Here is a 72,089-nt window from a genome sequence, read left to right on the forward strand (position 1 = left end):
GATTTTACCAAGGCTAAAGCTGTATTAGGGAAAAGATAGCAGCAGTACCTCCTATCAGCGAGGAGAGGATGTTTGCTCATTTCTGAGACTTAGAGGACATTCATGTTTTGTCTGTGTTCAGACAAGATTACACAGTGGCCTTGTTTTGGTCTCATTTTGTCACCACCCCAGAGGGGCCTTGTCGGATGTTGGCGCGTGAATTTCTTCATGCTCACGAGAGAACAGACTGAGCCGTGAATGCCAGGCCAGCTTCCATAGGCCAGGGGCTATTTTCCGCTTTCTCATCGGTGACAGACTCTGAGAGGACTGTCTTATCTATATTTTAAGTCTTGGCTGTCAAGCCTTACAAGGGGCCCCTTCCATGAAATTCAGCCAGTTGTAGCAGTTTTGAAATTAAGATTTTGAAACCCAGGAGTAAATATGGGTCAAATCTGTATCTCAAGAAGAAGCCTGCTGCTGCTGCTGCTAAGTCGCTTCAGTCGTGTCTGACTCTGTGTGACCCCATAGACGGCAGCCCACCAGGCTCCGCCGTCCCTGGGATTCTCCAGGCAAGAATACTGGAGTTGGTTGCCATTTCCTTCTCCAGTGCATGAAAGAGAAAAGTGAAAGTGAAGTCGCTCAGTTGTGTCCAACTCTTTGCGACCCCATGGACTGTGGCCTACCAGGCTCCTCCATCCATGGGATTTTCCAGGCAAGAGTACTGGAGTGGGGTGCCATTGCCTTCTCCGGAAGAAGCCTGCAGGATTTCGAAAAACCTTTCTGGGACCCTTTATCGCCAATCAAATTTGCAAGAAATAAATCAGCAGCTAAAGCATCACTTTGCATTGGGGATTTTGCCAAGTACCATGACCCCAAGCCACACACATTGTCTACCCCTGTCCAAATTTTCCCTTTTTCACTTTGTACTCTGGATACAAACTTCCACAGTCACACTTTAACCTAGTGGTAAGTGTTCATATCCCAGATCTGAAACTGTTGAGCTCAAGGAAAAGAATGGGTCTCATTCATTTTATTCAGGCCTTAGACAAAAGCCTGAAATTAAGCAGTTGCTCAGTATTGTTTAACTGACCATTAATGAAAAATATTTTAACATAAGACTCAAAGTAAAATGTAACTTGGAGAACTTCTCTAGGCACAGGAAGTATATTGAATAAAAGGTGACAAAGAGGAAGACTGAAGTCCTAAATTCTTCCCTGAGGGACATTTCACAAAGTGGACAAAATCTGATAAATACCTCATGAGTTGCTGCAAGTTCCTTTACCTGGGGTTTAATGGTTTTACTTAAAAACCTTTCACCAATACTATTTGCTTTCCAGTAAGTGGTCGTCATCTCCATCTTGCTGATCCTTGAAATAAACCTTCCCATGCAGTGCTTCTGGGAAAGTATATGAAGGACAGAGAACCACTTCCCATTAAATTAGCAATGATTTGTTTTTAACTTTAGGAACACTTAACATGAGATCTACCGTCTTAACAGATTTTTGCTGATGACATGATTGTCTGTGTAGAAAGTCCCAAAAAACTTACCCAAAAACTCCAAATAAAATGAAATACTTAGGCATAAACTTTAAAAAATGTACTGAATCTGTATACTAAAAAATTTTAAATGCTGATTAAATAAACAAAGAAGACCTAACTAAATGGAGAGATATGCTATACTAAATGTCCATTGACAGAGAAATGGATAAAGAAGATGCGGTATACATATATAATAGACTACTACTCAGCCATAAAAAACAATGGATTAATGCCATTTGCAGCAACATGGATGGACCTAGAGATTATCACACAAGCCAGACAGAGAAAAACAAATATCATATGATATCACTCATATGTGGAATCTAATTTAAAAAAAAGATACAAATGAACTTGTTTACAAAATACAAACAGACTTACAGATGTTGAGAACAAACTTATGGTTACCAAAACAGAACCCTGGCAGGGATGGATAAATCAGAATCTTGGGATGAACACATACACACTACTACACATAAGATAGATAACCAAGAAGGACATACTTGATAGCACAGGGAATACTATTCTTCAATATTCTGTGATAACCTGTGTGAGCAAAGAATATAAAAAGAAGGAATATATGTATAACTGAATCACTTTGCTGGACACCTGAAACTAATACAACATTGAAAATTAACTATCCGCCAAGAAAAATTTTTTAAAGATATTTTTGGAATCATCTGGAAATTTTGAATTTAGACTTTGTATTAGACATATCTATGTTATACTTTGGAGATATCATGACAATGTTGTTGTAGCATGTGGGTTCAGTTCAGTTCAGTCGCTCAGTCGCGCCCAACTCTTTGCGACCCCGTGAACCGCAGCACACCAGGCCTCCCTGTCCATCACCAACTCCCTGGGTACACCCAAACCCATGTCCATTGAGTCGGTGATGCCATCCAACCATCTCATCTTCTGTCGTCCCCTTCTCCTCCTGCCCTCAATCTTTCCCAGCATCAGGGTCTTCTCCAATGAGTCAGCTCTTCGCATCAGGTGGCCAAAGCACTGGAGCTTCAGCTTCAACGTCAGTCCTTTTTCAATCAACACCCAGGGCCGATTTCCCTTTGGATGGACTGGTTAGATCTCCTTGCGGTCCAAAGGACTCTCAAGAGTCTTCTCCAACACCATAAGTTCAAAAGCATCAATTCTTTGGCACTTAGCTTTCTTTATAGTCCAACTCTCACATCCATACATGACTATTGGAAAAACCATAGCCTCGACTAGACGGACCTTTGTTGACAAAGTGATGTCTCTGCTTTTTAATATGCTGTCTAGGTTGGTCATAACTTTCCTTCCAAGGAGTAAGTGTCTTTTAATTTCACGGCTGCAATCACCATCTGCAGTGATTTTGGAGCCCAGAAAAATAAAGTCAGCCAATGTTTCCCCATCTATTTGCCATGAAGTGATGGGACCAGATGCCATGATCTTAGTTTTCTGAATGTTGAGCTTTAAGCCAACTTTTTCACTCTCCTCTTTCACTTTTATTAAAAGGCTCTTTAGTTCTTAACTTTCTGCCATAAGGGTGTTGTCATCTGCATATCTGAGGTTATTGATATTTCTCCCGGCAGTCTTGATTCCAGCTTGTGGAGAATGTCCTTATTCTCAGATTTATGATGAAATATTTAAGAGTAAAATGTCACAATATCTACAATTTACTTTCAAATGGTTCAGCAGAGGAACACACAGATACAAAACAACTATGTCAAAATGCTAGCAACTGAGGAATGTAGGTAAAGAATATATACATGTTCACTATAACACTCTTAACTTCATTGTAGGTTAAAAAAATTTGTGTTATTTGCCTGAGTATGGTAATAGTGTATTTTAATCTTAGCCTTCTGATATTATAGAAATATGTAATATAAAAAGTAAAAACCCCTTGTTAATCACACTCCATCCCTCCAAGTATAACTACACAAATATATTTATGGAATTTCTAACACTTTTATCTATATGAAAGTGAAGTCGCTCAGTCGTGTCCGACTCTTTGCGACCCCATGGACTGTAGCCTACCACGTTCCACTGTCCATGGGATTTTTCAGGCAAGAATACTGGAGTGGGTTGCCATTTCCTTCTCCAGGAGATCTTCCCGACCCAGGGACTGAACCCAGGTCTCCAACATTGTAGGCAGACACTTTACCGTCTGAGCCACCAGGGAAGTCCCTTTATCTATATATATACTATCATTTATTTTTCTAAAGTGGGATTAACACAGGACATCTTTCCTCGTCATTACAGAGTCACAGCCATCTTTTTTCTAAACTTTTTATTGGAGAATAGTTGACTTACAATATTGTGTTAGTTTCTGCTATGCAGCAAAGTGTATGTTATACATATATCCACTTTTTTAGATTCTTTGCCCATACAAGTCAGTGCAGAGTATTGAGTAGAGCTCCCTGTGCTATACAGTAGGTTGTCATTAGTTATCTATTTTATATATATAGCAGTGTGTAAATGTCAATTTTATATATAGTAGTGTGTATATGCCAATCCCAATCTCCCAATTTATCCCCTCCTTTCCTTGTAGTAACCAAAAATTGTTTTCTACATTCGTGACTCTACTTCTGGTTTGTAAATATTTGTACCTCGCCTTTTTTTTTAGATTCCACATAAAGAACAGACTTTTGTTCTAAGTGGGAGAAGGTGAGGGTGGGATGATTTGAGAGAATAGCATTGAAACATGTATATTACCATATGTAAAATAGATGACCAGTGCAAGTTCTATGCAGGAAGCAGGGCACTCAAAGCCGGTGCTCTGAGTCACAGCCATCTTTTTAACAACTACATAACTATTGCATTGTGTAGATGGACCATATTTATCTCACCAACCCTTTATTATATTACAAGATGTATCATGGCACACTGCTGTACTTGCTGGCTGCACAGAGTTGAAGGATATGCTAGTTTTTGGTTTCTCTGTAATTACCAACTTGCCTTCAACAAGCTATAAACTGATCACTCTTCCATCTGTGGTGTCAGAGAATGCCTGTATGCTCATACCTTCATTAGCATCAAATAATTTATCAATTACTGTTTAAAAAAATCAATGGCAGGCAGTTCATAAAAAAGGCAGTTCTATTAAATGCCTATTACTCAGTGAAAGAAAACAATCTGAAAAGGCTATACTGTATGATTCTGACATTCTGGAAAAGGCAAAACTATGGAGATCGTAAAAAGATCAGCGGTTTCCAGGGGTTAGGGAATAGGGAGGGATGGCAAGGCAGAGAACAGAAGATTCTAGGGCAGTGAAAATCCTATATATTATACTATAAAGGTAGATTCATGTCATTACACATTTGTCAAAATCCACAGAATATCCAAGGTAAACTATGGACTTTAGGTGATTATGGATGTGTCCATGTAGGTTCATCAACTATAACAAATGTACCACTCTGGTGGGGGATGTTGTTAGTGAGGGAGGCTCATGCATGTGTGTGGGCTGGAGGTATGTGGAAAATCTTTGTACATTTTACTCAATTTTGCTGTGAACCTAAAATTGCTCTAAAAATAAAGTCTACTAAAAAAGGCAGCTCTTTGTTGGTTGAAACTACATAACCCTCGTTACTTTTTGAGAATCAGCATTCCCTTTTAATGTTCTTTGTTTGATTATAGGCTTTGAATTGGATATTGATCTCCTTTGCCCATTTTTCTAATGGAACTTTCTCTTTTACAGATTTGTTAGATTTCTTAATATATTAGTGATTTTAGCCCTTTATTTGGAGGAAAGAAGAATGGTGTGTTCAGGCCAACTGTTTCATGTGAACACTTAAGTAACCAAAGGTGCATTCCTACAGATGGTGGGCTCTGTACAGTGAACCACCCAAGAAACTAGCTCCTGTTTTGAATAAAGGGCAAGATGGAATAAGTCTTTTTTATTAATATCTTGCTTCAAAGCCACTTCAAGGCATTACTTACAGAGAACTTTTGTACCTGGAAGGAAACATATGTAGATAAGCATGGGAAATACAAAGTAGAAGACAGGTCATAAGGGATAACTGTCCTGTCTTATCAGTTACCCTGGTATATATTTGCAGAGACTGGTCTTTTATCCTTATATTAAGAAAATCCATCATACGGGTACTATAGACTAAATGTTTCAGGCTCCTCCAAAATTTGCATGTTGAAACACAATCTCCCAGTGTGACGGTATTAGGAGGTGGGACATTAAGTTATAAAGGTGAAGTCATGAGTGGGGTCAGTGCCCTTATTAAAGAGACTCCAGAGCTCCTTGTCCCTATCACAATGTGAGGTTACAGCTAAAAGACAGCCATCTGTGAACTAGGAGGTGTGCTCTCACCACACAGCAAACCTTCCAGTGCCTTGATCTGGGACTTCCAGACTGCCTAACTGTGAGAAATAAATTTGGTATTTATAAATCACGCAGTCTATGATACTTTGTTACAGCAGCCTGAATGGACTAAGACAATGGGACCAAACATTTTTTCTCAGTCATCTATATTGTGACTTTGCTTACTCATTTATTGCAAAAGTAGAATTGTCACATTTATCTTTCTTTTATAGCTCTGGGGTTTATATCATATTAAGAAAGGTCTTTCTTATTCTTAGGCTATAAATAAAAACTATTTTATAGTATCACCATGTAGTTCCTTAAAGGATTGCATTTCATATTACTGATTCACACAAAACGTTAAAACGGTACCATAAACAACATTTTGTCAACTAGAGATGATTTTGCCCCCACCTTGGAACATTTGACTGGTTCTGGAGACATATTTGGTCTACACACTGGGGGTATGCTACTGACATCTAGTGGATAGAGGCCAGGGACACAGCTAAATGCTCTGCAATAATGCACAGGACAGCTCCCTCCCACCTCCAACAAAGAATTATCCAGCCCAAAATGTCAATAGTGATGAGGCTAAGAAAACCTGTCATAAGCCACCTCTCCTCCCTGGTTGTTTGGATCCCCATTGTTTTGACCTTCTGTATACCATAGAACAGGCGTCCCTGGTGGCTCAGCAGTAAAGAATCGCCTGCAATGCAGGAGTTGCAGGAGATGCAGGTTCTAGCCCTGTGTTGGAAAGATCCCCTGGAGAAGGGAATGACAACCCACTCCAGTATTCTTGCCTGGAGAATCCCATGGACAGAGGAGCCTGGCGGGATACAGTCCATAGGGTCACAAAGAGTCCAACAAGACTGAAGTGACTTAGCACGCATGCAAACACATATCGTGTCATTACTGAACACTGAAAAGATTGAATGACATGAAAAGAAAGAAAAAGGGAGAAAATGGACTAAGAAATTTTGGTAAGTTGGAGAAAACCATCTTACCTCATTGAGGATTATAACCTTAATCTGTCCATCTGTGTAATTCAGCTCCAAAAGCATAAATTTAACAAACATCATATTATAAAGTACACCAGAAAATGAGTTAGAATATTGGAGAAAAAAAACTGGCAAACATTATAGGCATACTAAGAAGGGACAGAGGCACGAAGAGACTAATTATGTAAATGCCTTTATTTGAACTAATAATCGCTACCAGATTACATTAGAGTTAGAGTAACATTACGATCTTAAAAACTATAGCAAACAGCTTGACAAAGCAAGAGTACATTAGAGTACATTAAGTCCTACATATATGTTTATTTTTTAGTGACCACATCTCCTTATCTTAGGTGTAAAATTAGAAAATTTAATATACACTTAGCATACTTGGCCTACCATATCCTTCCTAAATTCTGAGCCCACTCTCTCCTCAAAAGTGTCATATTCAACAGCATTTTAAATCTAAAGAGAGAGTTTGATGGTACATGTTTTAAAACAAATAAGCATATATTGAACCAATGTTTCAGGACAAAATATGTCAAGTGTTTACAGCTTTAGTGTGGGAGGGAAGATGGAAATTCAAGGTACATTTCCCTCTATGTTTTTTACTTACTTGAAGACCCCTTTAAAAAGTAGCAAAATCAGCAGTCTTATTTAACGTAATCAAAATATTCTTAAATGTACAAAAAAGGATCATGTAGAAAGAATACTGTAAAAAGATACTGATTTTAAGAATAAAAGAATATGAAAAGCTTCTATTACATTCTGCACAGCCAGTTACTTCTGTCAATTTTCAGTACTAGAAAGATAAGCAAAGGATACTCATATACAAATACCCTCTGACCACAGTTCTTGAATAAGAACTAGCATACTGGATGGAAAGCAAATTATTGCCTAATATCAATAATATTCATATTCAATCATCTAAGCAAGTCCCACGAGGTGGACATTCTAAGAGGAAAACAGATACATAGAAATACGTACAGCAATGGAAAATGTCAAGGGCAGCGATCTATGAGGAGCGAGTAAATGATTTGACTACGGGCACATTTCAGGTGGGCCTGACAAATCCACCTTGACTATGGGAAAGAGGAGTTGTTGCTACTAAAACTCTTTCACCTGAGGGCTCCCAAGATGAGCTTAGTCTTGTGAAAACTAAAAAGTCCTTTCAATAACCAATAGTTTCTTAAGCCATGAGCACTTCAGCCAGAAATTGCTGTACTGCTAATCATGCACCTGGGAGCAAGGTTGTTTTTTATTCAAATTGGTTATTTTACACTCTCTTCATACCCCTGCCCATCAAGCATGCAAACACAGTCATGACCATCTTGGGCTTTACTTCCACAAGGTCTTCTGGGAGAGCGTACACCCTGGCTCCAAGTCTTCTAGCCATCGACACTGCGTACCTATTTTTTGGAGGAAACAAAAATTGAAGTGCAATTCTGGTCAGTCATGGGCACTGACATGAGGCATCTATTTCCTCTTATATACTCAACTGTCTAGGATGCAAAACTTCTACAGTGAGAGTTCAAATCAGAATGACTTTATTTTTCATTGTCTTCTCTTTTATTTTTTGAGGTCACTCATAAGTGATACCAGATTTTTAAGCTCTACTATTTGGGGCTGATGATATTTATTCACTCCTTTTCTACAATGTAAAATGAGAACAATTTAGGAGTACTGATATGAAAAAACACTTTTCTAGAATATGTGTGTGTGTGTATATACATATATGTATATATACCCAGATGTTGAAAATATGTATATATAATTACTCAGATATTGATATTCTCATTGAGCATGTAATAAGATAACAGTGGCTATCACGAGATCTTAGAGACACAGAATGGAAAACTGTGCCAGATGCAAAATACAATTTCATAGATGCAGTGAATACTTCGAAATATCCAAGGGAGGAGAGAGAGTCTGTATGGTACATGCCAGTGTGGCTGAAGCAAGGAATGAAAAGGGTAGAAAAAGGAAAGGAGTTAAGAACTGACATGTCCAGCCGAGGAAATTTGCAGGAGCACCCCTCAATTAATACACAAGGCATTTCTAGGTGTTCTATAACAGGAATCTTTAAATATGATCAAGTTTCTGGAAAAAGAACTTTGAGGAGTTCTCTATAAATCTTTATCATATTATGCTGCAAATATTTTTTTCAAGGAGGGAAGAAATGATGTGATGCAGTATGTGATGCCAAAATGAAGTTTTACAGTAATGCTTCTTAGCTATCTTGTGAAGCCCTGTTGGGAGCTGATTTTCAGTGTATACTAGGAGAGCTTTCATGGGTTGCCCATGAAACCAGATCACAGTCTAGATCTTTGGAGAAGAAGGGAAGAGGCAGGTGGGAAGGACCTTCTGCATGTTGTCAAAATGCAGGGAACTTTCAAGGCACGGTTTCAGCTGAGGGTTTAGCATCCTGCCCACTTAAGGGACCAAGATAAACTCAGTGTATGTAGTAAGGTGGGCTATGCACAGTAAGTTTTAAAAACGTTTGAAAAGAGTGCAACAAAAGAAAACCCTATCAAAGGCATGGTTATCCTTAGCCCATTTTTCTTCTGTTCTAAGTTTGCAGCTAAGTTGCTTTAACACATACATTATTTCTATAACCTACAAACCAATGGCTGACTGAGCACCTACCTATTAGGTCAGGTGCAGCAATGTTAGGCTCTTAACGTATTTTACTCATTTCAAAATCTCCAAGGTAAGTATTATTGCTCCCATTTTATGGATGAGGAATCTGAGGCTAGAAGATGCTTCCCCCAGCTGACACCATTCTTGAGTGGCAGAACCTGAATGATAATGCAGATCTGCCTGCCTACAATGTCTATGCCCTTATGAGGATATTAGGCAGCATCCCTTACTTGGCATTATTGTGCTTGTCATCTTCTGTCAGAGTGCCACTCTTAACAAGGTCATAGTTTATGCAGCCTGGCTGGATGGCGTCAATTAAATCCACAACTGCCAAACTAGAGCTGATCGTCTTATCCTAGAGTAAAAGGACAATACATTTGAGAATTTCCATGTGTACAAATTAATGCATGATCACTTATATAACGCTGTCAAAAACAAAGTCTAGTGAATTAGAAAAGAATCATGTCGTTAGCCCCACAATGATCTCACTCACAAAGAATCCAAAGGCTAGCTTTCCAAACTATAGATACTTTTTATAGCAAACATAACGTTTAATAGTCAAACATGGAATTCTTACCTTAAAACTCTGAATGGAGGTTGATTTTCCAGCTTCATTCAATGTTCTGTTCACCCAGCTTACAATGATGTCGTCATTAGCTTTCTGACCATCACCGAGATCTTCCAGGACATTGAGGGTATATCTAAATGAAGCAGCAGAAGAAATAGGTAACTAATGAGAAGCTACTGCATAGGATAGGGAACTCGACTCAATGCTCTGTGCTGAAAAAGACGGGATATATTTAAACATATAGCTGATTCACTTTGCTGTATAGCAGAAACTAACACAACATTGTAAAGCAACTAAACACCAATAGAAATTAATTTTAAAAAAGCAGCAGAACAGTTTCTGTCCTAGTTTATTAGAAAAAAAATACAATTATTAGAATGCTTTATCTTTCATTTCTTTTCCTTAGGTTTGAGAGATTAAAGGAAAGATTTCACGAGAAGACATTCACACTATATGAAAAAAAAAATTTCAGGCAGTAGTGGCTTGCCATTGAGCTGCCTTTTGCACTGCTGGTGGGAAGATTTTCAGCGCTCTACTGAGTAAGTCCACCAGTCTACTTACTGCAGGCTCACTGTGTACTAGGCCAACCCCTGGTAACGACTTAAAGTAAGCTGTGCTTTGGCTGGTACCCAGTTATAATGAATTGCTTTTTAGCATTACAGTTAAGAGATCTTCTTTCTCAAATGTATACATGTTCATAATTTTTGCTGTTTTTATTCACCAACTCTAAATGAGGCTCAGGTCTGTGTCAGGCAGATTATAAAAAAGGGAAATATTCACAATTCTGTTGCCTCACTATCGAGAAGGCATTTCCCATTGACCATCCAACATATACTCATTACTTAAACTCACTTCGGAGTCTAAACATAAAAATTTCAAAGGTGTAGTCATTGATACGTTTCCTTAGAAATAGTAAAGACTAGATCACAGACCTGTATGATAGTGAACTTGAGCAGTTAAAATTGTATACCATACCTTCTCATCAGCTGCCAGACCAAAGCTAAAGTCAGGGTTTGATTTCCATCATTCAGGTCTTGCCCTCCAATGCCAACCAGGGAGAATTTGGCAGGATGCTTCCCTAATTCAACAGCATAGTTGCAGTTTTCTAGCTGCAAGCAAACAAAAGCAAATGATTAAAGATTTTCACTTGTTTAATCTTTATATGCAGGTGCGCACAAAGTAAGACACAGTTTCTGTCCTCAAGAAGCTCAGAGTCAAAGAGTTTCCCAAACAAAAGAAACAAATTGAGAATAAAAACAGTCCGTAACAAATATGTGCAGCAACTTAATTAGCTACCTTTTTCATGTTGGCTCCAAGTTTCGGGTATGGAGGTTTATTCACCTTACTCCAGTCAACAGGAACTTTAATTCGTTCATATAGCTGTAAGATTACCAGGGCATCTTGCAGGTCACTGATGATTTAAAAAGAGTTTGATCAGTGTTTTCAGAGAGCAGAGCCTGTTTCCTTAAAAACAAGGACACTACACTGTCAAAAGACTCATGTATTTTATTAATCTGTGCTAAAAATGGAGCTAACACCATCCAATTCACTTAAAAATAGTTATTGAGAGCTTATTGTTTGCAAAGAACTGTTCTAGAAGCTGGGCTCATAGGAGAAAAATTCCAGGCCTTTAGAGTCAGAGAAAGAAAGAGAATAAACAAGTATATGGATAAATGGGTTAGGGGAATGTATTTAATTGCTATGAAAAACAAAAAGAAAGAGGTTAGGAGTTAGGGAGTGGTAGGTGGTGGTTAGGATCTGGATCAGCGGCTTGAATATAGCAAGGGAATAAAGCATTTGATGTGGAAAAGAACATTCCAGGCTGAGAGAACAGTGAACACAAAGACCTCAAGGCATCATGGATGGTCTACTTAATGTGCTCTCTGGTCTCCGTTTCAAAATATAAAGTCTCTGTTCCCTAGGGTGTTAGAAAGATATTTATACATTTTTTTACTTAATGACCATGTAAAGAAATAATCTGGGCTTTTGTGTATTTGGGAAATGATAACGGAAGTCACCACATTTTCCAATAAAGTAATGGCTACAAACTAACATTTAGAAAAGGTTTAGAGCTATAATTATTTATGCAGCATCCATTCATGATGTTCAAAACTTTACAAGAGCATTGGAAGGCTTACGCATAGAGATGGTTTACATGGGGATTAACACCAAGAGAGTTCATCCAGTTACGAAAGGTTCTTTCTTCGCGAGTTTCTCCTATTAAAAATATTCACAGTGTTTATATAATCATTAAACACCTTGCATATGTGCATATAACATCAACCCACAATTAGATGATTATTTTTTTTTCAGATCTAAAGGTTTTCTCCAATATGAATCTCTAAGCAGTCTCTCTAAATACATACTCTCTTGTTTTTTAAATTGGATGACTTTCTTTTAAAAGTAAAAATATAACCTTATTATAACCAGCTAAGAGGTATATGAACTTTTTATACTCTCTTCCCTATCTCATCCTTCTCCAGTATCTCCCCAAATCCCCATACTTCTAAAGTAACTGATATTATTGGTTTAGTTTTTATTAGAAAAATTTACCATGGTCATACAAACCTCTATACTCACATTAATTTACATCTTCTCTCTACCCATTTAAAAATACTGATACTAAGTTACATATATGTACTTTTTTTTACGTGCCTATATTAGAGCAACAAATTATTTGAAACTTCAAAAGCATAAAATTTAAAGATTTTACAGTAATCCTAGTATATATGCAATGAGCTGCTAATTGAGAGTTTGAAGTATTAGTCGCTAAGTTGTGTCCAGCTGTTTGTGATCCCATGGACTGTAGCCTTCCAGAATCCTCTGTCCACGGATTTCTTAGGCAAGAACACTGGAGTGGGCAGCCATTCCCTTCTCCAGGGGATCTTCCCAACCCAGGGATTGATCCCAGGTCTCCTGCACTGCAGGCAGATTCTTTACCATCTGATTTCATAATAATGCTAGTGGATATGCAATGAGCTACTAATTACATTTGTTAATTTTTAAGTACTATACTTCATGCATATATAATCTGGCAAAGGTATACTCTGCCTTTCCCAAATTAAATGAATATTTACATGCATTATTATTATTTTTTGAGTAGGTTAAAGGTGAAAGGAAATGAGAGCAGTTTCAGTTAGTCTGACTATGCAAGAATGAATCAAATACTGCAGATTTACATAGGTCAAATTTTATGCACATGTGCATTTTTTTGGAGGGAGGTTTAAAAATAAGTGACCTAAATACAAAATATTAAAATAAAACATTGGTTTACTAAGTGGCCTTATACTAAGTGATCCTAGGCTAGCTTACTTTAAAAGTTCCCAGACTTCCTTGGTGGTACAGTGGATAAAAGTCCTCCTGCCAAAGCAGGGGACACAGGTTCGATCCCTGGTTCAGGAAGATCCCCTATGCCATGGGGCAACGAAGCCCAACTACTGAACCTACACTCCTCAACAAGAGAAGCCACCCCAATGAGAAGGCTGAGCACCAAAACAAAGAGTAGCCCCCGGGTGCAGCAACTAGAGAAAGCCGACACGCAGCAACAAAGACCCAGAGCAGCCAAAAATAAGTAAATTAAAATAAAAGTTCCCTTGTATCATCCCTTTCTATCAGTTGCCACTTTTTACTCAGCCCTTGGGACTACTTATAGTAGACAGTTGCTAAAGGAAAGTGGATAAGGAAACTTATTAAATCAAGATTATGAAATCATCGTGGCCTATGTATTTCTACTGTGTAGCCCCAAATATAATTTAAGAAACCTGTATACTAAACCTGTATACTCTATTACCTTCTAATAGAGTCCAATCAATATCTTGGTTCTCTGGCTTAGTGAGTGCTGGGTATTTATTAAACAGGTTAGCCACAAAGGCTAAGTTCAGTTTGGGGTTCCCACTGACAACATCAGCTGGGGTAACAAACTTTCTGCAACCTAATTTGTCTGCTTGTTGAAGCATACTCTCAGCCCTCTTCAAATCATCTGTTTCCTGTTGAAGTAAAATAAGACTTTTTTTTAAAAAAGGCCATACTAAAAATATAGAAACTTTGCCCTACAATGATAAGCTGGGTATACAATTCTATTTTTTCTTAGCCAACACATGGTACTTATATTACTGTTTTGAATGCAAAAAAAAAAAAAAAGTTGCCTGTGCTGGATATGCAGTACCTTGAAAATACCCTAGATGGCACCAGATCACGAATCTAAGGACAGGATACATTTCACTCAACTGAAATTACTTCTCTCATGCCAAAATTCATTAAGAAAAAAAGTGAAACTTGTTCAGATTTTAAATTTAGGCCCTAAAGAGGGTGTAAGGCTGAAAAAGATGAAGGAATTATGAAGAAATTTTTTACAATAATAATCAAGGATACCAGGCTCCAATAATTTTGAGGTTTAAATTACATATTTCAAATTATCATCTTTCTCTTAAACTATTTTTTGATTTTACTTTTCCATCCAGGAAGCAAAGTTGTCTATTTCTGTGTAAAATACTTACTTTCAGCTAATTCCTAGGACTCCTAACTTCTTCTCTGTTTTGTCCCCCCCACCCCCTCAACCCCAACTTCTTTCCTTTTGGAAAGATGCATGCTGATTTCTTGACTAACATACAGTTTGGTGAGGAGTATAAGTTACAGATCTGATAATTTCATACCAAATTAAAGATAGTTTCCCAAGTGCTCACCATCCCCACCTCCCAACAATAAAAGTAAAAAAAAAACTGGAGCTGCAGGAGGAACAATTGCTTTTGGATTATTCGTTTCCAGTGATCTGCCCCCTCTAGACTTCTCTTGGCAGTTACTATAGATGTGGCCACCCCAGTATGCCCCAGGGTAAATGTATGTCTTCTGGAAAAGAGTGTCAGGTAAGAAGGGATTTTTATAATAAGGGGGAAACAAGAGATAAAGGAAATTTGGGAATGTTACTTACAAACCAACACAGTTCAGATTCTATAATTTGAGTCTTAACTCTGTCTTTAATGGGTGATGCTATCTTTACTTTTTTCATCTCCAGTGAGGGGCCTCGATCATCTAGGTCTCCAGAAGAATGGGTATTTACTGTGTTACCCTTCACTGTTACCATTGCAGAGCAATCAGTAACCACCAGCAGATGAGCAGTTGACTGGGATTCAGCCTTTGGGATTCTCCATGAGCCTAGTGAGTTCATCTCATAGAGCCTATTCTATTTTCTGTTACTTTAATACTTCTGGTTCATGCTATTTACTATCTTTATTTTTAAATCTCATATTTTTTATCATCTCGGCATTCTTAAACAAAAAGCATTGATGATATTGGAGTAGAAGGAAACGTTGAAATAGCAACAATTTTAAAAAATTAAGATACAGAATAATGAAACAAAAGACAATCAAATAAATATATATATATATGCCAAAAAGAACTTCAGCCCATACCTCACATCATATTCAAAATTAACCTTCAATACACACACACATGTAAATGTATAAACCCAAAACTATAAATAAAAAACTAGATATAAAACCCCAACTATAAACCCTCTAAGAGGAGACATAAGAAATGTTTGTGACCTTGTGTTAGGCTAAAATTTCTTAGATACAACATCAAAAGCATGATTTGTCAAAGAAAAAAAATGACTAAATCTGACTTTGTTCAAATTAAACAATGCCTGTTCTTGGAAAACCACTGGGACTAAGTATCTGCAAATCACATATCCAATCAAGGACTTATATCCAAAATATATAAAACACTCAAAACTTGATAAGAAAACAAACAATGCAATTAAAATGGGTAAAGTGTTTAAACAAAGATGTATAGACAGCAAATAACTACATGGAAAGATGTTCAACATCATTAGCCATTAGGGAAATGCAAATTAAAATCACAATGAGACACCTCTACCACTGCCAAAATTCTTAATGTTTAAACTAACCACATTAAAGTGTCAGTGAGCATGTGGATGAACTGGAACTTTCATGTGCTACTGGTAGCAATGTGCAATGGTACAACCATTTTGGAAAACAACTTGGCGGCTGCTTAGAAAAGTTAAACGCACATATACCATTACCCAGCCATTCTACTCCTAGGTATTTACCAAAGATAAATGAATGCATAAACTCACACAAAGACTTGTATATGAATGTTCAGAGCAGCTGTATTTGTAATAGCCTCAAACTTGAAACAATCCAAATGTTCATTGGGGTGAATGGATAACAAATTATAGCATATCCATTCACTGAAATATTATTCAGCAATAAAAAGGAATGAATTTCTGATTTATGTAACAACACAGATGAATCTCAAAATAATAACGCTGAAAGAAGCTTGATTAAAAAAAGGGCACCTATTATATGATTCCATAAAATTCTCAAAAATTCAAACTACATTGAAAGAAAGCAAATCAGTGGTTGCCTGGGATGGTGGAGTATGGAGGCAGAGAGGAATCACAAAGGATCATGAGGAAACTGGATGTTATGATGGAGATACATATCCCTAAAGAAGGTATAAGACTGACAAAGATAAAGGACACTGAAAAACAAAGGAAAAGCATGATGAAAGGCTCAACAGTAAAATGAATGTGTGGACAGAGCAGTAGGAAATTGCCCTGGCTAGAAGAAATGGAGCAAGATGGTGTAGCAGGGCTTCACGTGCACAGCAGAACATTTCAGATTGAACTCTTAAGTCAACGGGGAATCCTTAAAGGATTCTGAGGAGGACAGAGACAGCGAAGGGAGTGCTTTAAGATCAACCAGGGAGAAGTGACTAGAGAAGAGCTGTATCATAATCAGAATCAGTACACTGGTGTTATCTACCCAGGCATAAGATCACCTGGCTAGCCATCCCAGATAGCTTCCTTCATGCACAGGAGGGCCCCTCATTTGTGCCAAGAGGGACCTGAACTGAAGAATTTCAGATTTAAAAACAGACAGAAATGTAAGTACTACAAGTCAGTGACAAATTCAGTTCTGATAAGGGCTGCATAAAATGTTTAGCAAGTGTAATCCACTCAATCCTGAAGTGGATATGAAATATGCTAGAAATGTGCATTTTTTAAAAATCAGTAGAATCCATTCCATATCTAATGAATACAAAGAACAACAGGATCCTAGAAAGTTGAGACTCAATAGTCTAGGCCAACTTGTTACTTCATGTATGAACAAAGGAACTTGTCCAAGGTCATTGAGCAAATAAGTGATGTAACAAGGGAACATGGTCTGTGACAGTAATTCACCAAATTGGATTTGAGAGATCAGGAGTTTGTAAACACATTCACATTACTCTCAACATAAGAATATGTTTTCATTAAATCTATCATTGTGATTATAATCCAAACACTCAGAAAAGGTTAGCCTCTAGTGCTTATTTCCCCACACTTACTCTGAATATTTTATGCCATCCATAAAAACCAACAACACCATAACTACAGAACTCACCAATAAACTATTAATATAAATCAAAGCTGGTCTTTCTGTCTATAAATTACATCTACAGTAATAAAATTTAAGATAATACTTAAAACTGCCAACATCACAACATGCAATTATAAGCATTCTTGTTATCTATAAGAAATTGACAATTTTGTAAGCTTGTAGAATTCACAAGAACATCTATACTTACATTGAAACCCGACATGTTAATATCTATCCGTGGTTCACCTTCCTTTTGTCCTTTTGGTGCGATTTGATTGAGAAGATGAAAATAGGCTTTGGAATCCTAAAAATGAATTGCAAATGTCAGTGAGATCACATTTACAAAGAATGAATGTATCCTATTGTCCCATGTGTGGAAGGATATTTGCATTGGATTTTGTAAGAATGTGACACAAATCTCTATCTTCTTATTTAACAGTTCCTTTTCCCAGAAAAGTCCACCTATCTGGCCTTATGTCTGCCTTGAATATGGATGAACTGGATTTTGTCATGACTTTACAATTTATTGAAATCATCAATATAATAATGCTAGAAAACATATAACTAGTTCTGTACCTTCACTGAGTTACTGAAGTCAATAAGCTTGACAGATAAAACAAGCACGAGAAACAAGTAGGATAGGAGAAATCCAGGAAGCATAGGGAAAGAGAAAATAAACAGGTTATATCATTACAAAGCATAATATGTATATACCATAACCTATGGAGAAGAGATTAGTTGTGTTAACAATGCATTAAATTATAAATTGAAATGACAAAAATTTTTAAATGATTTCTACTTGAGGTGGTGAAATAACAGTAAACTCTTAATCATCTGAATATATTTAACCAAATGAGCTTCTCTTTGTTTTAAGCCCTTGACCTCTTTCAACACTGGAACACTTTTACTTGGAATACCAATACCTAAAACAAAATGGTATTGCTCATATGGGATGTGGGCTGGGTGAATTCAGGCTGTGTGGATGCTACACAGAACAAAACCTGAAAACCACTATATTAGTCTAAACATTTAATGAGGGTCTCCAACACACATGTCAAGTACAATTCTGCCTCTCTGGAATACCAGAGGACAGGAACTGGAGTGAAGTTTCTTTATCATGTTGAGGCAGGACATACATGGGCCCCAGGCTGAAGTTTCCCCCTGTGGACAGAAACTCCATAATAGTAATAGCAGAAACTCCATAAAAGCTGGATGATGGAGCAGGCTGGGCCCTGTCCAGATAAGAGATAGAAGAGGTAGCATCACGGTGGTTTTGGGTAGCCTCAGTCCACAGTGCCTTGAAGCAGGGCTTTGGTTCCCAGACAGAAATTGAGGTGTTGCCCCCTTCCTTTTGACCTCCATTGAGCCTTCCTGTGCCTGTGTAGTCAGGAAGGTATCCTTGACTTCAAGAATGAGGAATATATGGTCTTTTATTTCTTATCTGGGCAAGGCCCAGCCTCCTCCATCATCCAGTTTTTATGGAGTTTCTTCTATTATAGAATTTCTGTCAACAGGGGAGAAACTCTTCAGCCTGGACCCATGTATCTCCTGTCTCAAGCTCATAGTAAGTGATGTCAACCTACCCATAGGCCTCTTCACTAGAATCCATCTTGGCTAAGAGATACACATGCACACATGGGAGGATCCTGAGATAAACCAAACACGGACTCAGAACCAGACAAAGCAAGATGACTGGCAAAGGGAAACCCAGAAGAAATGCTCCATGAAAGTGACTTCAACCACCACGAGGGTGCAACTGTCTCTCTGAGCCCACCCATGTGAGTCTATTCACATATACGTTTTCCTCCTAATAAACACTTGTTTTACTTGTCTCAGTCTCTATGTGGAAATTCATTTCTACACAGCTGATGGGCCAGGGCCTTGGTCCCACTGGTCCCTCGTGGTCTAGTGGCTAAGATTCAGTTCTCTCACGGCTGTAGCCTGACCTCAATCTCTGGCTGGGAACAGAATCCCTGCCTCAAGCTGCTATAGGCCGAGGCCACCTGAGATCAATGTTACATCTGAAGATCACCTTCCCAGCTTTGGTAGTTTTCTATTACTGGGCCTTGACAGTCCAAACAGATTATAAAGGAATGTTTCTCATGGTAACTCCTATGGATTGTGTACACCCTAATCCCCCAGGGAAGTTGCTGAATATGGAGATGGCCAGATGTAAGCTCTGACCTGCTAAGTACAGAGCTCTGGGAGAGGCCTAGAAAGCTGTATCTTCAATGAGCCAACTATGTACGTTTGATACACTTGCCAGAAATTATTCTAAGAATGGGGAGAATCAGGTGAGAGTGAAAGCCACTGCAGAGAAATTCATGGAACGCAAACTCAGATCTTACATTAGTGGCACAGAGGTTATCTCCTAAGGAGTAGGGCATTACAGTTGTGAAAGTGCTTTCACTTACAACTATCTACTAAGGGTGCAGAAATAATTTGTATGTGCCTTCTCCCTATGCACTTGAGAAAGACAGGTGAAGAGTAGACCCCAAAGAGTCTGTAACTTACTACCCCAAAAAGGGGCTTTAGGTGAAAATTTGAATGTGAACATAAATTGGAACTTCCTTTTCACATTACCCAGAAATCCTCTTCTTTTTAAAACTATTAAAAGCAGAATATCTTTTTAAAAAAATATCAAAGGAGAATTTTTTACAATATTCATTTAAAAATAAGATTCCCTTTCCAAAACAGCAGAATACACTTTTTTCTCAAGTGTACACGGAACACTCTCCAGGACAGATCACATCTTCAGTCACAATCATCAGGAAATTTAAGAAAACTGAAATTGTATCAAGCATTTTTTCTGAACCACAATGCTATGAGACTAGATATGAATTACAGGAAAAAAAAAAAACACAAACACATGGAAGCTAAACAACCTGCTTCTAAATAACCAACAGGTACTGAAGGCATCAAAAAGGAAATTAAAAATACCTAGAAATAAATGACAATGAAAACATGACAACCCAAAACCTATGGGACGCAGCAAAAGAGGGAAGTTTATAGCAATACAAGCCTACCTCAAGAAATGAGAAAAACATCATAAACAACCAGACTTTATGCCAAAGCAAATAGAAAAAGAAGAACACACACAAAAAAACCCTGAAGTTAGTAGAAGGACAGAAATCGTAAAGATATAAATGAAAAATACATGAAGGAAACAATAGCAAAGATCAATAAAACTAAAAGCTGGTTCTTTGAGAATATAAAATTGACAACCCACTAGCCAGACTCATCAAGGAAAAAAGGGAGAAGACTCAAATCAATAAAACTAGAAACAAAAAAGAAGTTACTACAGAACGCAGAAATACAAAGGATCATAAAAGACTACTGTGAGCAACCATATGCCAATAAAATGAACAACCTGGAAATGGATAAGTTCTTAGAAAAGTACAACCTTCCAAAACTGAAACAGGAAGAATTAGAAATCACAAACGGATCAATCACAAGCACCAACATTGAAACTGTGATTTAAAAATCTTTCAGCAAACAAAGGCCCAGGGCCAGATGGCTTCACAGGTGAATTCTACCAAAAGTTTAAAGAAGAGCTAACACCTATCATGCTCAAATTCTTCCAGAAAATTGCAGAGGAAGGAGAACTCCCAAACTCATTCTATGAGGCCACCATCACCTTGAGAGCAAAACCAGACAAAGATACCACCAAAAAAGAAAATTACAGGCTAATATCATTGATGAATATAGATGCAAAAATCCTCAACAAAATTTTAGCAACCAGAATCCAACAGCACATTAATGGATCATACACCATAAGCAAGGGTGATTTATCCCAGGGATGCAAGGATTCTTCAACATATGCAAATCAATCAATGTGATTGACCATATCAATAAACTGAAAGATAAAAGTCATACGATCATATAAATAGATGCAGAGAAAGCTTTTGACAAAATATAATACCCATTCATGATAAAAACACTCCAAAAAGTAGGCACAGAAGGAACCTACCTCAACATAATAAAGGCCATATACGACAAACCCACAGCGAGCATTATTCTCAATAGCGAAAAACTGAATGCATTTCTTCTAAGATTAGGAACAAGACAATGGTGCCCACTCTTGCCACTATTATTCAATCTAGATTTGGAAGTCCTAGCCATGGCAATCAGAGAAGAAAGAAAAAGAAATAAAAGGAATCCAGATTGGAAAACAAGAAGTAAAACTCTATTTGCAGATGACATGATAACATAGAAAACCATAAAGATTCCACCAGAAAATTACCAGAATTAATCAATGAATATGGTATAGTTGTAGGATATAAAATTAACACAGAGAAATCCCTTGCATTCCTATACACTAACAATGACAAATCAGAAAGGGATGTTAAGGAAACAATTCCATTCACCATTGCAACAAAAAGAATAAAATACCTAGGAATAAACCTACCTAAAGGGACAAAAGACCTGTATGCAGAAAACTGTGAGACACTGATGAAACAAATCAAATATGACACAAACAGATGGAGAAATATACCATGTTCTTGGATTGGGAGAAATATTGTGAAAATGACTATACTACTCAAAGCAATCTACAGATTCAATGTAATCCCTATCAAACTACCAATAATATTTTTCACAGAAATAGAACCAAAATAAGTTGCAAATTTTTTTTTTTCAAAATAAGTTACAACTTTAATGGAAACACAAAAGACCCTGAAAAGCCAAAGCAATCTTGACAAAGAAAATCAGAGCTGCAGGAATCAACATTCCTGACTTCAGACTATACTACAGATCTACAGTCATCAAGACAGTATGGTACTGGCACAAAAACAGAAACATAGACCAATGGAACAAGATAGAAAGTCCAGAGATAAGCTTACACACACCTATGGGTACCTTATCTTTGACAAAAGAGGCAACAATATACAACGGAGAAAAGACAGCCTCTTCAATAGGTAGTGCTGGGGAAACAGGACAGCTACAAAAGAATGAAACTAGAACACTTCCTAACACCATACACAAAAAAAAACTCAAAATGGATTAAAGACTTAAATATCAGGTCAGAAACTATAAAGCTTAGAAGAAAACATAGGCAGCATGCTCCTTGACATAAATCACAGCAAGATCCTCTGTGACCCACCTCCTAGAGTAATGAAAATAAAAACAAAAAAAACCCTAATAGACCTAATTAAACTTAAAAGCTTTTGCACAGCAAAGGAAACAATAAACAAGATTAAAAGATAACCCTCAGAAAGGGAGAAAATAATTGCAAATGAAACAACTGACAAAGGATTAATCTCCAGAATATATAAGTAGCTCATATAGCTCAATATTAGGAAAACAAACAGCGCATTCAAAAAATGGGCAAAAGACCTAAACAGACATTTCTCCAAAGAAGACATACAGATGGCCAAGAAACACATGAAAAGATGCTCAACATCATTAATCCTTAGAGAAATTCAAATCAAAACTACAATGAGCTATCACCTCACACCATTCAGAATAGCCATCATCAAAAATTCTACAAACAATAAATGCTGGAAAGGATGTAAAGAAAAGCAAACCCTCCTATACTGTTGGTGGAATGTAAACTGATACAGCCATTATGGAGAACAGTATGGAGATTCCTTAAAAAACCAGGAATAAATACCATATGACCCAGCAACCTCACTACTGGGCATATACCCTGAAAAGGATCCATGTACCCCAATATTCACGTGTGCTTAGTCACTCAGTCGTGTCTGACTCTTGCGACTGCATAGACGGTATCCTGCCAGGCTCCTCTATCCATGGGATTCTCCAGACAAGAATACTGGAGTGGGTTGCCATTTCCTTCTCCAGGGGATCTTCCCAACCCAGTGACTGAACCTAGGTCTCCTGCATTGCAGTCAGACTCTACCGACTGAGCTACGAGGGAAGCCGAACATTCATAGCAGCAGTATTTACAACAGCCATGACATGGGAGCAACCTACATGTTCATCAACAGATGAATGGATAAAGAAGATGTGGTATATATACACCATGGAATATTACTCAGCCATAAAAAAGAACGAATTTGAGTCAGTTCTAGTGAGATGGATGAACCTAGAGCCTGTTAAAGAGAGTGAAGTCAGTCAGAAAGAGAGAAACAAATATAGTAGATTAATACATATATATGGAATCTAGAAAAATGACACTGATGAACCTATTTACAGGGAAGGAATGGAGACATAGATATAGAGAATGGACTTGTGGACACAGTGGGGGAGGGAAAGAGTGGGACGAATGGAGAGAGTAGCATCTATATATATATATATATATATATATATATATATATATATATATATATATACACACACACACACACACACACACACTATGGAGTGTAAGATGGATAGCTGGTGAGAAGTTGCAGTGTAGCACAGGGAGCCCAGTCTGGTGCTCTGTGATGATCTGGAGGGATGAGATGGGGAGAGGGGTAGGAGGCCAGAGAGGGAGGGGAATGTATGGCTGATTTGCGTTGTGGTATGGCAGAAACAAATATAACATTGTAACATTTTTAAAAATATATTTAAATTTAAAAAATAGGGGCAGGGTTGAGGTAAGAAATACAAACATACATAAGAGTATATAACTACCCCCAAGAACTGAATGCCTGAAGGAGGGAGCACATGACAGAAGAGGAGCCAAATAAGAAAGGGAATGGGGAATCCTGAGGCCCTTTCTCTCTAGGCCTTTACTAACACAGATCCACTGAGGCCTGGGAAAGGCAGTTAGGAACAGAAGTCATGACTGCCGATCTTTTCGTACAGCATGTTGAACAGTAGGCAGAATAGAAAATGTTAGCACTGTAATATTTAAACCCCTTTCCACAAAATGAAAGCTAGACTTAGTGCTGGTGCTCTTACTTGGCTCAGTCTCTCTACTGAAATCTACCATCAGGGCCTAGAGGCAACAAGGTTGGGTGATAAACTCATAGGATTTTCCCTCCTTTAAGCTGACCTGAAGTCTCCATGTTATTATGTCCCTGTCAAGTATTTAACTAAACGGTTAAGGCTGTATATTGTCACCCTGCTTATTTAACTTATATGCAGAGGACATCATGAGAAACGATGGGCTGGAGGAAGCACAAGCTGGAATCAAGATTGCTGGGAGAAATATCAATAACTTCAGATATGCAGATGATACCACCCTTATGGCAGAAAGCGAAAAACTAAAGATCCTCTTGATGAAAGTGAAAGAGGAGAGCGAAAAAGTTGGCTTAAAGCCCAACATTCAGAAAACTAAGATCATGGCATCTGGTTCCATCACTTCATGGGAAATAGATGGGGAAACAGTGGAAACAGTGGCTGACTTTATTTTTCTGGGCTCCAAAATCATGGCAGATGGTGATTGCAGCCATGAAATTAAAAGACGCTTACTCCTTGGAAAGAAAGTTATGACCAACCTAGACAGCATATTATAAAGCAGAGACATCGCTTTGTCAACAAAGGTCCGTCTAGTCAAGGCTATGGTTTTTCCAGTGGTCATGTATGGATGTGAGAGTTGGACTATAAAGAAAGCTGAGTGCAGAAGAATTGATGCTTTTAAACTGTGGTGTTGGAGAAGACTCTTGAGAGTCCCTTGACTGCAAGGAGATCCAACCAGTCCATCCTAAAGGAGATCAGTCCTGGGTGTTCATTGGAAGGACTGATGTTGAAGCTGAAACTCCAATACTTTGGCCACCTGATGCAAGGAGTTAACTCATTGGAAAAGACCCTGATGCTGGGAAAGATTGAGGGCAGGAAGAGAAGGGGACGACAGAGGATGAGATGGTTGGATGGCTTCACCGACTGAATGGACATGGGTTTGGGTGGATTCTGGGAGTTGGTGATGGACAGGGAGGCCTGGCGTGCTGCGGCTCATGGGGTCACAAGGAGTCGGACACAACTGAGCAGCTGAACTGAACTGAAGTATTTAACTAAACAGTTACCTTGATGTCAGCACTAAAATTGTTGATTTTCTGCCAGCCTGAGTTTTCCAAATGAAAATTTGCCCATCTAAGCAGAAGCTCTTCTGGAGATAATTTCATAAGCTCCTCCAAAGTCTCACCATCTCGAAGTAAAGCAGCCAAGGCTACAAAGGAAAAAAAGAAAAACCCAACCGATACATTATATGGTAACAGTCATTACATGTTTATTGAGTCTTTTGACACTCTGTTAAGTAAGTAACAGAGGTACAAAAAGTACTGTGACCTAGTTCCTGGTTTTCAGGTACTCACAGTCTAATAATAAAGATAAATGAAAGTATATAATGAGTTATAAGATGATACAGATAGAAACACTTAATTACAAGAATACACAGCATTACATATTTTAACATCTTGATTATTCATCACATTCCAAATACCAAGTAAGTTCTAGCTTTAAGTTGAACATTGTTACATTATGTCATATATTTACATAAACTATTCTTAAATAATATTAAAATCAGAGGCTTGGGGGAGTATGTTTAAAACTTTGGAGCCTTTTGATTTAAAGAGTATTCAAACCCTATGGTATTTATATTTAAGCATAACTAACTCTTGAAATGTTAAACCTGGTTTTTTAAATTAATTTAATTGGAGGCTAATTACTTTACAATATTGTAGTGGCTTTTGCCATACCTGTTTTTAAAGAAAAAGAATTCAACTTTACATTGTCTATAGCACCTAATATGTAAAGGTTCCTCAACACTTTTTTGTTATTGAATTAAATGTGCAGAAGAAGCCAAGGGTTTTTGGTTAAATATCCCCAGAGATAAGAGGTAGAAGCTTGGGCATCTGCACAGAGAATTGTCTAAATTTAGGTACTGTTTTTATGGAGAAGTTGTATAGTCCTTATGCAATAATTCCCTCCCATAGGATAAAAGGAGATTTACACTGAACAAGAAGACTAAAACTGCCTGACTTCCAAAGAGGTCTAAGTAATATCTCTAATGGGCAAACTTCATCTTTCATAGACTCCACTTCACACCATGTCACTCTGGCACTGAGGGATTTAAGTAAAGGCAGAGGCAACATTGTCACTTGTACAGAAACCTCCTCATGCTCTCCATCTCCAAGTCAAAAGGCTGGAAAGGATTAAACAGCCTGACCTCCCTGCACCTGAGACCTTGTCAGAGATAAATCATTTGACTTATTACATGAGCCAATGTAGTTTAATTTTGTTGTCTTCCTTTCCTTGTTCAATGGACTTTAACTCTAACAAGATAAACACTGCTCTGAAGAGGCTAGCAACTAGAAAAATTTTATTTGTTTAAATACAGCCCACTTTGAGTGGACTGAAAATTTTAAGTATCATAAAGTCTTGGATAAATGTGCAGAATAGGACTGTTGACAGGTATTGTGAGACCCTGAAATACTGAGAACTCCCAATATATATTCTTCCCCCAAAGTAACTGAAGATTGATATGGTGATTTCCGGAAAAAAACGTGAATATTTGGAGTGATGCTTAATATTTTAAACTTCAAAAGGAGAGGACAGTGTAGCACTTCCTAGGACCTTAGGACAATTGTATCACATATGCTTACACATTCTACAAGTCTATGATGTGATATCAAACCCTATGCTATAAAAACGGTGCTTCTGCTAATTCAGGAAATATGAGACCATCAAGGGCAGGTTAGAATATTTTTGAAGAGTCTTAAATCTATAATAGAATAGAAAAGGTATTAAAATTAATAGGAGATGGTGTGCCTGAGGGTGGTAATGGGGTGGGGACTATGTGAGTAGAGCAGAAAAGAACTTTGCACAAATTCCTTAAACTCTCTGGGTTTTCATGTCTTTATTGTGAAATGAATTCTAAAGAGCCAGACAAATGTTAATTACTACTAAAGAAGAAAGTTATAATTAGGCTGTTTTCCTGAATAACACTATAACATTACCTTCTGTTAATTCTAATTATCATCTAATCACCTCAATTAGGTGAAAGCATGACAGTCTGCATGACTAGAAAAAAATAACCAATAAACAATTTTCAAGATCATGACTGTGTTTCATTACCTTCATTCCTGCTTAATTCAATGTCAGCAAACAAACCGATCTTAATGATCTGCCACAGCAGTCCCAAAACCAGGTGAGGCTTCCCAGCCCTCAAATCCTCTGCACCAATGTTCACAACATGACATCCAATGGCAGAAGCTGAATTCAGTGCCAAGTTCAAGTTTTCCTGCAAGACAGCCAATTTATAACACTTGCTTCTTGACCTTTCTGTTTTTTTACAGTCTTTTTCTCCCTTCACTGAAATAACACTCAGTAATGACATTATGTATTAAGTTTACCCATACATGATCCACAGAAAGTAATATCCAAGCTTTGGTGTTAAAAGCATAGCTAAAACAAATCTATCCTCATTTTTATAGTCTTTTCCAGATTTCCAAGGCAAGTTAACAGCATTTTTAGTTAGCCTCGATTGAAAGATACCGACCCTAAAGGAAAAGGCTGAGTTACTAGAGTAAGTATATCCATGTGGGTTATGTGTTGAATTTTTTAAAATGCCTAAATGAGAGGTCTACTGAATACACATGAGAGTTCTAGAAGTTCTGAATCTCCTCATCCCAAGAGATGGCCTTGCATGAGGAAATACTGCTATATAACGCCCTAATACGAGATGGAAAATAAAAGCCTTCTATTCTTCAAGCATGCTAATTAACTAAGAGCTTAAACATGCTTGCTTATTTCTGTATGTTTGAACGCAAAATGTAATGAAAAGAATATAGGGCTTTGCAGTTACACCTGGATTTGAACTTTAGTTCCAGCACTATTTACCTTGGTACAGCTCTGAAATCTTTCTGCATCTCAGCTTCTATGAAATCTGGAAAATAATCCTCAACTCAGAGCTGTTGTAAGAATTAAATGAGACAATGCAAAATGCAGAGCCTTCAGTCTGTAAAACAGGTCCTCAAATAATAGTTTCATGGAAGGAGAGGAGAAGAGTGCATACCTGAATGATGAATGGTGTGAGTTTCTTCTTGTTGATTGCTCTCTCATCAATTGTATCAGGAACTGAAAGGTTGATCATTTTACTGAAACAGAAATTTTAAAATAAGTTGACTTATTTTTTAAATAATCCATAAATATTCACAAATATTTTAAGGCTTATTATAATATCTATCTCATGTAATCTGAAAAAAAAGCAATGTATGACTTTAGTCAGGTTGATCAAAAAACCATACATATAAAAATGCAAATAAAGGAAAGACCAAAGTGCTTATAGTAGTTGAATATTTCTGAGTTGGGGATTGGGGCATATTTTCTTATTTAATGTTTTGTACTTCTCACATTCTTTTAGAAGAATGAATTACTTGGATATTAAAAACTTTGTTGAGTAAGTGTTAAAAACAGATAATATCCCACATTGGAACTGAATCTCTCTGTTAGATTATATAATGTATAATTAAAATGATTTCATCTACAAAGACTGAAAATTAGTTGAGCATGAGATTCTTTCATTCACCAAATATTTATTGAGTACCTAGATGATGCACCTGGAGAAGGCAATGGCACCCCACTCCAGTACTCTTGCCTGGAAAATCCCATGGATGGAGGAGCCTGGCGGGCTGCAGTCCATGGGGTCACTGAGTCGGACACGACTGAGCGACTCCACTTTCACTTTTCACTTTCATGCCCTGGAGAAGGAAATGGCAACCCACTCCAGTACTCTTGCCTGGAGAATCCCAGGGACAGGGGAGCCTGGTGGGCTGCCGTCTATGAGGTCGCACAGAGTCGGACACGACTGACGCGACTTAGCAGTAGCAGTAGCAGATGATGCACCAGGTACCATATTTGGTGCTGAAAATACAGTGATAATATCGATAGAAAGAAAAGTTGTATTAATTAGGGCAGGATCTGACTTAGAACAACCTCATTTGGTAAAATTTGGAGTTAGACTCTAACATTTTAGATGTTTATACTACTGTCCTAAAACAAGTTATTTTGCATAGAGAAAACCGTGCTTATTTCCATGCAAAATTTAAATATTAAATAAATAGTATCATATGAGTCTCTCTATTAAAATATATGGGAAATTATTTCTTTACAGCCTATAAGTGGCAAGTAAAAGGGTATCTCACATTTTTAGAAATCATCTTTTTAAATAACCAAAATGACCGTATTGGAAAAAAACAAATTTTATATATTGTACACTGTCATCAGAAATATACCCACTGTACTGTTCTAAGTGTTCCAATATGTACTTACTCAATGCTCACAACAAATTTCTGAGCAAGCACAATAATATGGGGATCATAATGGATGGATCCTGAAATGCAAAGCAGTCAAGTACCTTTTTTTTTTAATACTTCTTCCCTACTATGGAAAAGGTCAGTTTTCATTTCAATCCCAAAGAAAGGCAATGCCAAAGAATGCTCCAACTACCGCACAATTGCACTCATCTCACACACCAGTAAAGTAATGCTCAAAATTCTCCAAGCCAGGCTTCAGCAATACGTGAACCGTGAACTTCCAGATATTTGAGCTGGTTTTCGAAAAGGCAGAGGAACCAGAGATCAAATTGCCAACATCTGCTGGATCATCGAAAAAGCAAGAGAGTTCCAGAAGAACGTCTATTTCTGCTTTATTGACTATGCCAAAGCCTTTGTGTGGATCACAATAAACTGTGGAAAATTCTGAAAGAGATGGGAATACCAGACCATCTGACCTGTCTCTTGAGAATCCTGTATGCAGGTCAGGAAGCAACAGTTAGAACTGGACATGGAACAACAGACTGGTTCCAAATAGGAAAAGGAGTATGTCAAGGCTGTATATTGTCACCCTTCTTATTTAACTAATATGCAGAGTACATCTTGAGAAACGCTGGGCTGGAAGAAACATAAGCTGGAATCAAGATTGCTGAGAGAAATATCAATAACCTCAGATATATGTAGATGACACCACCCTTATGGCAGAAAGCAAAGAACTAAAGAGCCTCTTGATGAAAGTGAAAGAGGAGAGTGAAAAAGTTGGCTTAAAGCTCAACATTCAGAAAACTGAGATCATGGCATCTGGTTGTATCACCTCATGGGAAATAGATGGGGAAACAGTGGAAATAGTGTCAGACTTTATTTTTGGGGGCTCCAAAATCACTGCTGAAGGTGATTGCAGCCATGAAATTAAAAGATGCTTATTCCTTGGAAGGAAGGTTATGACCAACCTAGATAGCATATTGAAAAGCAGAGACATTACTTTGCCAACAAAAGTCCGTCTAGTCAAGGCTATGGTTTTTTCCAGTGGTCATGTATGGATGTGAGAGTTGGACTGTAAAGAAAGCTGAGCGCCGAAGAATTGATGCTTTTGAACTGTGGTGTTGGAGAAGACTCTTGAGAGTCCCTTGGACTGCAAGGATATCCAACCAGTCAATCCTAAAGGAGATCAGTCCTGGGTGTTCATTGGAAGTACTGATGTTGAAGCTGAAACTTCAATACTTTGGCCACCTCATGTGAAGAGTTGACTCATTGGAAATGACCCTGATGCTGGGAAGGATTGGGGGCAGGAGGAGAAGGGGACGACAGAGGATGAGATGGCTGGATGGCATCACTGACTCAATGGACATGGGTTTGGGTAGACTCCGGGAGTTGGTGATGGACAGGGAGGCCTGGCGTGCTGCGATTCATGGGGTCACAAAGAGTCAGACCCGACTGAGCAAATGAACTGAACTGAACTGAACTATGGTTTGTTACTAGAGAAGGAAATGGCAACCCACTCCAGTATTCTTGCCTGGAGAATTTCATGGACAGAGGAACCTGGTAGGCTACAGTCCATGGGGTCACAGAGTCAGATGCAAATGAACACACACACACACGGTTTATTACAGGATATTAAATATGGTTCCTTATGATATACAGTAGGACCTTATTTTATATATAGTGTACTTTATATATAGTGTGTGTCTGCTAATGCAAAACTCCTAATTTACCATCCCCCCTTTCCCCTTAGGTAACCATAAGCTTGTTTTCTATATCCTTGAGTCTGTTAGTTTTATAAATAAGTTCATTTTTTTCAGATTTCACATGTAAGTGATATCATGTAGTACTTGACTTTCTTTGACTTCACTTAGTATGATAATCTCTAGGTCCATTCATGTTGCTGCAAATGGCGTAATTTCATTCTTTTCATGGCTGAGTAGTATTCCATTCATCTTTTTTATCCACCCCCTGTCGACTGACATTTAGGTGATTTCTGTATCTTGGCTATTGTAAAACAGTGCTGCTATGAACACTGGGGTGCATGTATCTGTTTTACTTTTAGTTTTCTCCAGACATATGCCCAAGAGTGGGATTGCCGGATCATATGGTTACTCTATTTTTAGTTTTTTAAGGAACCTCCATACTTTTTCCTATAGTGGCTGCACCAATTTACATTCCCACCAATAGTGTAGGAGAGTTCAAAGGGGTCAGTGTCTTGATTACAGTTGCGCAGCTACTGAGAGGCAGAGCCTGAAAAGGAACCAGGCAAACTGATTGTAGAGCATGCTGTTAACCACTGTGTTCCACTACCTCAAAAAAGAGGTAAATCTATTGACAGCTGTTGATAATCTTTCACCTTTCTGGCTGAGACACTGTTGGGTCTAGGGCAGCAGCAGTGACAAACATATGTTTCAGAAATAAGTAATTGGAGATTGAAAAGTGACAAGTGGCCTGTTTTTCTCTTTTGGAATTTATGGTACTTGAGAATAAAGAGATGCTGACATAAAAGGATTAACGAAGTTGAAATGCTTAGCTTGCTCAGTGATGAGAAGAAACTGGAAGCTGAAAGCTCCTCTAGGAAGAGGTGTCCAGTATAAATGACTGAGGTTTAGATTCACCTTTGGTGGCACTTTCACAGACAGACATAAAGATGAAATGGACAGAACCTAGACAATTTTCAATTCTAGTTTTTCCCCAAGAAGAATCTGTCAGGCATCCAGAAACGACTGTATCAATTACATGGAAGACTATTCTTGGAAATCTTACCAAAGCACAATTCCATCACCAACAGCTTTGAACAGGTCATCAGTATTTGGGTTCATTGGTATGACGTGTCGGCAATCTGGATCATTTTCCAAAGCTTTGTTTATCCAGTTAACAAAAGCATATTTTTCTTCCTCTAAAATTATGTGGAATAAGACATTAGTTTATTCTCTAGGTTAAATATTTGACTTTAAAGCCTGAAATAGCTGTTCATGAGCACTGCAGTCAGTGTGTCATAAGCCTGTGTTATCCTCTTTGGAAACCCAAACAATTGAATGCAACACAATAGTTCTTAGGAGCTATAAAATTAACAAAGAAATAGAGCAAGGTCAACTGATATTTACAGAAATTACAAAATTCTTAGAAGTTAGTTACAAAATTCTTTAAAAATTCTATTTATATTACCACAGATGGTGCTAGGGGTAAAGAACCTACCTACTGATGCAGGAGACAAAAGAGATGTGGGTTCCATCCCTGGGTCAGGAAGATCCCCTGGAGGAGGGCATGGCAACCCACTCCAGTATTGTTGCCTAGAGAATCCCATGGACAGGGGAGCTACAGTCTATAGGGTCGCAAAAGAGTCAGACACAACTGAAGCGACTTAGCACACACTGCTATAATAAAGCCTATTATTGTATCATGTGTTGCATCATATCAATATTGTGCACATATTGTATCATGGCTCTTACAAGCTAACAAAGTTATATAATAAATACCTGTAATGCTCTTATGGCAAGTATTAGCCCCAGTCCAACTACAGATCACAACAACTTCAACTGTATTCTTACCTAGGAGGCAGGGTTTTTCTAGAGCTTCTCCTTGATATTACAGCAGGCACCATATGTTGTTCACTGTGTTAACCATTACCTGAGTAAGAATGCTGCGTTCCTTCACTGGACAGCTCTGAAGTTCCTCCAAGAGCACAAATCCCTTCTTTCCTGTTGATGGCTTTGTGGAAGGTTTTGGCTATATCACTGCTTTTTACCTCTTGGAAAATCTATTAATGAAAACATGTTGCAGATTCACAATTTTCAATCTGGCACAACTATAAGAATATTGATCTTCTTTTATATGCTGGTAACCTACATTCTCCCCACAGGTGATGAGTGTTAAAAGATAAGGCAAACTAAGCTTTGAGTTTTTAAAATGCTAAACAAGTACTTCAATACTGCTACCAAAAATGAAGCACCAGAAATCAACTGTACACACTTGTCAAAAACATCAAATGCCACATGCATTGAAATCTGCTTTAAGCCAAACACTAGTGTAGTTCAAAGGCATAGGTAAAACTGTTAATTTTCTAGAACAAGGAAGACTCTGTTCTTTTCCTGCAAAGAAAAGACTGAAGGATTTCCCCCTTCTTTAAGCACAATACACAGTGCAAAGAAATATGGAAATTTTATAGCTCAACCAAAAAAACTATTTCTTATCCTGGGGTAGCTTGGTAACAGCTAGAACAGAATAATAAGGGGGGAAATATGCTTAGTTGGCAGCAGAAGATGAATACACCCAGAAAAGAGGCTTTTTGGTGATTTTCTTTTCACAATAAGGCACAAAAGCAGGATGGGACAAAGCAAATTTCACACCCTACTCGAACCAATTGACTGAATGACTGGACATTCCAAAGTTCTGCCTATGTTAAGTCTGAAATACTGGAACTTACCTAACCTCCAATGTGTTCCTGAGCTATCAATGTGCATGGCTAAATTAGCCACCACCAGAAAAACAAGAGCAAGATGTAGTATTTTCATAAAAACTCATTTAAAAGGTGTTTGGAACACAACAGGCTTATTGAAGGAAACTTAGAGCCCTAATGGAAAAGTCACTGAGCAAATAGAAGATAACCCAAAGGCCTTTAGCATTATTGACATGTACATACTTGTACACACACCTCAGGAGGGGTAGCCTATATGTGAAGGTCACAGAACAGAGTGGTGATATCTAGCAGTTCAGGCTGTGTCTGTGAGAGCAGGCATGAGCAGAAGCTGAAATGCAGCCCACGCTCCCCTAAGCAGGCGTGGGGTCTTGTGCAAGACTGTGGCAGGCAGAAACACGAGTGTCTTTTCACATTTAGTCTTTCCAGGAGAACACCTTTTTGTAATTAATTGATGGAGAGAGAGTGACTTTTGTAACCAGTAGGAAAGTTGCTGCAACTCTGTCACAAAGTTATCTTTTCCTGTTACCATCCTTAAATCCTGGCCTTCCTTGGACTTATAAACCCAATTTTATTTAGGAAAATGGTAAGCATGAAGTTTTACAAAATCAAGCTTATTCACTTTGCATAGCTGCGATTTTGTGCTATGTCTGTAATTTCAGAGGTGAACTTTTAGAATGGGTGTGTGTGTGTGTGTGTGTGTGTGTGTGTGCCCGCGCGCGCACCTCCATCTATTTATGTATAATATATAGACACACACATACTGACTACCAATGAAATCACTCTTCCTCCTCTCTGGCCATTATACTGACTCCTATTAAGTATCAATAGTGTGGATCTGACTCATGCACTCTGGGTAATTTTCAAATTATTAAAATCATTTTTACTCACACTCTGATTCCAACCAACTGGAATTTCATTTATTTCACTTTAACATCCAAGCCAAGGTTATACAACAAATGGTGGCTTGGGAATGTAGCAGTTTTCATTGTGATACATTTTGTTCAAACAGGTCCCTCTTTGGTAACTATCCATCAGCTCAGTGAAAAAGCAATCTTCACTATCCCACCTCATTCTGAACTCTACTTCATTTAGTAGAACAGTGTCTAGTAAATTAAAATCCAAAATCTAAGTCTTTTCCTCAAGACTGAGATACTATAAATCACTGGAATGACAAAAAAGCTCCCAATGTGACTGCTTTGGAGTTACCGCCTCAGAATGACATATGAAAACTTATTTTGCTTATTACAATTATTTCTGTCTTAAGTATCATTACCTTCTAAAATTAGGTTGCTTCCGTGATCACAATTTCAGCTGAAAAAATCCAAATTTGTGTACATCATGCAAAAGAGGAGTAATATAAATAATAATCATTTAAAAAAAGAATCTCTGCTTTACAATATTCTATTACTTACATAGCTCTACTTAAACCCTTGATGCTTGGGAATGACATGTTGAATGCAAAGATGCAATTAAATTAGTTACATTTTCAATTGTCTTACAAAATTTACATGACCTTGCTTTTCTAAATATCTTTAAATAAATTCTTCCAGCCGAGTGCAAATTTGCAGTTTCATAGTATTTTCCTCTGTTCTTTAGATTTTAAACAAATGTTAAAAGATAGGAGATGACTGAAGATTTATGTATTTGTTCAGCGGATTCACCACGTGAGAATGAACACTTTCTTTTCTAGTAAAGAAATCTCTCCAGTGGATGATAAGGCAGTTTGAGTATAAGCCTTGGCTTAACAAGAATCTCTGAAATCAGAGAAAACACCAGGCCAACTACTGTGCTGGAGAGTTGTCAATGAATCTTTTCAAAGCTGCCTGTTGTGATACTAACGAGCTCACTGTTTCATGCTGTTTTCCCTCCAGGAGGAGGGACTTGCTTTATCATGTATGAACAAAGTCCTGGTGTACACTGCTCTCTCTGGTTCTATACATTTTTCCAGTCTCTTTTATGGAACATATATGTCCTGTATCCCTTTTAAAAGTGTCATCACCTTCCTAGATCAACACTAGTGGCCAAACCAAAGCAATGCAGAGACATAGGAGTTTAAGAAGCAAAGATTTCAGAAAGAATTGCAAAAAAATGACTGGCTTCCAGCGTTTGAGGTTTGTTTCCAATATAGTAGGTTTGAGTTTTTACTTTTTGGGAATCTGTTGTAGGCCTAAACTTAGTAATAATAGGAAGAGAACACTGCCCATTTAATAAATAGAAATAACTACCAACAACTAACACTTCTATAGTTTTTGCTATATACCAGGTACAATTTTAAGCACTTTGCTTATATGAAGTTACTTATCTCTATGATATACCGGTCTTTTTATAGATGCAGGAAAATACCTTACTACAATCTAAGAAGTATAAAAATCTAGTAACTTAGTTTTGAAATACTCAAGAGAAACAAGATCAGTTAATATATATTTAATTTTAATGTGTGAAGTTTAGATATAATTTAGGGACTCTTTTCTGCCATATATATATATATATATATTCTTCTCCAAAATTCATACAGACATTTTCTTGGTAGCCTGGTTTGCAATTAATACCTTTTAAGCAGCAATTTAAATAAAAACCAAAAATCTAACATGCAAGAACATGTTTATTTCTATTTCCTTATGTTAATCCCTGACAGGAATAACGTGCTTCTGTTAGGGGAAGCACACTGACTGAAACGGCCCATCCTGGCCAGGCACCATAATAACCATTTGCATGAGTTGTTTTACAACAGGAGATCCTGGTAAGGAACAGGGAACTAATAAGCCACCAGCAACCAGAAGAGTTCAGAAAAGGTCAAAAGGGAGACACCACATGTCTGACCACCTTCCCAGAATCCTCCTCTCTGGCATCCATCTTGGCTGAACAAGGCATGCACCACCAGGAAGGACTCTGAGTCAGAATGACTGGCTAAAAACAACCCGGAAACTAATCCCATCACCATAAAACCTGAGACTTTGAGCCAGTGGCAGAGCTGTCCTCCTGGGTTCCCTTACCCTACTGCTCTTCACCTGGGTTCCCTTTCCCAATAAAATCTCTTGCTTTGTCAGCACGTGTCTCCTCAGACAATTCATTTCCGAGTGTTAGACAAGAGCCCAGTTTTGGGCCCTGGAAGGGGTCCCCCTTCCTGCAACACTTCCTTTTTCTCAGATAACTAGGATCTACCATATTTTGTCTAATGATTTGTAAGAGGTTTCATTGATGACAAGGCAGATGGGAGTGGACAGATGTCCGCTTGGTTAATCACACACCCATCTTTCTTTCAGTACAGTCATGGTGGTATCATTCTGAAACTTCAGGTGAGTTATTTTACTGTCATCCTTTCCAATTTTTTGAACAAAGAGGGGTAACTGACAAAGCCACTAGTTCCCTGTGTAATGTTAGGCAAGTCACTTCCTTTTTGAGAAACCCAGGCTTTTTTTCTTTTAATTTGAGAAATGAAGGAGTATAAACATATTGATTTCTTCCAATTCTAAAATATATATATTTTAACCAACAAGGTTCTCATTAGTATTTTATTTTTAAAAAAGTCCTGGGTGATGCCAAAATTATGATGCCTATTATTCACTTTTTAAGAAAATACTAGGTTATTCACAGCCACAAACAGCTGTGTGGAATCAGCAACATTTCAAAATGTACAAAATTAAATATTTCCCTAAGATGATTTTTCTCAAAGACAGTTTCATAACCGTCTCCTTAAAAATACTGGCACACTGCACATCTTGATTATTTAAGTCTGTTCTTTCTAGTTGATTAAAAAATTCTGAGCAGCAAACTATATCAAAAGTAAGCAATCGTAGTTCACCACCACTCTAAGCTGCTTTAAATTCACAATTAAACATGCAGTTACAAGAGGACCAAGTTATACATCAGAGGACATGCAAGTGCTCACATTGCAAGTCAACTGCAACTTACTATTGAACACAGGATTTAAAACAAAAGGCTTTGGCAATAACTGGAGACAAAAAATGGTGGGGAGGAAGTCAGTATTGCAAAAGAAGATGGCAAGAACTATAATAGCATTATAATTCTGACCATTGTGCATTTTAAAACAGTAATGCTCCCTTCCTCCCTGCTCTGCCCCCAGACAAATGCTATCAGAACAGCAGACATCATTACTTAGTCAATTTGCTTCTGGAACTTTCCAGGTGTTCTAAAGGGGCTAATTCTAATAGGAGAAAATATATCAGAATTTCACTTGCTGTATTGAGCTGTGGTTACTGATGGGAGTATATGTTATCATTTCAGGTGTCTTGGGGCAAAAACGAACCCTAGAAAAGATAGGAGTGCTAGGAAGTTTGTGATAATATTAGGCACTAATTACTATCTGTAATACACATAAGGAATGCCAAATAAGATCTAGTCAAACTCAGTCTTAAATGAATAATAAAAATGATGAACTCTTAAAAGTGTTCTTAATTGAGGAAACAGCTATTCTTTAATATCTATCTCAAATACTTTGTCAGTGAATATGGATGGGAAATGTCCTATGTCCAGAAAAATCTTGACCCCACTAGCTAGCAGCTAAAAGCATTAAATTTCAATAATGAGTACCACGCACACACTCGCTAAGCACCGAGTATAGAACACTAGGTGCTTGGGGGTAGAATTAAGAAATCAGCCCCTAACCTTGAAGAGTATTTGATGATACTAGAGAAGAAAACAAGAATTTTAACTGCCTCTTCCAATGGATTAAAAAGATATGCTTCTAACTTTTAATTATCAAAATCATCATCCTAGGGAAAATGGTACAGTTAAACACTACTACCACAAGATTAGCAAACATGTTTTTAATCAGAAAGTTGAACTCAGGAAGCTTCCAAGACTGTGAGTCAGGGTGTATCATTAACATTCGGGACTACGCTGTTCACCTATAGAAAGAGCACTTCAAGGATGTGATTTCACACCTGAACAATGTCCTTTAATAATGCCCCCCTAAGGAGACTGTTCACCTTACACAGTAAGCAGAGTGTTATATTTTTGATTCTGTCAGTGTTTTTTTCTCAGTTCTTGTTAAGATATTCTAATGGCTAAAAGAATGAACTAAATGTAGTGGGTGAGATGAGAGAAATTTTATTAGTTATAACAGTACTACTATGATATATTTAGGAACTTAATAGGACTTATTACTAAAAGACCCCACAAGACAAAGAAGCAATCATTACTTCTAATAATGGTAGGTTTTCACATACTTACATAAACAAATTCGTCAAAACTTATCTTCCCATCTTTATTCCTGTCACCATCCAGCATGAGTTTTTGAATAATTTCTCTCACTTTATATCCAGGTAATGGCATATTAGCTTCCTTGAAAAGCTCATGAAGTTCATAGTTACAAATGAATCCATTGCTGTTGAGGTCTTTTTGATAAGGGAGAACAAGCAAAAAAGGAAATAAGTTAACCTATAGAGTATTTTTCTTCATTTTAGGCTCAGTTCTTAAAGCTTAAAGTTCATAAGCTCAGCTAAATACAATATTATCCTTTCTTATTGTTTGCTACCTAAAGAGGTTTGAAAGGGAAATGCAAATTTTAACTGAAAGGGCATGGCTTACATCATGTTTCTTGTATTTTGAACTGTATATGTAGCTTAGCTTAAAAATAGCATCCCTAATATTAGGAAAGCATAGTTGTCTAATAAAATTATCATTAAATCATAAAGTTGACAGGACTTCAGAATAGATTATACACCAATAAAACACTGCCATGGTATAAAACAATTCCTACTGTAGCTATCTAGGAGTTTTATGATCCATATTCTCCTCTCTGTCAAAGATAACAGTTTGTGATTAATGCTAATTATATTATATAGAACACCTGAAATTATGCTATCTTCTTGAGTGCCAATGTTTTCAAGAGTTAATGTAAATAAATGTTAATACAAAACAAATACAGAGTTCATAAAAATAAATGCAGTCATAAGTAATGCAAATGTTTAAATGAAGTCTACAAATAATTAAAAAATTTTTGTGCTTTCATAATTTTAACAGAGTGTATCTAAGTGCTGATAATGCTTATTCTGAAACAATTAAAAATGGAAAAAAAACTGATCAATTGCTAAAAGTTAATTTATTGGAAAATAGGGCTAATGTCCTGAGGTGTAATTTTTTAGTAAAGACAGTTGGACTTTCACCAACTATTTCATATACTTAAATGTTCAGAAATGCTTTTTATTGCTTAGCTCCTCCACTGATTTTCATATATAAATTTAATTATAATAGAGGGAAACAATCTGAATAGAGAAATGGCTCAAGATGATGCCAATACCATTCAAGAAGATATACTATGAAGTTAATCTATTTGATATATTACTTAAAAACTGTACCAAAACAAAAAATAAAACAAAATTGCACCAGATACCATTCCTAAGATTGGAGATACTGCAACCAATGAAACACAGTCTTGCTAGACAAAAGCTCACCTTCTCATGACAACTAATAAGCAAGTAACATATAGCATAAGTGCTATGAAGAAAAATAAAGAGGGTAAGGGGTTAGAATAGGGGCTATTTTGCCCTCCATGGAACATTCAGTGCATAAAGGCCAGGAATGCTACTAAAAATCCTCCAGTGCATATGACTCCCACTCACATTCCCATCCGGCAACACAGAATTGTGCAGCTCAACTTGTCAATAATGCTGACGTTGAAGAACCCTGGGTTATAGTGACAGGGGGATATGGGTGATGATGGGAGTGCTATTTAGATAGAATCATCAAGGATGGCCACTTTGATGAGGTAATATTTGAATGAAGACTTACGTGAGGTAAGAAAGTGAATCATGTGGCTATCTGTGGGGGGTGGATTTTAGGTAGAGGAAAGAGCAAATGCAGTCTGTGATGTGGAAGTGTGCCTGACATGTTTCGGGGACAGCAAAGATCCAGTATGACTTGAGCAGGGTGAGCAAAGGAGAAAATGAGAGAGGAGGTCAGGGAACTGATCATGGAAGCTCTTATAGGCCATGGTACACACTCTGGATTTTCTTCTAAGTATGATCGAAGCAAAATTGATATTAGCCAGTGTGGGCCAATTATTAAAATATTAAATCCCCTGTATGAAACCATTTCCCTAATAAACTGAAAGCTGATGAAATTGTTATGTTTAGTTTTAATGAAGTATATGATTCTAGAGTCAAATATTCTTAAGCATAGATTACCATATTTTAAATCTATCAATTAAAATAATCATACTTTTAAAGCATCATCACTAAAGTACCCAACACTTCTGAAAATCACTAATAGTTCCTTCAAGGTAAAGTACTTGATTCCCCTTAGGGCACATCTTCACTATTTTTGCTTTGAATGTATAAAAGGCCATACATCAAACACTTTATTAGTAAGTGTTTATATGCAGAAATTAATCCAGCAACGACATCTGCAGTTGCTAAAAAGGACAAAGTAATCCACATAGCACTGTGGTAGGATTTTAGCAACTTCTGATGAATGAAATTCTTGGGTTTAAATACACCTTTCCCCATGCACATACCAATCTGTTTCTCCCATTTTTTTAAAAAAGCGAAAAGACAACTCAGTTCTAGGGAGTGTGACAAAGTGAAAGATACACAGCATACACAACAAGAGGGAGTAATGTGACACAGGCTCTAACTACATTTAATTTTCCCAAGTCATCTCTCCAGATCATAGTTTTCTCATCTGTAAAAGGAGGGCTTCATTTGATCTTAGAGATCAAATGATCTCTAAGATCCCCTTTTAGCTCTAAAAACTGGAGATAAAAAACCATCATACACATGAAAAACAAATATAGAGTAAGAGCATTCTGACCATTATTAAACCTCAGTATCCAACCACCATATTCCTTCATTTTATTATATCTATAGAGAAGGAGACGGCATATTCCTTTTGACTATCGAAACTCTGTCCACGCTAGCAATTTCTGATAGAAAGATATTTTAAAACATGCTCTGACTTTCCTCTGACTTCTGAAGTGACATACCAGAACATAATTTAATTGTGTTACTTACTCCATCTTAGACCTAGCATGCTGTTCTTTTTGTATTCTCAGTGATATAATAGAAGTGGAAGGCAGAGATGTTTATTTTTGTATTTATTATGCTGGAGAACTATAATGAATTCAAAGCTACATGAAACTGACAAAGGCACTGAGTCTAGTCTGTCTGGCAGTTTCTTTGCTTTAGGTAGAAGAGAGGTGCAGGCAATGGGGGAACTATCACTTGTGTGCACCCTCTCTGAAATAACCTCTCTTGAGCATTAATTAGAAGCTCACTGATGTGATTAAAAGATGCCAGGAAATAGCCACCCTAAAATATAACTAGCATAAAATAACCACATGTGGAAATACCATTTTGAAGTAAGAGAAGTAATAACAGATGCTTTCAGCAATGGACAGAAATGTTTTAAAGGGGGTCTGGAGGAATATGAATTTGTCATTACCTGACAATCTTACGAGATTGTAAAAATCTCTTGATAAAGATTCTCCTAAATCTTTCTCCAACCCCAGTATGTAGCACAGTACCTTGCATAGAATAAGCAGAGGGAAAAAATTATTTTTGTAGAACCATTGATCCTGAAGTATTTTTAAATTAATTTTTATTGGAGTATACTTGATTTACAATGTTGTTGGTTTCTGCTGTACAGCAAAGTGAATCAGTTTTATATATATATATATATATACATATACCTACTCTTTTTTAGATTCTATTCCCATGTAAGTGATTACAGAATATTGAGTAGCATACACTGTAGGTTCTTATTAGGATCCTCAAGTATTAAACCAGGAAAATAATGCTCTAATCTAATGAGCATTTTAAAAACATAAATAAGCAAACAACAATGAGCAAAAAATGAAGAAATAGCACTGATAGACTGAATGGCACTCCGTCAGGAAACCCTGAGAACAGAAATATCCCTTAAATAGCATTCAATCTCATTCCCTTTGTTCTAATTCTGTCCCCATCCAGCAGCCTTCAGATCTGTAATTTGGTTTTCTAAGTGAACACACCCACCAAGGAGTATCCAAGTAGACTACCAATGATGGCTGTCAGGTCAGGACCTCTCTCTCATTCTAAATGTAGAAACCTGCTTCGACTTTATTAAGAAAAACTGTGCACTTGCATAGCATGAATCAACCTCTAGAGCAAATCGAGTCCTTACTCTGTGGCAGGCACAGGGCTAGACACCAAAGATACAGAATTAATCAGACAGAACGTCTGCTTTTTACTTGAAACTGTGGCTTCAAAATCCTTATAAAAATCTGGAGTTACTTGGAATCTCTCTCCTGTATCTTTCCTGATATGGGAAAAGAATAGTTGACCATGCGTCATCTTCTTCTACATATTTGTAAAATTTTACCTACTGTTTCTCCATATTTTAAAAGCAGAGCAAGCTTGTACTACCTCCTGAGATCAAAGGCATTTTAGTGTTAGTACTAGTAAATTACTGCAAGGCTTTCTGTCTCTAAATCATACCTTTTGAAGAAAACAATTTTAATTTCAATAAGAAGGCAGAGGGAGCCTTAAAAGGCAGCTTGAAATTAATTTTAGAAAATCTCCCAGCTGCTAAAGTACTTGAAAGACAAAACAGGGTGCAATTACTTTAAAAGAGTTTTAGGCTAATTTTATTCCCAATCTCCAGCCAACACACACACACAAAACAGTTTTAACAACTGGAAATCACAACCTCCTGGCATGATGGTAGTTCTTTATTTTCGCATTAAAGCTGTCAATATTCTGGAGGCCCTTTCTGGCTCATTTGCCCCTTCTTCATTAACTACCCATTGGCATGGGGGTGGAACAAGTTTTGCATTTCGAAAACTCTTCTGTTCCAGCATCCTATTTTTGACCACCCGATAACGTAGACATTATCATACAGCCTATATTATTTAGAGAATTTTCAATGTTTCTACAAGCACGGGTCTCAACTTTTCAGTTCAGAAAATATGGTCAGCATGGGTAGACACTGACAGGCTGGGGAGGGGAGGGGAGAAGAAACTCCACCTAACTACTGAACAAAGTTCCCGCATAGAGTCGAGAGCTAAATTTCAAGAAATGGATCAAGTGTTCTATTTTTAAAGAAATTGCTATACTTAAAAAAACACACAAAGATGCTCCCAAGGGTGTACCAGAGAGGCCTGTGTCTTTCATACTGGCTGCTGAATTCATCAGAAAGGAATTAAATGTTTTTAACAACAGATTCTGTCTGTCTGTCTGTCTATGATGACACGTGTAGATTCACATCTGCACTTAAAAAAAACACAAAACCTTATTATGCTCTTAACAAGTATTATTTTAGATGCCAGTACTCTCCCCAAACCCTCCCCCCAAGTAACCTTAAAGTAAATAAACTCATTATACAGCCATGTTCCTGCAGAAGTTTGAATCACACCAAGAATGCATATCCTTAAAAGGAAATGTTTTCCCTCCCCTTGCATCCTGTTATTTAAGCTATTTTCAGTACTTGTCTGGAGAAAGCTGAGCCAGAATTCAAGTGGTTTTGATTTTAGCTGCTGTTTTACACTGCCCATGTCCAGGTGGAATGTGGTGTAATCTGTCACTTCAAATGCATCTTTTGGGGTGCTACTTTGTCTTATAAATCTGACAGTGAGAAAAACCTGGGTTTCCCTTGACTCTTAGGTTGTGTGTGTGTGTGTGTTGCTTTATCCAGCCTTGATTCTGTCTAAATCTCGTGTCTTTCTTTATAAACAGGTCATATGTGTGTGTCCTCATCTGCAATACATATGCAACTTCTTTACTAACCCACTGCGGACAGTGCTCATTAGGACTTAAAGAAGAAAACCAATCAAGTACAGATGCACATCCTTTACAAAATGCTGTGTTTAAAAGTTCCATTTAGTTTAACTGATAAACACCACAAATTTTTGCATTAAAAAATGACAAAAGGAATCTATGTATCTAGCAATAATGGGTTTATACACACACACACGATCCTGACCGCCTGTGAAAGCACACAACATATTAATTTAAAAGACTCAGCCAAGAAACTTGCACAGAAGAATTTGGATTATATTCCATCCTCAGATCTAAGCAATAAAGTTGAGCTTTCATCAGGCATTAAAACTTTAGAAAAGGGAGATGCTAAACATCTCCAGATGCTTAGATAAACACGGATTTTGCCTTTCACAGCTTATATCTTTTGAGGTAGCTCACTCCAGCAAATACATATAAGAGGCAGTTTAATGAGTCCCAGCTAACAGTAGAATAGAGGTTGCTACCGAAGAGTTCATCCTAATGGTGGATCCCCAAAGGTGGAAGTCAAGTACAGCTGAAGGCTGGACAAGATTAGAGGGCTGGAGACCAGGCAATCAAAAATGTTGTCTATCAACTGTTTTCCAACTCAAAATTGGCCATGACTTCCCACCTGCTGCCACTTCCCCACTTAAAAAATACACACACACGCACATTCTCACATACATGTATGCTCCTGCTCTTACCCAACACACCTATAATCTGTGCACCTATCTTCCACACAGTCAAAACACAGCTTTCAGACTATCTTGAGACCTTAATTTCCAATATTCCATCGATAATTAACCAGACAGCACAGTGAAAGAGCACTGGTCTATTTCTTTATTTTTTTTGGTTGGGCTGTAGTTTTTATTTTTTAAGCCATAATTAAACAAATATGCACTGGTGTCATTTTATTGAATGCTAAAAGTAAATTAAATGAAACCACTGTACTTTTTGTCACATCATCTGGATGTGGTTTTTATATACTAGAGAATATCAAGTAACATGAAATCACTTAACTTCCTGAGATGAGAAAATCTGGTATAGCTACAATCACCATAACCAAAAAATTTTGGCTTAGTTTGGTGGGCATCCTCAAAGGAATATACCCACACTATTCCTAGTCACTTATGAAACCCCATTATTCTTTAATTTCAAAAGTGTAGAATTCCTGTTTTGTTTTGTTTTTTAAAGCAGAGTGGCTACTGCTTAGGAGAGAAAAAAGTCAGATTAAGTGTTTGCAGGACTAAAGCCGGTCTGAGCAGTTCTACATTATATGAATTTACCTTTATGACAAGTAATCATTCAAATGACCTCTAGCTTCCCTAACAAGATTAAAGTTTCAGAATGTAAAAGACATTTTCTACTTGGTAAAATATTTACTTCCTAAGTGTTCCGAAAAACTTTATATATTCTTCTTTAGAATGAATTCATGCAGCCTTGCAGCATTTAAATTAAAACAGAAACATCATGATGTAAGAAAAAATGAGAGCCAAGGCTTCTGCTATCCCAACGAGAAATACTGGAAACAAATATTGAGAAAATGAAAATAATTAAATGAAAATATACTGCTTGGAACTTAACATTAAGCAGGTGCAGAAAGTGAATGAAAGGAGAACTTTAAATCTTAGTACTCGATTTTTATTGCTAGTAAAGAGAATTTTAAAGCACTATTAATTGATTGAACAAAACCCATGATTAGTGGTAATTACAGAGATTTTCTCCATACACTATGATTTTGCTGAATTTCTAAAGAGATAATCAAGGCTATTATTGTTAATAGATGGGGAAAATCATACAATGATTTCCATATTTTGTCACAATTGAACTGAGATAAAGTAGTCCGCCCTTACCTCCCCATAAGAAAGAATTGTCCTTGTCAGGAAAATAAGTTATGGAGCTTGTTTTTAAAATCAAGTTTTCCTGAATGAAGGGAAAAAAAAGGGATTTCCATAATACCTTTGATAGTTGCCTAAGGGCTCTGTAAATAAGAACTAAAAACTACAAAGATTTTAAAGGAAAATCTAGATTCAGCTGGGTCTTTAAACACTTTTCTGAAAGACTATACACAGCTTTTAATATGCTGGAAAATACAAATTTTATGTGTTACACTGTAATGGCCAAAGCCTTCAGCAGTAAATTCTGCCATGATGAAAATCTTCATAACAAAGACCCTTTGTGATAAAGACAAAGTCCTAGTACATGAAAAGACTATGTATAATTCCTTAGAATTCAATTATTTATGTATTGAAAACTAAACGTGTACAACAGTGAGCTAGATACTGAGGGGGAATACAAAGAATACTATGTGGAACTGGTAGAAATTTTGGACTCCAGAATTCCTGCTTATAGCATACAGAGTGATAAGAGTCTCCATATCACAGGAATATATGCCTGGTAGGACTTCAATAAGACTCATGGTCCAATCTCTCAGCTTTGAGAAGGTCTTTGCCTACCCTAAACCTTTCAAGATATATGATTTAAAGTAAGACAGTAGTTCCACAATGACCCTTTCTTGCAGTCCAAGTTCTAATTGATCCCTCATTAGCCTAATTTAGCCCCATTTCCTCCTTGGAGATAATTGGTCAACCCTTTTTATATCATTCAGCTTTAAAAGAGCATTTAAGCTCTTTTACTGACAAAACTATTACAGTGCCATCAGGTAAATAATATTTGCATTAACTTTAATTTTTTAAGAATATTTCACACAGATATTTCTAAGACTCTGCACATGAGGACAAAGCCTTTATTCAATAATAAACATTGATTTGAGGAGGTGAGGCCTTGGAAGAGTAAGTAATAGCAATAATAAGGTACCCACACTAAAATTCAAACAGTAAGAAAACAAATTAGGCGGAAACCAATACAACACTGAAAAGCAATTATCCTCCAATTAAAAATAAATTCAAAAAATAAAATGTATAACCCCCCCAAAAATAGGCTGTCCCCAACACTGAAGATGAATAAAAATAAAACAGAAAGTTCAAAGGCTGCTGCTGCTGCCAAGTCTCTTCAGTCGTGTCCGACTCTGTGCGACCCCATAGATGGCAGCCCACCAGGCTCCCCCATTCCTGGGATTCTCCAGGCAAGAATACTGGAGTGGGTTGCCATTTCCTTCTCCAATAAGCTCAAAGGAAACAATGATTAAAAAAAAAAACAATTTCTACAGAATAATGTGATTTAAACAGTCTTGTAGCCAAGAAACCACCTTCTGTTTTCCATAATCAATCTAATATTAAACTGAGTAGTACATTGAGTAGTCCAGTAAGTGGTATCTATGGCAAGTTAACTGTCTTTTTTTTCATACACATACGTAGTCATGTTAAAGACTCAGGACTATTTTTCCCTAGTTAGAATTCTGATGGGATTATGAATAGTCACTCTGGCTGTTGGGGCAGGGTGGGGGCTGTCATTACCTTTCCCAAGGCATGTTGTTGTTACCAAATGCCTTCATAGAACATACTCACAAATATATGGGAATATAGCAAGGAGATCAAACCAGTCGGTCCTAAAGGAAATTAGGACTATTCATTGGAAGGACTGATGCTGAAGTTGAAGCTTCAATACTTTGGCCACCTGATGCAAAGAGCTGACTCATTGGAAAGGCCGTGATGCTGGGAAAGATTGAAGGCAAGAGGAGAAGGGGGTGACAGAGGATGAGATGGTTGGATGGCATCACCGATTCAATGGACATGAGTTTGAGCACATTCCAGGAGTTAGTGAAGGACAAGGAAGCCTGGCGTGATGCAGTCCATGGGGTCACAAAGAGTCGGACATGACCGAGTGACTGAACAACAAGAGATGTGTATTTCCTCACTTTTCACTAATGGGGTTTCCAACACAGGTCAAAGAGTAGATTCTGGTTTAAATAACAAATCATTATGATTTGACTTCATACCCTTTAGTCAAGAAGATACCAAACAGTAATACTCTCCCTCTGAAAGCACCTGTTGAGTACACACATCAATAATCAGGTCTTACCCTGTTTTCTCATTATCTTCACTGACTTGAGCACTGAAATAATGGAATGTAAATACTATAAATTGCTTCCATAGCTGCTAAATTTGAAGACATGTTATATGATGTTAAAGGTAAGCCAAATGGTATGCTAATCCTTCCCATCTTATACATATGCTGATTCAAGAAGGTAGAACAGTGTGCATCATCCAAAGGCACAATACATCCAAGAAAAAGGCAGTAAAGCCATGTTAATTAAAAGTAAACTATCATCTGGGCTTCCCAGGTGGGTCAGGAAGATCACTTGGAGTAGGAAATGACAATCCACACCAGTATTCTTGCCTGGAAAATTACATGGGCAGAGGAGCCTGGAGGGCTATAGTCCATGGGGTTGCAAAGAGTCAGACACGATTGAATGACTGAGCATGCTCACGCACACGTGCGCATGTGCGCGCGCGCGCGCGCGCACACACACGCAACATCATCTAACGGTTCTTAACATTTTGGGGGGTCAGTTGGCTCTTTGAGAATATAGTGAAAGCTTCAAATCCTCTCCTCAGAAAAATATGGTAAAACAAAATATGTCTACAAATTTCAGGAGCCACAGCAGCCCCCAGGTAAAGACTGGGACCCTGGACTAAAAACCTTTCACCATATTAGATACTAGCTATAATTAGCAATGACACAGTTTAAAGTGTGGCTTCTAGAACTTTATTCCATTGATTTTAACTAGTTTCCTGATTAACCATTCACATAATTTTTCAGAGAAATAACTTTGATTAGTGCCAAATAAACATTGCTTTACCATAGTTACCCTACAAGAAAACAACTCACCAACTTTTGCAAAGGCCTCTTTGAGTTCATCAAGCTCATCTTTGGAAATCTGAGTGGTAGCCATCTCATCCATTTAAAGATCTAAAGAGAAACCAAAAAGGTTTAAGACTTGAAAACAGTCATAGATAACAAGAACTAACAGTGTTGTGGGTCAATTATACTTCAAAAACAAACTGACAGAAAAAGAGATGAGATTGGTGGTTACAAGATGTAGGGGGTTACCAGAGGATAGGGAATTGGATGAAGGCAGTCAAAAGGTATAAACTCCCAGTTATAAGTAAGTACTAAGGATGTAATGTACAACATGATAATTATAATGTGAAATTTGTTAAGAGAGCTAATCCTAAGAGTTCTCATCAAAAGGAAAAACATTTTTTTCTTTTATTTTGTATCTATATGAGATAATGCATGTTTACTAAATTTATTGTGATAATCCTTTCATGATGTATATAAATTATTTTGCTGTTCCTCTTCAACTTCTACAAATGCTGTATGTCAACTGTATCTATCAAACTGGAAGAAAAAAAATTTTAAGACAAAAAATTTGTGATGAATATATTATAAGCAATCCTGTAAACTCTCATTTTAGGGATAATTTAGACAGAAATGCAAACTACTAGAACTATCTGAATAGGTTCCCATATTTCTAGCTATAGCCATAATGAAGAAAACAAATGAGAAATTATCATTGGTCAAAAGCTCCTCAGACAAAAATACTTCTCAATCGTCCTTTCAAGGACAAAGTCTTACACTGCATTCAAAGAATGTAAAGAAGGGGCAAGGTAGCAAGCAATGATAGATTCTTAGTTATATGAGCCAAAACTAAGTCAACATTATGTGACTAAAGATTCATGTAAAATATAACTTTTTTAGGACTTCCCTGGTGGTCCAGTGGTTAGGTCTCTGTGCTTCCACTGCAAAGGGCACTGGTTCAATCCCTGGAGGGGGAACTAAGATCCTGTATGCTGCATGGCATGGCCAATAAATAAATAAATGTTTAAAAAAATAACTTTTTCAATTGGCATCTATCTATCTTACTGGCTAGTTCTATTTTTTCCATCTTTATTGAGATACGTGACATAATATTGTGTTAAGTTTAAGCTCTACACCATAACAACTTGATATATACATATATTGTGAAAATATAGTAACTTAACCACAATAAGGTAAGTTAACACATCTATCATCTCACATAGTTACCATTTTTTCCCCTTAAGTCATTTAAAAGTCATTCACTGTGGAAAACCTTATGTTCATATAGGAGCATACGACAGCTACCAATCATCCCCATTAAAGAATGAATCAACTAAAACAAATTATTTTTGGTTGTGATACAGAAACACACACAAGAGCATGCTTATCAACACATCTTTGTGTACACAACTTTTTAATATTATTTGAGCTTATACTCTTTCTGATTTGCCCCTATTTTACCTATTTAATCAACAAACAGGTCTTGGCAAACTATGGCCTATGGGCCCAATCTGGACCACTGCTTATTTCTGTATGGCCCCAAGCTAAGTAAGGTTTTTTTCAGATAAACATCTGCTGTCAAATGTTTGAACTTCAATAAAATGAAATGTTATCCCAGAAAAATAACAAAAGAATTCCATTTTTCTCATCAGTACAGTTGTAGTACCAAAAAAAGTACTCAAATACTTATTATTTTTTGAATTTTGTCAGTAAAAATTTGTGGAAACAACATTTAAATCCTTGACATTAATAATATAATATTCTTATTTTGCCTCTTGGCATACAGTATATATGAGGGTACCTTTACAGAAAATCTTGACTGATTCCTGCAATAGAGAAAGGAGGTCTGTACTACAATGGAAAATCCCCACATACAAACCTATTAACTTTTAGACAGAAGGAAACGCACATGATTATTTGTTGTCTTTTTCTTTTTTTTTTTTCTCATTTAATCTTTTTAACTCCTGGAGGAGGAAATGACAACCCACTCCAGTATTCTCGCCCAGAGAATTCCACGGACACATGAGCCTGGTAAGCTACAGTCCATGGGGTCGCAAAGAGGTGGACATGACTGAGCGACTTTCACATACACCATCTTTTTAAAGAAATTTCCTTTTTAACAGAACTGAGCAAAAAGCAGAGAATTTAGTTTCCATATACCCCTGCCCTAACACTCTCACAGCCTCCCTCATTATGAACATCCTTCATCAGGGATACATTCGTTACAATTGATGAACCTTCTTTGACACATCATTGTCACCTAAGTCAACAGTTTACATTAGGCTCACTCTTGGTGTTGTACATACTATGCATTTTGTATATACAAAACGGACACCATTATAGTATCATATAGGATAGTTTCACTGTCCTAAATGTGTTACCTGTTAAAGTTCAAAAACTATATGAAAAGCAAATTTGAGATCTCATATTTATCTTTTAAACATTTTTATTAAAAGTTAAAAAATTACTTGACAACTCTTCTGTTTGCCGTGATGCCTAATATTTAATACAGAAGAGCTCAAAAGAGAGGGGACCACATCTGTCTTTTGCACACCCATCATTGTCACTTCTAGAACTAACCACAGTCCCAGTCATGTAGTAAGGGACTCAACAAAACAGTACTTTCATAAATTCATATTCCTACTAATTCTATGAACCCTCATAACAGCCTTTTAAGGTAAATATTCTTACTCCATTTTTTCTTATTAGATAACCTAGGCTCAGGGAGACCAAGGACCTAGAATTCAAACTCAGGTTTCTCAAATCCCTGCAAAGATTTAAAATGACCATATGATACTATTCGCTATATTTCCACCCTAATACAACACACATTTATAATGACTCATATTTTTAAAAAATTAAATAAAAGCAGACTTTTCAAAAACTTGTATGTTCATAAAACTTTTCTTACCTCTAGTGTTAAAATGTCACTAAAGATGGACAACTTCTCAGTAGATAAGCTGTATGAAAAACACCTTTCAGAGCAGTCTCAGGATCTATAGGGTAAAGAAATATCTTCAATTGGATACGAAGGCAGTCATTTTCAAGACGGAGAGTAAGAAATGATTTTGCCTAAGTTAGCCTGCAACCTGCTGATGGTACTTTTTAAAATATTCTATACTTTACTAATATGATGGTCAACACTTCTGATTACCAAAATACTCTACAGGTTTCACTCTAATTTTCTTTACACATATTGTAAGTAATCATATTTTCAATGTGAAATAATTGCCCCTCTCTAGTAATGACATCACACAGAACAGTGGCACAGAAAGTTTAAAGTGAGACTGTCTCAGAAAATTGAAAACACGTGGCCTCTCCTTTATTTCTAAAGTTTCCATCTAGTTTGGGCAATTTGCGAGTCAATAATAATCTAAAATATAGTTGTTTTTTTTTAAAGAATATATTATTCTTATACTGTTATATCACTTCTATAAAAGAGAAAATTAGGAAAAAGTGGTTCTGGACATTTACCTCCCACCCAGCCCATACCCACCCCAAATCCCAACCTGCAGCACCTTTCATTTCGGCTAACCACTAACCAGTGGGTTCTGAATCAAACCTTCTCTCCCAGTTCTCCCCTTTGCAGGCAGCAGGGCTAACGGGGTAGAAATCTCTTCCCTCTTCTTTATACCCTCAACACATATGCACTTCTATCCTCACACAATTTTACCCAGGCCTCTGTTACATGTCTAGTTCCTACCCTCAAAGAATTTACAATCTGGGGAAGACAAAGATGTAGATAATTATAATTTGACACAAAGTGAACTAGCGGTTGTAGTAAAAGGTAGAGATGGGGCAAAGACTCTGAAGACTTTAAGGATTATTAATTTCATCTCAAGCAGGCCAGGAAAGGAGCACTTTTGTTCATCCTGAAAAATTAGGAAATACATACATCTCATAGAAATGATTTCAAGGCACACGTTTACTTAAAAAAATTAATAAAATGCATCATTAAAAAAAAACGCCAAAATACACTTTCAAGTTTCCTAATTTCTTATTCCTGTCTAAATACCATCATGAAAGCCTAAAGTGACCCCTTTTATACTGATAGCTCAGATTTTTCAGCTACAGGAGACAAGAAGAGGCACAACTAAGAATTAAAAGAACTGTAACACGCATGTATTACCCAAAGAATATTTGTTTAGCTCAGGATAACAACATAGTTTAATTTAGGAGTCTCCCACTTAAATAAACTCCATTTGTTTATTTATAATTATTTGAAAGTAAATAAATAAATGCTACCCTGAAGCACCTGAACTAAAACAAGAAATCCAATGTAAAGTTTAAAAGCCTCACAATATACATCTCAGTTGACAAAAATCATAATATTTAAATTAGCTATTTAATGCAGATTTTTTTCCCACTATGAATAAAAAAAGGTTTGTCCTTAAGATTACTTACGGGTACTTGATGGAATCAAGCAATTAAGTACTTACTATCCTGGAGGAAAATACCACATTTAAACAATTTAGGGAAGACTGCCAGGAACATCAGATTTTTAGAAACTGTACAAATTAAAATTACTGAAAGCTCTACCCTCTTTATAGGGCATTCATTGTACTCTTTCTCTCAAAATAAGTAAAACATCTCAGATTGGGGTTTAGGGAGCAAAACAGATTATTGCCCCATAAACACCTTGATTGAATCCTGAATACTTGCAGCAAACTTGTTCCCCACCCAAGGATGTAGTATGTTAACACAGGAAGACTGAGAGATGTGGAATCAGAAGAGATCAATCAGTGTCCCGGCTCTGCGACCTGCTAGCAGTGTGTCTATGAGTGAGTGAGTTTAATCTTTCTAAGCTTCAGTTTCCTCCTTTGAAAACAGCCGTAATAACTACTTCCCTAGGGTTCTGATGAAGATTAAAGACGGCATGTGAGGGCACACTATAAACCATAAAGCATTATACAGCAACTTCAAATCCTTAATGAAAGAAAAAGAGAAAAAAATCAATGCCTAAGTAATTAAGAGGCTATGTATAAATATAAGGCATGAGTTCTACTAAGAACCTTTTAAATAAAATATATGAAAAGTTATGTCTTTTGCCCTATAATTATCAACTGCAGAGTATGATAGATCTCCTTCATATATAAAAACTATAAGACTTTAAGTCAAAGTAATTTAAGAAGGATGGGACTAATGAAAATTTGTCAGCCACTTTTTACCCATGAGTCGATTTGGCTCCTGCATAAGGCCAGTTTCTAAACACAACTTGAAGAATGGCCAGGAGGTTTTTTTTTTAATCCAATTTTTACTTTATATCAGGACCACTTAAAAAATAGTTAACAGCTTGTCAATACTGTCACATTCTTCCTACTTTGCATTTTTTTTTCTGTGAGCAATGAAAAATGAAAGGTGAAGAGGTAAAAAGTAAATATTATTGCTGAATAAAATTTCACAGTATGTGATTGGTAGGCAAAAAGAAAGTCTGACTGTTGAAATATGTTAAAATGTGTCCTTTTCCCCAGTCTGTCTTCCCACAAAAAATGAACTTTATTTATATAGAGAGAGAGCAGGCACTGATATTAAAAAAAAGAAAGAAAGAAATATATTTATATATTTTCCCTCCATTTAAATTTAGCCAAATGAAATACCAATCAAAAATAAAAGCTTCCAGTGTCTCTCCATTTTTCTGAATTCTGTCATCTGCAGAGCACTTTGTCCCAAATTCTGTTTTCCTCCCTAGCTCCAGTGCTGGCCTTCTCTATAAAGGGCAAACAGCAGGAAAAAAGCAAACCTTCTCTCTCCTTAAACAGGAAAACAGATTTTAAAATAAGGGAATGAAACAAAAGCAAACAAAACCTTGTTTGTTTGTTTTGTCATAAAAGGATATCGTATACAACTGGGTCTGAATTCAGGGCGTCACCCATAGAGGAATCTTATGCCTATGAAGTCATCCCTAATTACAGCGTTTGACTAACAATACAGCAATTACGAAACCACTCCACTGGCTCATTTAACTATACTTAAACCCGGAATACAAATCTTTGTTGAGAAAGGTGTACCTACAACTAACTACCTGAAACAATGACTCAAATTCTCAAAGGCATTTGATGGGGGGTGGAGGCAGCAGGGGTGGGGAGTGGGGAGAGAATGCCTGTTTTCATACCCTAAAGCAATTCACTTTAGGAATGCAGCTTACTAAATTTACTAATCTGTGTCAATCACAAGCAACCGCGGCTCAGGCAGCAGGGCACACACAGTGGGAAAATCAACCATGGATAATCAAGAGTTGATTATGAATTTTGTATTTTTTTCTTGAAATTGAAAGGAACTAAAAGATAAAAGCAGGGGCTATTCATCAGCCACTAGCAGGTAAACAGAATTGGGAAAGTGAGGCTGATTGATGACTTAAAATCAGAGATTTGGTCACACACACACAGTTAAGCTGATAAGTTCAAATCATGAAGAAGAGAAGGTGGATAAAACATGCAAGAATACATTATTTGTATTTGTGTATTTGTCACCTTCCTCTATCCAAAACAGGCAATGCTTCAGAACACCCACACTTCACATACCTAACTGTACCAACAGAAACTGCCACCCTGCCTCCTCCCTAGCCGGTAAATCAACAGCACTAGTCTCCAGGTCAAATGGGCATGCAACCCTCTGAGTCAAAGCTCACCCACTCTCACTCTGATTACTCAAGCTCTAGTGACATGTTTCCAAACGACTTGAGAAGATTTCAACTTGAATGTCTATCATACTCACCCAACTTATTCATTTATATTCAAGCTTTAAGTGAATGTTTAGTGTGTAGGCACCGTGCTGGGTGCTGCATATATAGAGACTAAGGATCCAGAGTCTCCTCTCGAAGACTTTACTGTTCAGTGGGGACAAAGATGGAAAATAAAGACATAGTATTAATGTCATCACGCTAGTCACTCAGTGGTGGGGTGACAGTGATGGGCTTCAGTTTTCCAGAGAAGGTGACTTTTGAACTTAATCTTAAAATGTAAGGAGGACATCCTCAGACAGATTATCACTGGTAAAGGCACTCTAGGCACAGAGAAGAGGATATCCTGGTGCTAGAGAAAGATAGTGTGGTTGGAGCACTGTGCCTAGGGTTTGTGACAAACACAGTTGGAGCAGAAGGTCAGGGTCTAATTTAGAAGGCTGAGACTCAAAATCTGGACTTGACCTTCCGGCCAAGGGAGAAGGAAGGTCAGAGAGGAAAATCCCAGTCAGGAAAGTCTAAGTGTCTACATTTGAACTTACTGTCATGTTATTTCTCCCCTTTTCGAACACCTCTGCTGTCAAATTCAGTCTCCTTTTCAACTTTCCTCAATCTCCAGGTTTACAAATTCAAGAAGTTTGGTCACAAGAAACAAAGGGAGATTGAGGTAAATCACTAAGCCTTTTGGATTATCATAGCCCTTTATCACTTCAAGTCTAGCTTTTCTAAAGACCTTTTAGTCTATCCATCTACAGTCCTATCTCCCTCCTACGTAATCTTTATGCTGCTAACATCCTGAAGAGCAGATCTAAGGTATATTACCTATGAAAGCAAGTCCCAACTTCTCAGCACAACATCCAAGAAGCCTACACACTTTTCTGTATTGATACCTGTCTATCTTTCCAATGTTTCTTCCCATTACATGCACTGCACACTCTGGAATCACACTCTGTAAAGATAACCTCTGCCCCAATCAGGGCATCTCCTCTCCCAGCTACTTTTCAAAAGAATCTTTGAGAAAGCCTCTTTGGATGATCCCCACCTGAGGGAAAAATTCTTTTTCCCAGGACTCTCACAGAACTGTCTGTTTTCTTCTATTACAGCCAGCATGAATCCTTTCAGATAGCTCTAATTTTAAATATCTTACTGTCAGATCATATGTACCAATTTTTGAATGGGAAAATACAGTCACACAAGGATAACATTTAATACTATTATACAAAAGCTTTCTGATGGAAGGGACTGCTTAGCCTTCATCCTCATATTCCCAGCCCCTCTCACAGTGGCTACAGAGTAGGTAATAATCATAATTAAGATAATATAATAACATATCATTGTAAGTTTATATTATAACAGCTAACATTTATGGAGGACTTATTATTTAAATGAACTGTGCTATACATTATGTAAAGTTACTTCTCAGAAAAACTCTGTGAACCACGTAATACTATTATTTCCATTTTACAGTAAAGCAAACAGGCTTACAGAAGTTGAATAACTTGCCCAGTCACATGGCTCAAGAGAGGGAGACCTAGGTCTCAATCCAACTCCACCTGACACCAAAGTCAGCATTCTCAATTGTTATGCTGTATTATAGGTTTCTCAATCACAGTTTAGTGAATGAATTTATTTCCCCAACAAGACTATAAACTTATTTAAGTAGTAACACAGCTTACTCATCTATGTATTCACCACAGCACTTAGCACAACACAGGGACACAAGTGTATTCTCAGTAAATCTTTTATTTTCTTTTTAAACTTTTTATTTTGTATTGGGGTATAGCCGATTTAACTAGTATGATAGTTTTAGGTGGACAGCAAAGGGACCCAGCCATACATTTACATGTACCCATTCTCCCTCAAACTCATCTCCCATCCAGGCTGCCACGAAACACTGAGCAGAGTTCCCTCTGCTATATACAGTAGGACCCTCTCAGTAAATACCTTGACTCAAAAAAGGTCCACATCTAGGGTTCACACCCATTTTGATCATGTCAGTCTCATTTCAGGAAGCTATAATTATTATGCTGAAATGGCTTGTCTAAACTTTGCCGGGTATTCCGGGTCTTCTGGCGTTCCTACTAGCCACATTTAACCAGTTTAATCTTTCAACAACACTCAAAATTAGCTTTTTGATCACTACCATCCTCCTGTGGAGAAGGAAATGGCAACCCACTCCAGATATTCTTGCCTGGAGAATCCCATGGACAGAGGAGCCTGGCGGGCTATGGTCCACAGGTCGCAGAGAGTCGGACACAACTGAAGCGACTCCGCATGCACAGGCACGCACCATCCTCCTGAACATGTCCTCCTAACCCCTACATCAGTACCTTCTGTTTTATCCTGACCCCACTACCTCTATCTCTCCCTCGTAGTAAGAATCCCCTCTCTCTGTATCTACCTTTCAGCCTTAAAATGCCCTCCACTTTATTCCTTATCCAAATTCTACTCATCCTTCAAGTTTCAGCAGAAGCCTCATCCTCTCCCAAACCACGTTTCCCAATGACTACACATCCCTGCTGATTTTTCTCTTCAACTCCCATAGGATTTAGAATGTTGCCACAAAATTCAGCAATTGAATCACAGACATCCTCCTATAGTTATATAAGTGGATGAGGACAATCTGGCTGGGACATCCATTATCCTACTAGATTCAGTTCATCTGCCTCTTCCACACAGATCCTCAAACTTGGTCAAAGAGAATAATCTTCCTCCATCAAAGACAACCATTCTTTCACCATCAGCACACACAATACTTGTCTAATTACTTGCTCTGATGTCTTATTTCAAGATTGTTTGTTTCTCAAGAACAGAATCTAAACTTCATCTTCCTCTCGGATATTCCCACAATGATAATCTTTTGCTGGACACTGGGTACAGAAGTATGCCTCAAAACATATTCCAACCGACTGCAATGTTTTGAGGGTGGTGTTAATTCCCAGTATTCCCAATATCCAATGATTACTGAAATTAGGGAAGAAACAAAAACTTAGGGTAGTTAAGTGACTTTGCCCAAAACAGAGCTGTGGAGTAAATGTAAAATTAAAAAAAAAAAGATTATGTGAGAGAGAAGGTAATTAACTACTCTTACCATAAAAATGAAAACAAAGAGGCTACACAGTGCTTTATGGAAAGAAGGCACATGCCTTTTATACCCTATGGAAGATAATTTAAAAACTCCTAACCAGGAATTCCCTGGTTGTCTAGTGGTTAGGACCCTGTGCTTCCACTGCAGGGGGCATGGGTTTGATTCATGGTTAGGGAATTAAGATCACACATGCCGCCAGATGCAGCCAAAAAAACCAAAACTTTTAACAAATGTGACCATGATACTGAGAAATATAAAAAGTTGCCAGAAAATGCAGACAGGGACCCTTCTAGCTAATGCTAATTCATTTTCATTATTTAAAGAAGGGATTCAATTAATCCTTGAACTGAAATCACCAAAACTATAACTGTGTAAAACACACAGATTATTGGCAACAGGTTCAGTAGGGGCTATATATGAAAGTGTTCTAAACGTTCTTTCTTCAAAACATTGGTGTTAAGTGGGTACTGACCAAAAAACAGGCCAGACTTTTTAAAAATAAGGACAAGAATGCTGACCTTCTCTTGTGGCACATTCATTCCTATATATGACATGTTTCTGCTTCCCTGTATTTAATATCACTTAATTTCAGCCTCTTATATGCTAACTACTATAAACAACTATTCTCATTGCATCAGTGCTAATAATTTAGTATAAATATAAGCACACACTCCAGTATCAGTGTGATTTATTTTGAGTATAAGATTTTTTTTTAACACACAAGAGCCATCGCTATGGTACCCATAGTTATTTTTTTTTTTTTAGTGATTAGTTTTTAACCTTACAGCTTATTTTCTCCAGGTGACTGCAGCTTGGAGTTTTGTTTGCTTCCTTTTAGAAAACTTTAGTGGAATCTTGGTAAAGGAGTAACTGTAGCAGTTTAAGAGGTTATATCATCTTTCTCAATCATCTGTTGCTCTGAAAGTCACAAGTGAGTTACTCTTTAAATGGTCTCACCTGTTGTCACAGGTTCCCTGTTTTGAGTCGCAGGTTCCTAGCCCTGAAAGTTTAGGAAAGGTGAAAGCAGACAGAATAAGTGGTGAAAGATGTTACTGTTTATTATTTCAGCATCTCAACATTATTAAAAATTGCTCATTACAGTTAAGTAGAGAACAAGTTTCTATGATGAAAGAAAAGTTCAACAAGTACAGCATACTTTGCTTAGCTAGGTTGCTTTTTTGGTCTAGATCCTCTGGTAATTCTACTTGACATTTCTGCCACAAACTGGTAAAACTACACAAGAGGACATCGCTAGATAACTCCCAATAAAACGGATAGTCTTTTCCCATGAAGCACTGTTACATATGGACTTTCCTGGTAACACAGTGGTAAAGAATCTGCCTGCCACTGCAGGAGATATAGGTTCAATCCCTGGGTCAGGGAGTTCCCTTGGAGAAGGAAATGACAACCCACATTTCTAAAGTGACCTTAAAAAAATCTTCTTTAAGCCCTGGGGATCAAATCTATCAAAAGACCATTACCTACTATTTACATGACAAAATACATGCAGGAAATACATGTCCCTGAAATGGTATGCTATGTCACCAAAATGATGACACCAAAATCTATCCTAGTTTTTCAGGATACAGTTCAAAGGAGTGAGGCTTTCGGGAAACATCATGATGTTTTCGGGGTTTGTATTATTAGAACCTAATATCACATCTACACTAAAGGAACTGTAGAAACATCATTGCTAAATGTATCCAAATCAGCTAGCTAGCTGCTTTATTCTCTAGTTACAACTCCTGTACAGCCTAACAGCATATATAAGTGTGTGTGTGTGTGTGTGTGTGTGTGCGCTCACACACACACATGCTCAGCTGTGAGCATGTGCGACCAGCACCCTCTTTCTCCCGGAGGCGTCCCTCCCTGCTCTAGATGGGGGTGTAGACAGACTTGACACCAAAGCTTTTCTTTTTCTGGTCGGACTTAGTCTGTCCCTTACCGACGCAGGCGCCGTACTCTTCCCTCCCGGTTCTACCACCGAGACGGGGTGGGGATGCACCAGGGGTAGACCTGATGGCATCCCTGACTGACGTCCAGCTCCTCATCGTTAAAACCTTGCTTGCCTCTGATGCCACCCGGGGTGCAATCAGAGTAACCTTCCAGAATGCCTCCCAGACCAAGACCGCTGGAGGAGACATTTGTCACCTGAGTGCCTGTGCACGACCCTGAATATATTCCTGACCACAATAAGACCAATGCGCACATAAAACTGAGATGTTCCTTCCAAGCATCACCACACCAGTATAAGAGCCTCGTCTGGGCCGCTAAGAGCCAGTGTTACCAAAGGGAAAAAAATCCATTGCAGTTCCAATCTGAGTAACTTTTAACCTCAGAGATGTTCTCGCAGCTAGAGCTCCATCTAGCTTCCAAACTTTCGATTCCTAGCGAGGCTAGGCGCTTGCTGACTACCAACCTCAAGTTTGGGGCCCAAGGAACAGTACACAGTAACAGCATAGATCACAAGTCCCTTGAAAGTCTATGACCCGACAGATAGGTTAGTACTTCTAATTCCCAAGGAGCTATGAAATGGTCAAAGAGACCGAAAAGTTTGACCGAGAAAGGAGAGTTCGGTCCACACGCTTTGCCCATTTCTGCTCGGTCCCCAAAGGAGACACTGGGTGCCTCTTGGCATTGGCAGGTCGGTATAAACCCCCGACAGGTTTCTGCCATAAGCCGTATGAGGTCACCGCGGAACCGCAGAGCAGGGCTCCTCACTTCTTTCACGCAGATTCACACAAGCACGCCGTAGAGTTAGTAAAGTACAGCAGAAAACGTGTTCGCTAGGAGAACAAAGAACTAGAGCTCCAAGCATCCTTACCTTGTGAAGAATCCCGGACGAGCCCCCAAGATGAAAGGTTGTTGCTGAGCCACAGAAAAACGGCCGGAATTCTTGGCCTCTGGAGGAGAAGAATTCAATCCTGGGCCAGAGACGAGGCTGGATCGCTCAGAGCTTTGGTGTGATCAAGTTTTATTAAAGTATAAAGGAGATAGAGAAAGCTGACATAGGCATCAGAAGGGGGCAGAAAGAGTACCTCCCCGCTAGTCTTCAGCTGGATGTTATATAGTCACTAGCAGTTTGTTAATGTAAGAAAGGAATGTCTTCAACTCAGAGTGACACCACACCCCTCATCCATAAGATGTATTTTCGAATAATCTGGGCACCGGACATTCCGGGCCATAAAACGATTGACTTGAATTTTGCAGAAAGGCAGATCATGCAAATAGTTTCATTTACATAGATTAGGGGAACAATGTCTGAGTATAACACACTGGTTTGCCAAGTAGGTTCTGAGCCTTAGGCGAAAGACAGCCTTTGGGGTAAATGCACAGTACATTAACATAGCTTAAGACAAACATTTCCATAAGAAAAATGCATTGGTTAACTCCGAGTTTGAGAATAGTTAACTTCAGCTGAAACCAGGTGTCATGGCAACACAGTATTTTAAGAGAAACCTCTCTTAAATTTGTATAGAGAAGGTAAAAAATATCGCTAGTTTGTTTTTTCCTGCCGCTTAAGAGAGATAAAATGTCTGACCCTTGCAGCCTATTTCCTCCGTTTGGAGACCCCTGGCCTTCCTGCCTGTTGCTCTCTCTCACTAGTTCCCACATGAGGGTGAGGCCCCTGTCCAATGATGAGAGACCCCGCATGTGTGTGACCTGTGCCTCCAGGGAGAGCAACCTTATGCTAGTTTAAACCTGACCACGTTCTGTCTACATGGTGGATTTAGACCTCCCTAAGTCTTGTCTAGGGGCTTCCCTGGTGGCTGAGATGGTAAAGAATCTGCATGCAGTGCAGGAGACCTGGGTTTGATCTCTGGATCGGGAAGATCCCCTGGAGAAGGGAATGGCAAGCGACTCCAGTATCCTAGCCTGGAGAATCCCATGGACAGAGGAGGCTGGAGGGGTACAGTGCATGTGATCACAAACAGTCAGACATGTCTGAATGATGAACACTTTGACTTTTCAATGCCGTCTGCACTGATTATGTTTAGACAAGACTGCGTGCTTTCTACAGTGATTCCACTTCTTGCCTATTGAGATAGTGTGGGAATATTGGCAGCGACCATGTTCTGTGTGCACTAGGATGTGGAGACCTGGGTGCAGACTGGGCCTGTCCTCTCTCCTGGAAAACTCCGTGCCTGTGTCTGAATGTCAGTGCTCAGAGGCCTGGGGTCTGGAGCTGAGGTGGGCTTCTCTGGGTAACGTGCCCTCCTCTGAGTGGGGTTCCATGGTCCTCCCAGGGGTCAGGGCTGCAGTAGGGCTCTTAGTCTTTCCTCCTGCCAGGTTCACCTGCCCTGGGGCTCATAGAGACACCTCAGGTGGGCTACCTGGTAATTAGTCCCATTTTCCAGCACCTTCAATTTGAGTAGGAAGGCAGGTTCACCTGGTAAATTGATTCCAGGGTACTGGGATGAGGCAAAAAACCAACGGGCAGCAGGTGAGGTTGCCCCTGTGATCGCCTTCCGGTCGCCCATCCCTGCTCAGCAGAGACCAGACCTGCCCCTCGTCTCCTAGCCCCGTGCCTGGTGTGTTTTCTCAACACCTCAGTGGGAAAACAAAGGACCGAGCCCGCTGGAACCAAGGTAGTGTGTTCAACATTATCGTGACAGCTGTAAAAACAGTATCAGACAGAACCGAAGGGTGGGAGAGGAGGACTTCCCTGGGACAAGTGTGGGGAGAGGAGACCCTACGCTTCTTTCTACCATCCCAGGAGGCTCCAGGAACCCACTCGTTTCCGCCTTAGGGGCTCAGCCAGCAGAGACCTGGTGTCCTAACCAAGAGTCGTGCGACCCCAGATGCAGGGGCCGGGGATTGTGTGGGTCTCACCCCATCCACGTGGGTCCGGATCCCGTACCCGGAGACCCTGTGTCTGCTCTTGCCCCTCGGAGATTCCCAACATCTGAATTGAGGGTGTTGCCCTGATTAACCTGTGGTCCTTTTTCTTCTCTTCATCTTGGGACATTCACATGAGGTCAGGCACCTTTGAATGGGTTGCTGCTCTGTGTTCTACTGGGTGAAAACATTTGGTGGTGTCATATTAATGTCATAGCATATCACATATCTAATCCATAGGGTCGCCACTGTCTGGGGTTCCCTAGATGGATTTCAGGTAATTTAATTTTTATTTCCTATTGGAGTCAAGTTGATTTCCATTGTTTTGTTAGTTTTAGCGGTACAGGAACTTAATTTGATTTTACATAGAAGCGTATCTATTCTTTTTCCATGTTTTTCCTCGTATAGATTATTACAGTCTGTTCAATAGAGTTCCCTGTTCTATTCACTAGGTCCTATTTGATTATTAATTTGTTAGATATTAGTCTGTATCGTTAATCCTAAACTCTTAATTATCCCTTCTTTCTAACTTTCTTTTGATAATCATAGTTTGATTTTCTCAGGCTGTGAAGTCTGTTTTGTACATTAAGTCATTGGTATGAATTTATAGACTGCACCTGTAAGTGATATCTCACGATATTTATCTTTCTGTCTGAGTTCCCTCACTTCCTGGGATGATTTCTTAGTCCATCCATGCTGCTGACAGCATCCTTATTTCATTCTATTTTATGGTTGAGTAGTATTCCAGTGTATAGATGTACCCCCTAGTCTTCATTATTCTGTCAGTGGACCTTTTGGTGGATGCCATGTCTTGCCTATTGAAATAGTGCTGCCCTGAAAATCAAGGGGCATGTGTCATTTTGAATGGTGATTTTCTGTGGACCTGCGCTTCCCTTGTGGCTCAGCTGGTAAAGAATCCGCCTGCAATGAGGGAGACTTGGGTTTGATCCCTGGGTTGGGAAGATCCCCTGGAGAAGGGAAAGGCTACCCACTCCAGTGTTCTGGCCTAGTGAATTCCATGGACTGTATAGTCCATGGGGTTGCAAAGGGTCAGACACGACTGAGCTAATTACACTTCACTTTCTCTGGACCCAAGCCCATGAGTGGGATTGCGGGGTCATATGATACCTCTATGTCTTGTGTTTCTTGGAAGCTCCATGCTGTTGTCCATAGGGGCTTCACCATTTACATTCTCAAACAAGATTGTAGGAAGATTTCATTTTCTGTATATTCTTTGCAGATCTTTTATTTTATTTATCTATTTTATCTTTATTCTTTGTAGATCATTTTGATGATGGCCATTGTGACCAGCGTGAGGTGATACCTTATGGTAGTTATGATTGGCATTGATTTAATAACTATTGGTGTGGAGTATCTTTCCATGTGCTTTTATTATTTTCATCCTTTGTGAGTACAATTTACCTCTTGAAAATGGCTTCTTGAATCTCGGCGCTGTTTGGAATTCTTTTCTGATGAAATGCCCCGCGACGTTTCTTGAGGGCAGATGTCATTTAAAGCCCCGTCACACTTGTGACTATTTAGAGCCCTTCAGCACCTGTTTTATGGCTTCCCTGCTCGCTCAGTGGTAAAAGAATCCACCTGCAATGCAGGAGACTTTCAGGAGACCTGGGCTCAATTTCTGGGTTGGGAAGACCCCCTGGAGAAAGAAATGGCAAACCACTCCAGTATTCTTGCCTAGAGACTCCCATGACAAAGGAGCCTGGCCGGCTACAGTCCATGGGGTTGCCAAGAGTCGGACACGACTGAGCAACTAAACAACAACAACTGCACCAGTTTTGACATGTAAATCTCGATCTGTACCAGCTAATTACTCCCCCCGCCCCCTGCCACCTTTCCGTTTTGCCACCTTTCTGTAAGTTTCTGAGTCTGTGAATCTGTTTGCCTTTTGTAATGACATTCATTTGTATCCATTTTTAGATTCCACAGAAGCGATACTCTCTATTATCTGACTTTCCCTTTCTCAGTTATTTCACTTAGTTTGATCACCTCTAATTTCTTCCCTGTAACTGGAAATGGCATCATTTCATCCTTCTTTATGTCTGAGCAATATCGCATTGTGTATATGTGCCTCATTTTCTGGATCCGTCTGTCTGTCCTTGTTCACTTAAGTTGCCCCCCTGTCTTGGCTGTGTATGTACCTCATTTTCTGGATCCATCTGTCTGTCCTTGCTCACTGAAGTCGCTCCTCTGTCTGTCTGTTGTACCCAGTGTATATGTACGTCATTTTCTGTGTCCGTCTGTCTGTCATTGCTCACTTAAGTTGCCCCCTGTCTTGGCTGTGTATGTACCTCATTCTCTGTGTCTGTCTGTCTGTCCTTGCTCACTGAAGTCGCTCCCCCGTCTTGGCTGTTGACCCGGCGCTGCCGTGATCTGTGGAGTGCAGGTGTCTTTTAAAATGTTGCTTTCTTTTTCTGGATCTCCTTCTAGGTGTTGGATTTCTGGGTCACCGGGTACTTCTATGTTTAGTTTTTAAAAGAGCCGCCATAATGTTCTCCCTAATTGGTGTACCCGTTTACATTCCCACCAACAGTGTAGGAGGGTTTCTTTCTCTCCACACCCTCTGCAGAATATATTGTTGTAGGTTTTTGATGTGTCCATTCTGACCAATGTGAGGTGATGCCTCAGTGTACATTTGATTTGCCTTTCTCAGAGAACTGGTGATGCTGAGCATCTTTTCATGTGCTTTATGACCGTCTCTATGACTTCGTTAGAGAAACATGCATTTAGACCTTTGGCAGATTTTTTTGTTGAGTTTTGTTTTGTTTTTTTTTTTTTTTAGCTGAGGTGTACTAATAATTTGTATGTGTAGGAGAGAAAGTTCTTGTGGAATCAACCCTGAATATTCATTGGAAGTGGAAGGGCTGAAGCTGAAGCTCCAATTTTTGGCCACCTGATGCGAAGAGTCGACTCATTGGAAAAGACCCTGATGCTAGAAAAGATTGAGGATGGGAGGAGAAGGGGGCAGCAGAGGATGAGGTGGTTGGATGGCTTTACCCACTCAACAGGCGTGAGTTTGAGCAAACTCCCAGAGATAGTGAGGGACAGGGAAGCCTAGAGTGCTGCAAAGAGTCAGACATGACTTAGCAACTGAACAACTACGAAAAGCTGGATCTTCCTGAATATTAACTGCCTAGCAATTCAGCTGACCTTTAATAGTCAGCTGCACAGTATGAAAAGACAAAAAGATATGACACTGAAAAATGAACTCCCCTAGTTGGTAAGTGCCCAATATGCTACTGGAGAAGAGTGAAGAAATAAATCCAGAAGGAATGAAAAGGCTAAGTCAAAACGGAAACAGTTGTGGGTGTGTCTGGGGGTAAAGTCCGATGCTGTAAAGAGCAATATTGCATAGGAACCTGGAATGTTAGGTCTATGAATCCAGGTAAATTAGATGTGGTCAAGAAGGAGATGGCAAGAGTGAACATTGACATTTGAGGAGTAGGTGAGCTAAGATGGGTGGGAATGAGTGACTTTAATTCAGATGACCATTATATCCACTACTGTGGGCAAGAATCCCTGAGAAGAAATGGAGTAGCCCTGATAGTCAACAAAAGAATGTGAAATGCAGTACTTGACTGCAGTCTCAAAAACAACAGAATGAACTCTGTTCATTTCCAAGGCAATTCATTGAGTATCAAAGTAATCCAAGTCTATGCCCCAACCTCTAATGCTGAAGAAGCTGAAATACCGATTCTGTGAAGACCTCCCAGAACTAACACCAAAAAAAGATGTCCTTTTCATCATAGGGACTGGAATGCAAGTTATCTATGAAATCTCTACTTTTTTTTCCCCGACTTTTTGCCTTAGAAGGTTGAGCAGAGTGGTGAGCATCAGGTCCTTGTGAGTTATTTATATCAGATACACTTTTCTGTGAATATAAACAGGAAGATAGGAGATAAATTTGATGAATTATCTCTTAGAGACAAAGATTTCTGTGCATATGTTGAAGGAAGGAATGAAGGAAGGAAGGCAGAGGATTTTCCTTGTGGATTACTTGTTACATATATTGATTTCTTGTCAATTTAGGTATGGACCTCCTAATGCATCCCATCCCTTCACTTCAATTTTTTTCTGGAACAGTTTGTTTGATTTGAATTCTCAGAGTCTCTTTCAGAATTGGAAATTTGTTGGCTTGCACATCTTTTTTTTAGTTTACCTGGACAATACCTCATACACCATGTTCTACCTCTGCCTTAGTGCATGATCCTTCAAACTCCATCCCTGTGACTACCAGTGTCATAATTCCCTAACTTCAGTGGCAGTTTTATATGAGTGAGAAATAGTCTACCGTATACGTGTAGCACATCTTGTTGTTCAGTTGCTCAGTCGTGTCTGACTCTTTGTGACCCCATGGACCGCAGCATGCCAGGCTTCCCTGTCCATCACCAATGCCCAGAGCTTGCTCCAACTCATGTCCGTTGAGTTGGTGATGCCATCCAACCATCTCATCCTCTGTCATCCCCTTCTCCTCCTGCCTTCAATCTCTCCCAGCATCAGGGTCTTTCCCAATGAGTCAGTTCTTCGCGTCATGTTACCAAAGTATTGGAGTTTCAGCTTCAGTGTCAGTCCTCCTAAAGAATATTCAGGACTGATTTCCTTTAGGATGGACTGGTTGGGTCTCCTTGCATTCCAAGGAACTCTCAAGAGTCTTCTCCAACACCACAGTTCAAAAGCATCAATTCTTTGGCATTCAGCTTTCTTTATGGTCCAACTCTCACATCCATACATGACTACTGGAAAAACCATAGCTTTGACTAGACAGACCTTTGTCGGCAAAATATTGTCTCTGCTTTTTAATATGCTGTCTAGGTTGGTCATAACTTTTCTTTCAAGGATCAAGCATCTTATAATTTCATGGCTGCAGCCACCATCTGCAGTGATTTTGGAGCCCCCAAAAATAAAGTCTGTTATTTTTCCATTGTTTCCCCATCTATTTGCCATGAAGTGATGGGACCAGATGCCATGGTCTTGGTTTTTTGAATGTTGAGTTTTAAAACCGCTTTTTCACTCTCCTCTTTCACTTTCATCAGGAGGCTCTTTAGTTCCTCTTCACTGTCTGCCGAAAGGGTAGTGTCATCTGTATCTGAGGTTATTGATATTTCCCCCGGCAATCTTGATTCCAGCTTGTGCTTCCTCCAGCCCAGCATTTCACACGATGTACTCTGCATATAGTTAAATAAGCAGGGTGATAATGTACAGCCTTGAGGTACTCCTTTCCCCATTTGGAGCCAGTCCATTGTTCCATGTCTGGTTCTAACTGTTGCTTCTTGACCTGCATACAGACTTCTCAGGAGGCAGTTCAGGTGGTCTGGGATCCCCATCTCTTGAAGAATTTCCCACATTTTGTTGTGATCCACACAGTCAAAGGCTTTGACGTAATCAATAAAGAAAATGTTTTTCTGGAATTCTCTTGCTTTTTCTATGATCCAGTGGATGTTGGCAATTTCATCTCTGGTTCCTCTGCCTTTCTAAATCGAGCTTGAACATCTGGAAGTTCATGGTTCATGTACTGTTGAAGCCTGGCTTGGAGAATTTTGAGTATTACTTTGCTAGCATGTGAGATGAGTGCAATTGTGCGGTAGTTTGAACATTCTTTGGCCTTGCCCTTATTTGGGATTGGAATGAAAATTGACCTTTTCCAGTCTTGTGGCCACTGCTGAGTTTTCCAAATTTGCTGGCATATTGAGTGCAGCACTTTCACAGCATCATCTTTTAGGATTTGAAATAGCTCAACTGGAATTCTATCACCCCCACTAGCTTTTTGTAGCAATGCTTCCTAAGGCCCCCTTGACTTCACATTCCCGGATGCCTGGCTCTAGATGAGTGATCACACCATCGTGGTTATCTGGGTCATGAAGATGTTTTTTGTATAGTTCTGTGTATTCTTGCCACCTCTTCTTAATATCTTCTGCTTCTGTGAGATCCACACCATTTCTGTCCTTTATTGTGCCCATTTTTGCATGACATATTCCCTTAGTATCTCTAATTTTCTTGAGGAGATCTCTAGTCTTTCCCATTCTATTGTTTTCGTCTATTTCTTTGCATTGATCCCTGAGGAAGGCTCTCTTATCTCTGCTTGCTCTTCTTTGGAACTCTGCATTCAAATGGGTATATCTTTCCTTTTCTCCTTTTCCTTTTGCTTCTCTTCTTTTCACAGCTATTTTTAGGGCCTCCTTAGACAACCATTTTGCCTTTTTGCATTTCTTTTTCTTCGGGATGGTCTTGATCCCTGTCTCCTGTACAGTGTCACGAACCTCCATCCATAGTTCTTCAGGCACTCTGTCTATCAGATCTAATCCCTTGAATCTATTTCTCACTTCCACTGTAGAATTGTAAGGGATTTGATTTGGGTCATACCTGAATGGTCTAATGGTTTTCCCTAGTTTCTTCCATGTAAGTCTGAATTTGGCAATAAGGAGTTCATGATCGGAGCCACAGTCAGCTCCCGGTCTTGTTTTTTCCTGACTGTATAGAGGTTCTCCATCTTTGGCTGCGAAGAATATAATCAATCTGATTTCGGTATTGACCATCTGGTGATGTCCGTGTGTAGAGTCTTCTCTTGTGTTGTTGGAAGGGGTGTTTGCTATGACCAGTGTGTTCTCTTGGCAAAACTCTGTTAGCTTTTGCCCTGTTTCATTTTGTACTCCCAGGCCAATTTTGCCTGTTCCTCCAGGTATCTCTTGACTCCCTACTTTTGCATTCCGGTCCCCTATGATGAAAAGGACATCTTTTTTGGGTATTAGTTCTAGAACATCTTGTAGGTCTTCATAGAATAATTCAATTTCAGCTTCTTCAGCATTACTGGTTGGGGCCTGGATTTGGAACTGTGATACTGAATGGTTTGTCTTGGCAACGAACAGAAATCATTCTGTCATTTTTTTGGGGGGGGGGATTGTAGACATGGTTTTATTTATTTTTTAATAAATTTATTTATTTTAGTTGGGGGCTAATTACTTTATAATATTGTAGTGGTTTTTGCCATACATTGACATGAATCAGCCATGGGTTTACATGTGTTCCCCATTCTGTCATTTTTGAGACTGTACCCAAGTACTGCATTTCCAACTCTTCTGTTGACTGTGAGGGCTACTCCATTCTTCTAAGGGATTCTTGGCCACAGTAGTAGATATAATGGTCATCTGAGTTAAATTTGCCCATTCCAGTCCATTTCAGTTCACTGATTCCTAAAATGTTGATGTTCACTCTTGCCATCCCCTGTTTGACCACTTCTAATTTACCTTGATTCATGGACCTAACATTCCAGGTTCCTATGCAATATTGCTCTTTATAGCATGGGATGTTACTTCCATCACCAGTCACATCCACAACTGGGCATTGTTTCCACTTTGACTCTGTCTCTTCGTTCTTCCTGGAGCTATTTCTCTCCTCTTCTCCAGTAGCATGTTGGGCACCTACTGACCTGGGGAGTTTATCTTTCAGTGTCATATATTTTTGCCTTTTCGTACTGTTCATGGAATTCTCAAGGCAAGAATACTGAAGTGGTTTGCCTTTCCCATCTCCAGTGGACTACATTTTGTCAGAACTCTCCACCATGACCCGTCTGTCTCGGGTGGCCCTACATGGCATGGCTCATAGTTTCTTTGAGTTAGACAAGGCTGTGGTTGTTGTGACCAGTTTAATTAGTTTTCTGTGTTTTTGGATTCTACCTGAACTATCTGTCTGGATTCTACCTGAACAAATAGAAAAGGCCTTGAGTCTCACTACTATTTCCCCATAAAGCATCATAAAAACACCCAATCCAGACTAATCTTTTCAGGGTCCACAGTACACTACTGAGGGTGCTTATATTCCAGGAGGCAGCGTTGTCAGGAAGGAGGCTTGAGCTAAGATCCCAGGACCAGCAGAGGTGAAGACTGGTTTAATTTTGCCTTGAAATTCCTAGCGGCCTCAATCCCACAATGTAATCTTGTCCCAGCCTGACACAGCACACACTAAACCTTTAAAAATTGTTCACTGCCAGACTGTTCTGACCCCACCCCAGTTCAGCAGTGGGACTCAAGCCTGTTCA

General features: G+C 38.4%; 1 protein-coding gene across 2 annotated transcripts; it reads right to left on the bottom strand.

Moving 5' to 3' along the window:
- Positions 1–6,978: 6,978 nt before the first annotated feature.
- On the bottom strand, positions 6,979–52,429 carry LOC145537072 (plastin-3-like). 2 transcript variants are annotated; one of them, XM_081567587.1, is made up of 17 exons: positions 52,345–52,429; positions 49,461–49,541; positions 39,148–39,311; positions 33,165–33,294; positions 32,301–32,433; positions 28,295–28,376; positions 27,355–27,520; positions 25,305–25,447; positions 17,968–17,994; positions 17,600–17,695; positions 13,800–13,995; positions 12,148–12,226; positions 11,306–11,420; positions 10,985–11,118; positions 10,019–10,142; positions 9,672–9,796; positions 6,979–8,210 (listed from the first exon to the last, which is right to left on the bottom strand). In XM_081567587.1, the coding sequence occupies exons 2-17, from the start codon at positions 49,531–49,533 to the stop codon at positions 8,078–8,080; spliced, it is 1,920 nt and encodes a 639-aa protein (XP_081423713.1). In that variant the 5' UTR covers positions 49,534–49,541; positions 52,345–52,429; the 3' UTR covers positions 6,979–8,077. The 2 variants fall into 2 exon arrangements, with proteins under 2 accessions (XP_081423713.1, XP_081423712.1); XM_081567586.1 differs by lacking the exon at positions 17,968–17,994.
- Positions 52,430–72,089: the final 19,660 nt, after the last annotated feature.

Source organism: Giraffa tippelskirchi, chromosome X (genome assembly GCF_054371585.1).
Source record: "Giraffa tippelskirchi isolate mGirTip1 chromosome X, T2T-mGirTip1v1.2.pri, whole genome shotgun sequence".
Taxonomy (NCBI): Eukaryota; Metazoa; Chordata; class Mammalia; order Artiodactyla; family Giraffidae; genus Giraffa; species Giraffa tippelskirchi.

Bases quoted from the DNA above. Each gene is read 5' to 3' on its own strand.
- LOC145537072 (XM_081567587.1), bottom strand. From the start codon at position 49,533: ATGGATGAGATGGCTACCACTCAGATTTCCAAAGATGAGCTTGATGAA. The intron at 39,312-49,460 runs GTGAGTTGTTTT...CTTATCAAAAAG, and splicing joins AGAGGCCTTTGCAAAAGTTG to ACCTCAACAGCAATGGATTC. The intron at 12,227-13,799 runs GTAATAGAGTAT...TATTTTTAATAG, and splicing joins TGATTGGACTCTATTAGAAG to GAGAAACTCGCGAAGAAAGA.